Genomic DNA, 72,089 nt, shown 5'->3' with positions numbered 1-72,089 from the left:
GGGTAATGTTTTGTTTTTGAGTGCATGCAAGCATGATTCCACCTTTAATTGTTAATTGCATGCTATATGATGTTGCTCAAATGAACATCTTTTCACAAAATCATCCTTCAGCATGCACTCAAAAACAAAACATTACCCATGAAATTCAAAGCCTAGTAGATTGGTGAACCAAGACTCAACTCAAATCAAAGTCTTTATGAGAAATTATACCTTTGTAGATTCCTCTTTGCATAAGCAAAGGCTAATCACCCAAAGAGAGGGTCTTCATTCCTTGCATCTTAGATCTATGGATTTGGATGGATGAAATGGTTTTCCAAGTTCCCAAAATTGAGAACCTCTAAGTCTCTTCAACAAGGTTAGATTGGAGAAGAAATGAGTGACCTTGGAGTAGTAGGATTGCTAGCCACACCCTCCAAGGAGGCCGGCCTCTTTAGAGAGAAAGGGAGAGACATGTTCTCTCCAATTTTCTCCAAAAGAAACCCTAAATGAATTTTGGCTATAAAGTCATATTTATACCTTAATTCATTGGAGTGGCAAACTTGTAAATAAGTCCAAAACTCACTCCATCTCTAAATGGTCGGCCTTAGGGTATTATTGGGCTAATTGGGCATTTGTGAATCATTATTCATTAAGTTGTCATACAACTTAAGTCGTTGGGCTTGACATTCGAAGCCCATTGGGCCTTAAGGTCCAAAACTATCCCAAGGTCTTTAACGAACTTATTCGTTTGATTAATTAACATATTAATTAATCTTTGCCATAAATAATTAAACCATTTAATTATTCTTACTCATCCCCATTGTTTCTTCAATCTCCACCTTACACGGTGTACGATCCATTAGGTTCCTTTTAGCGAGGCAGTGGGCGATTAAAACCATTTCAAATCGATTGTGAATTGAAACTTACTTTCAATTCTCCCTTTAGTGATTATACACGTTTAGGGCTTCCACAAACCATGAGTGACACCTAGCAGCATATCATGGTTACCCAAGCTAATCAGAAGAGGTGGAGAACCTATTCAGTTTAGGATTACAAATGCAATACGGTCTTTCTCTAATACAATACTCTTGACCACATTGTTTGGTTTGATAGTTTATTCATGTCTACTATCCAATGTGATTCGTGTGCTTATATGATTACCTTGAATGTGATTTGGAACGACTTCCTCAATCTCATTCTTACTCTGGCCAGAGATTCTTAATCATATCATAGAGTATTCTCCCCCAAACGGTTTGAAGGTTAGAGATCCCTTGTTGCGCATTCACTTGCCTCCATGGCTAAGTGGCTTAACCCCGACGATGCCGTGGACACCCTCATAATGGAGTGACTTTGACATAATCAAAGATCAAGGACTAAACCACAAGACAACTATGATGCCTCAGGTCAAAGGACTACTTTGCATTATCCCAACCATGAGTTCTCATGTGACATGAGTATGAGAACTCCTCGTTGATCGTGTTCAGTGGACTCATTCATTATTGAGCACCTACATGCTTGTCTTGATGTCACACACACCAATGACTCGAGACTAGTCATTCTCCCTGATAGAAGACACAGTACGTATTGATCTTAACGGACTATCAATGCCCAATTGGCAATCCTATGATCAGGAACTTTTAGGATGTGTCTACGAAAGAATGGTCTCATGAATCTAACTTCTTTAGATCGCATTCTCCCAATCACATATTCCTTGGACTTATCGTTTAAGCGTATAACATTTATATGAGACGGCTCAAACAATAATCTTTGCCCTTGATATTAAACTAGATTAATTTAACATGTGAAATGTCCGTAAAGTATCATCATATGATTGGTTTTAGGGCACATTTCCAACAATCTCCCACTTGTACTGGAGCCAATTAGCTTGGTCATCAGTGATGATACCTCTTCTGTAGTCATTTCATAAATGGCTGAGTAGTAGGCCTAGACAATGGATATCTATATGTTATCCATAGAAGCAACCTTGAGAATAACGACGTCACCATTATACATCATTCTTAATCATGTGGTTCAGTCTCTCATTTCTGTTCGGATCTTGATGAGACCTTAATTCCCTGGCTTGAGCTATCGCCCCATTAGTGTCGTAGTGTCAGTACACTAGAGACACTTTCTGGTTGGAACCGAATAGAGAGTTCATAAATGAACTTTTCCATCCAAACAACATTGTTGTAAGCTTTTATACGGCAATATATTTTGCATTCACAATGGAACACACTAAAGTCATTACTTTTAATGTTTCCATCCAAATATCTCTTTAGTCATAATAAAGAGATATCTGATTATCTCTTCATTCATAATGAAGAAATATCCAATGATGGATTAGATTCATAATCTAATACATTTACGCTTCCATTACGTTACTCTAATTCTTCCTCATTCTTTGAGGAATCTATCCTTTAGTATTTCTTAAATACTTAAGGACTCACTTGACAGTTGCCGTGGTTCTGATCCTGGGCTTGCACTGATATCGTCTTGTACCTTTCTAGGTACAACTCATATCAATGTTTTTCATACAATATGAAATACATAAAGCACCTCTCTGCGTATGCATAAAGGATTCTATTTACGCATTATTTCTTTGGGAGTCAAAGGGTACGTTCCCTTTGAGAAGGGCAACTTGCTAGTCTCACTAGAGTCGTCCTTCTAATTGAAGTTTATCATCATATGAGAAACTTCCTAGCATCTCTTGTCTATTATTAGGGCTTGATATAATCCAATTATATCCTAAAATCTATCAATATAGATTTCCATCCCATGTATATAGATTATGTCTCCCATATACATTCTATCTTCATATAATGTTTTAAAGTCATAACTTTAACGAAGAAGTATTCTTTTCATTTCCAAAATCAATATATCATATATTTGTATATATATATATATATATATATATATATATATATATATATATATATTCAAATTTAGGAACATGATTAACTCCCACTAATCTTTTGTAAACCTAGTAAACAAAAGATTCATTTACATCTTTATGAGAAATCAAACGTTTTGATCTTTCTCTCATAAGACGTTTACAGCTCCCACTAGCTTGCTAAGATCCATGATGGTTGGATCTCTACAACTTACATGTCTTGTGATTCATAGTTTTAGACATATATTATCAAGACTATCTTAATAATGGTTTCGGAAACCCATATTATGTCCAAACATTGAATCACCATTTAGTTGTAGTTAGCAATCTTCGAATTAATTGAAAACAAGACTACGTCAAAGATGGTTTCTTCAAAGTCAACCATTCTCTTTGATTGTAGTCACCTTAAGCTACCAATTAGCTATTTAAGGTTTCATTATTTCGGGTCAAATGGTACTTTACCATTTCCTTGAGTATATATCGTATATACACTCAATGTAGTCATAAGGATTTTCATTCTTATTTCTTTCGAATTAAGAGGTGTAACTCTATGACATAGTCATAAAGTTCAAACCATTCAACTGAGACGATTTATAAATCCTTCTCGACTATCTTGGAGCTTGTGGTATAGGAACTAGGTTGTTATATTTGTTGATCACTATCTTGTTTCTTAAAGAACCATTCTTTGAGTTCTATCCCTCGTTCATTTGCTCTATCTTGGGCAAATCCTAGTGTAGGATTACAATGAACTACCCAACAAACAACATTTGTTAGTTGGTTTATAGAAGTGATATCCAAATGTTAATTTAAGGATATCCATAAGATAATTCTCAAACAAATATTGTTTATTAGCACACAACCCCAAATCTTAACATGATTAAGATTTGTCTTTCTTTCCAACTACATCTTATGGAGTCATGAAAATCTTGGAAGATCTTCTAATTGACAATCATATTGTCTTAGAAGTATATATCATATATATATGGGTAATTGATAACATCCAACGAACTAAATCTTATTTGAGTTCGTTCTTCTCTCAATGGAGAAATCCATTATCTTATGATGCTTCTTTCCTTGATATTTTTCAAGGAAACTATTCTAAAGTGTTATCTTTCCTTGGATCAAATCTAAGGAGGCAAATACTTTAGACGTCTTACTCATCAACTTACATTTCTTGAATTCTTTGAAACCTTTTGCAAAGCATTCGGACTTGTGTTTATTCAAAATAAACTATAGTCCAACCGAGAGTGATCTTTGGTGAATGTCATACAACATGATTATGTTGTGGACAAGTGCCACTAACATCTAAGTGAATTAACCTCAACAACTTTGTGATTCTTTTTTCTTTCCAAAAGAATAAAGATTCGAACATTTCGCCTCTATACAATTTTAATAAGAAGGTGTTGGATCCGGATCTAACGATCCAAAGCATCCATCTATGACCAACTCGTATTTTATGTTTTAGAGGTATCACAACTCAGTTGGGATTAGTCACTATCTTGCAACCTTTTGGGTTTTAAGCATCATTATATTCTAAACAGTTAACACTACCATATCATCTATACTATAGAGACAATCAATTAGATTACTATAATCCAATCATTGACTAATAAAGAACAATGTTTTGTCAAACAAAACATTCATCCATCTCTACTATAGTGACGGAATTAAGTTCCTTAAAATTGAAATGTAAAGACAATCTTTGGTTTTTCCAATTTCTTTGGTAGTTCATATGAGGAAGTAAGTACTATCTGCTTTCGCAGAGATCTTTATTTTATTCACGTTCCGAATGTGAAGCACCTTTTTCTTCTCTCATATATCTTCTACTTCTTATTAGTCACACTTTTACAATGATTGTAAAACATAGTTACTAATACGGAATCAAGCATTCAAGTAGAAGAACGAACTGTTTTGAACTATTCAAGAACAATTTACAACACCTTCGAAAGGTGTGTTCTTGACACTTGCAAGACATTTCTTGCAAATACCCCTTCCAATGTCCATCCTTTCATAAAGAAAGTTTGTTCCCTTGGAGTTATTTCCTTTTCTTCATTTGACTTCTCCTTTGACTACAATAGTCATGGTCCCTAAACTCCCACTATCTCTCTTGAAACTTATTTCAATTGTGTTAAACACATCAAACGATTTGGAGTGTGTGGTTATTGTTCACTATATAGTTTACAATAAACTTAGTGAACCATTTGGATAGGGACACAAAGGTGAAGTCCTTGCCTAGTTTCCGTTTCTAGAATTGGTTTAACACTTCAACACTCAATGATTCAAAATCATCATAAGTCCATGTTGATGGACTATTTTTGTCAACCAACCATTATGTTCTAAACATAATTACAAACTTTCAAGAGTTGTTCAAGACAACTCTCATTTCTTCATACAACAATTTGTAAGTGAAGAATCATAGCACATAAAGTGTCCATGCCCTTGTGCTTTCTTCTCAAGTTCTTTGTTCATTTAACAAAGAAACAAGCACTAGTGTTTGCATTAGCTAAGGGTTGTTCAAAGCAACTCTTATTTCTTCATAGAACGATTTGTAAGTGAAGAACTATGACATTAAAAGTGTTGTCCTCTTTATGATAGACTTATCTAACATGTTCTTCCAATGATACATTATCAATAGGAAGATTGTGAGGATTAGACTACTTAGGTATATATACAATCCATTTAAGACAATCTTTGGGATTGTTGTACCAAGTCCGGAAACTAAAGCATTCGGCTTTTCTTAGTCAAGTTTTGGATAGCGTTTGCAAATATATTGGTAAACAAATACATAACGAATATAAATTGCTTGATTTTAAGCCATTTGATTCGGGTCTTTAAATCAAATAGCACCACCCACTATTTTTGGCAAATTCCATATCCCTCAATGGAATTCGAGAATTATGTTGAACTCTTAGCGGGGTATGGGAGGCTCACCATTACCAAGCCCACCTCAAAAGAATATCATATTGGCTAGCAACAATAATGATGAGAGGATAACGCTTTAGCCATTTACAACTTTTATAATTACCCATCTAGTTTGGCCTCTAGAGAATGATGCCTCAGAAGAATATCATATTGGCACCATTGCACTTATTTAAGTCATTCCCACCATGCTAGTTCAAGTAGGGATTCAAGAATGGCCTCAGAAGAATATCATATTGACCATACTCGTTGCCTACCTTCACTTCATCATATGTTTATAGGCTTCTCCTGAATGTAAGCACATACTTTGCATACCCCAGAATTGGACGAATACGGTGTATGAGTCACAAACGATTGAAGCCCACCATGGTGGAAGGCCTACGAAGAGATGTTCAAAGCATCTCTCGCTTATCAACTTAATAATGGTTTGGTTCAGGGTTTTAGGTCTCATCACATATAAATATTCATTTTAATCTTTATTAAAACAACTTTGGTCCTATTACAACTATTGGTCCATTTGATTGAATTTAGTTGTATATAATACTCCCACTATGCTTATAAAATGGTTTTAAAGCAAGAGTACATGATACTACTAACATAAACTTTGCATTCATTTGATGGACTATATAGTTGCCTTAGGGCCTTAGGATGACTATGAACCTTTGTTTAGATTCAACACGAGCCTAGTGTTGAATCTCGGTCTAGGGATGGTGATTGATTTTAGTTACGCGTTTAATCACATTAAGGCATGTTGTCTTAGGGGCGTTGGACCCTCTACTCCATTTTCATGCATATCAAATAATACAAGAAAGGAGTACTTCAAAGTAAAGATGAGCTTATGCTCGTTACAACATTTGAATAAAACAAATTACTTTAAAGTAAAGAAGAGCTTATGCTCTTTTACAACATTTTATCAAATCAAATTACAACCAAAATCTAATCTACACATTCCCATGGTTCAAACAAATTTGAAACGGCCTTTCACATAGCTCAATTATATTAGGCTTAGGTTCATAATCACCCTTTCTTTAATTAATTAACGCTTTAACCAATTAAACTTGAATGCAACATTTTCATTTGGTTTTTGTATCCATAAAATTGATTTAAATGGAGCTAAATGAAATGAAAATCCAATTCTCATTTAAAGAGACAAAACAATTTTGTTCTCAACCTAATTTGGGCCAAAATGCAATTACCACAACTTTTTGGGATATATTGCAAAACACAAACTTTTGGGGTCACTTTGTAAAAACACAAAAGTCCACAACTTCATGTAATTACAACTAGAACCCAAAAATTTCAATAAATATAAAAACTTCATTAAAGGAGCAAAACAATTTGTCCTTTAGCGTTTTTAGGCCTTAACGTCAAAACGTAAACTTTCGGGTCAAAATACAAATACACTGATAGGAGCATATTTATGCGACTTAGTTAGCTTATTCTTGTGCATTTACGTTGTATTTCCTTAGTTATTTTAGTGTTTAAAGTTATTTTTGTGTGTTTTCAGACTCTAAGTACAAAGTATGCAAGATGATGCATTTTGGAGGCCTTTGGAGCAGTTTCGGGCTTGGAATGGATAGCAAATGCATGGGCCAAAGTGGATGGACGAATTTGAGAACTAAAGAGGCCAAGAATGTGAAGAATTATGGTCCAAAAGATGAAGAACTCAGCCCAAAATTCTGTCACCCCAACTTGCCTTCATTGTCGTGCAAAATAACATAGAATTCCCTTTGGATTCCCATGCCATGCTTGATCACTCTTGTCCCCTACATAATTTCTGATTTCATGCTTCAATTCATTTAATTATTACACTCAATTGCTTGATACCTCTTGTTCCCTTCACCCATCAGATTTTATACACCCTTTACATCCATTACATGCACCAATTGATGCTCCATCATTCACATTTGGAATCCAATGCCATGTGCAACACATGTTGCTGCACCTTTGACCCATTTGTTGACACATTTCACCTCCCTTTCCATCTCTATGCAATGAACACAATCATTCATGCTCCCTAGCTGCAACACCACTCCATTTTACCCTTCACACTTTGCATCATTACTTGATTTTCACCTTGGACCATTGCACACCACAAACCCATTCTTGCCGTGCACTTCATCCCTGACCTAACCTGATTCTCTAAGGTTTTTGGGGCCTATATGTACATGTTTACACCCCTTGGCAAAGGGTTCACACTCTCATATTCACCATTCATCACAGAAATTCGTCCATACTCACCCTAGGCAGCAAAACATCCTAAAAACACCATTCTAGTGCCCAGAAAATATCACAGCCACTCCACCTTCTTCCACCCTCTTTGCCGAAGTTCTCCACCACCCTTCCACCATCAAACACTCCTCTACACTCACCATAAACCTTTCCATACCATTCCCCATCCAGTCTACACCATAGAACTACCCAAAACCTGTCCACAAACCAATCTGCCACAAGCAAGGGAAAGGAGGAATCTTGGATGCACTTGCTGCCAAGTTGGAGCATTCTAGGTGTTTTCTTTCTTTGGATTTTAATGTCTAATTCATGTAATCTTTGTTTTGCTTTAAGTATGATTGGCTAATTTCGTTTTGGCTAAGGGTGGATTCAAAACCATGATTATATATGTGAAATAAGTTGATTACTTTCAGTTATCGTTGTATAAGTCGTGAATACAATTTGCTTAACCGTTTGATTTAGAACTTATTCTTGTATGTTGGTTGAGAGTGCACGCTTAATTTGCATGCTTGAATTTGATGCTAGGATATAAGTTTGTTTCACCTAATCGTTATGAATTTATATTCGTAAGTAGTGAAGGTCGCTAGTCACGATCGTGTTAAGTAGATTCCTGGCAAGAGTATCATGCTTTTCATAGTTACGAATGCCTTGTCGATGCTTATGATTTCCAAAGAACATAATGATTCTAACTTGTGTCTTTATCATGCTGTTCATATAAAGAACTTGTTGGGAATAATTTGTTTGCGATGCATATTCATCCAATTCAATGATTCTAGGGAAATCTGAAGGTTAATTTAAGCGGACCTAATTAACTTGGAGTGTCGAGATTCATAACTTATTAAATTGATAACTGAAAATTGATTTAGGTTGCATATATTTCATGTGTGGAGAAGAACCCCTTAGCCATTCCATCATCCATTGATTATTCATAACTTTGTGTTACAATCTGTTTCTATTACAATCTGTTTTCCTTGCAATCTGTCCATTTAGTTCATTTTCGTCCAAATCAATTCCCCATTTATTTTAAAGTCCTAGATTAGTTAGAAAGTGTGTTGGTTTATGTTTTTAAGTGTTTTGGTACAAGTTAAAACCCAAATTCGTCCAAATTGGTGCTTTGTGTTCAAAACTGCCCAGAAAGTGTTTTTTAGGCAGTTTTGAGTGTTTGGTTGCTGTTTTGATTCTTTTGGTTCGTTTTAGTATTTTAACGTGAGTTTTGCATTCTTTGAGTCTAATCTAGTGCTTTAAACTTTGTTTTTACATTTCTGAGTCAGTTTTCAAGTGTTTAGCAATCCCTCCTAATCCCCGGTCTAGAACAATCCCTATTTACATACTTTGCTACAATTGATAAAAAGAGGGTTTGATTTTGTGTGTTAACTTATTTTTCACATCATACACAAAAGTATCAAAACTTTATGTAATTGCATAAAAGCCCCAAAAATACTCTATTTTAATAGGGTGGCCGGTTTTAGGGAGAAAAGAGAGAAAAGATAAGTCCACAAAAATTTGGAAATTTTTTCAACAAATTCATAAAGCCTTGCAAGTGGAACCATGCAAGTGGAAATAAGTTGGTGTGTGTGTAAGAGAAGTACTTCTTACACATCCATCAACATTTCTATCACCTTACACAATTTCAATCACATTAAACATTTGATAAAGCACAAAACAAAGACTTTATGAAATTAATCAAAACTTTGAATCAAAACACCAAACTTTATGTTCTTGGCAAGAACATCAAGAACAATGAAGAACATCCATGAAAACCCACAAGAGCTCCATGAACATTTTCACTCAATAAAACTCAAATTTTCATCACTCAAAATGGGGCTAAAATCCTAGGGTACTTAGGGGTTCCAAAAGTCACTTTAAAACACCTTTAACAAGTCAAACAAGAACCCAAAAATCCACCCTTTGGATTTGGCCGAAAATTCCCAAAAACATGGCACCAAATTTTAGCTCCAATATTCATGCTCATATGAACTACATCTACAACATTTGAGATGGCAAATTTTCCAACAAAATTTACATTCAAAGAAACAAGAATAAAGCTTGTAACATATTACAACATTTAAATCAAAACTATGAACTACAAAACCCAAAAGGATTCACCAACTACTAGACCTAGGCTCTGATACCACTTGAAGGATGATTTTGTGAAAACATGTTCATTTGAATAACATCTATAGCATGCAATTAACAATTAAAAGGCGGAATCATGCTTGCATGCACTCAAAAACAAAACATTACCCATGAAATTCAAAGCCTAGTAGATTGGTGAACCAAGACTCAACTCAAATCAAAGTCTTTATGAGAAATTATACCTTTGTAGATTCCTCTTTGCATAAGCAAAGGCTAATCACCAAAAGAGAGGGCCTTCATTCCTTGCATCTTAGATCTATGGATTTGGATGGATGAAATGGTTCTCCAAGTTCCCAAAATTGAGAACCTCTAAGTCTCTTCACCAAGGTTAGATTGGAGAAGAAATGAGTGACCTTGGAGTAGTAGGATTGCTAGCTACACCCTCCAAGGAGGCCGGCCTCTTTAGAGAGAAAGGGAGAGACATGTTCTCTCCAATTTTCTCCAAAAGAAACCCTAAATGAATTTTGGCTATAAAGTCATATTTATACCTTAATTCATTGGAGTGGCAAACTTGTAAATAAGTCCAAAACTCACTCCATCTCTAAATAGCCGGCCTTAGGGTATTATTGGGCTAATTGGGTCTTTGTGAATCATTATTCATTAAGTTGTCATACAACTTAAGTCAATGGGCTTGACGTTCGAAGCCCATTGGGCCTTAAGGTCCAAAACTATCTTGAGGTCTTTAACGAACTTATTCGTTTGATTAATTAACATATTAATTAATCCTTGCCATAAATAATTAAACCATTTAATTATTCTTACTCATCTCCATTGTTTCTTCAATCTCCACCTTACACGGTGTACGATCCATTAGGTTCCTTTTAGTGAAGCAGTGGGCGATTAAAACCATTTCAAATCGATTGTGAATTGAAACTTACTTTCAATTCTCCCTTTAGTGATTATACACTTTTAGGGCTTCCACAAACCATGAGTGACACCTAGCAGCATATCATGGTTACCCAAGCTAATCAGAAGAGGTGGAGAACCTATTCAGTTTAGGATTACAAATGCAATACGGTCTTTCTCTAATACAATACTCTTGACCACATTGTTTGGTTTGATAGTTTATTCATGTCTACTATCCAATGTTATTCGTGTGCTTATATGATTACCTTGAATGTGATTTGGAACGACTTCCTAAATCTCATTCATACTCTTGCCAGAGATTCTTAATCATATCATAAAGTATTCTCCCCTAAACGGTTTGAAGGTTAGAGATCCCTTGTTGCGCATTCACTTTCCTCTATGGCTAAGTGGCTTAACCCCGACGATGCCGTGGACACCCTCCTAATGGAGTGACTTTGACATAATCAAAGATCAAGGACTTAACCACAAGACAACTATGATGCCTCAGGTTATAGGACTGCTTTGCATTATCCCAACCATGAATTCTCATGTGACATGAGTATGAGAACTCCTCGTTGATCGTGTTCAGTGGACTCATTCATTATTGAGCACCTACATGCTTGTCTTGATGTTACACACACCAATGACTTGAGACTAGTCACTCTCCCTGAGAGAAGACACAGCACGTATTGATCTTAACGAACTATCAATGCCCAATTGGCAATCCTATGATCAGGAACGTTTAGGATGTGTCTACGAAAGAATGGTCTCATGAATCTAACTTCTTTAGATCGCATTCTCCCAATCACATATTCCTTGGACTTATCGTTTAAGCGTATAACATTTATATGAGACGGCTCAAACAATAATCTTTGCCTTTGATATTAAACTAGATTAGTTTAACATGTGAAATGTCCATAAAGTATCATCATATGATTGGTTTTAGGGCACATTTCCAACACCCTGTCAGTAATGAAAGTTGTGTGTTCTTGGTCCAGAGAGTTCATAAGGATTTGGTTGTATCCTGAGTAAGCATCCATGAAGGTTAAGAGTTCACACCCTACCATAAAGTCTATAAGTCTGTCTATGAGAGGAAGAGGAAAGCTATCCTTCGGGCATCCTTTGTTTAGGTCGGTGTAATCAACACACATTCTCCACAAGACCTTTTGGGGCAGGAGATTTTCCTTGGTCGGATTATTCTTAACAAGAACAACATTTGCTACCCACGTTGGATAATTGAATTTGCGGACGAAGCCTATGCCTTTAAGTTTTTCAACTTCTGCCTTCATTGCCTCGTACCATTCAGCGTCACAAAATCTTCGCTTCTGTCTCACTGGCCTGGTCATGGGGTTAATACTTAAGCGATGACAGATGATATCGGGCGAGATGCCTGGCATGTCCTCATATGACCAGGCGAAGACCTCAGTGTTCTCTTGCAAAAAAAAGATTAATGCCAACCGAATAGGTGGTGACAAGGTGGTGCCAATGTTCACCATGCGATCTGGATAATCTTTTGAGATAAAAACTTTCTTCAACTCTTTAGCAGGTTGTGCTTGCTGGGTGAAAGAGTCATCTTGAGGATCGTCGGCTTGACTGTTGCCACCGTGAAGATCCAAGTTGGCTTCATTTGGGCTAGTCTTTATGACTTGGTCATGTATATAAAAGGTTTCCTTGGGCACAGGCAGGTGTTGTTGCTTGACCGAAGTGTTGTAACATGACCGTGCACTAAGTTGATCTCCTCTGATGTAACCATTGCCATAGGGGGTTGGAAATTTCATCAACAGCATATGTGTGGATACCATGGCCTTGAGATCATTAGTGCATGTGCGTCCAAAGATGACATGCGTCCAAAGATGACATTGTATGCCGTTGGGCAATCAACCACTAGGAAGTTAGTGGTAATGATAGTTGTGTAAGGGCATGTACCAATGATGAAAGGTAAGTGTATGCTCCTTAAAGGTTGCACGATATCACCGGAGAAGCTTATCAGGGGAGAAATCGAGCGATCGAGCAAGTGTTCAGCTATATTAAATGCCTTGAAAGCTTCAACAAACATGATATTGACCGAAGCCCCCATGTCTACCAGGATTCGTTGTACTTCAAAGTTGGCTATGTGAGCCTCCACGATTAGTGGGTCGTTGTGAGGGTAGATTATACCTCTTTCTTCCTCAGGGTAGAAACATATTGGATTCCAATTAAGCTTTTGATACTTGCCTCCCCTGATGTCTTCCACGTGAAACACTTGGTGGCCAGGCCTTAAAGCTCGTTTGCTGTTTTTCATGGCCCTATTGGAAGATATCACATGTACTTGGTGTTGGTTATCGTTATCCCTTGAAGGGGAAGAAGGAATCGATCAATTTTTCCTTCACACGTTAAAGCTTCAATATGATCACGAAGGGTGATACACTTCTCGCCTTCATGGCCGTTATGCTCGTGGTAGCAGCAAAACGTGCCCGTGTTCTTCGTGGGCTTATAACCCGACTGCGTCGGCATTGGCTTCGGTATCAGGTGTGCTATGCTAGGGTAAATGGCCACACATATGGCGTTCAAAGGTGTGTATGTCTCATACCTCGGGGTAGAGCATGTCCTGACACGTGCTTGGCTCACTGTGTTGACTACCTGGGGGCGGGCATTATCGTGGCGATACCCTTGGTTATCGCGATAGTGTCCCTTACTCTTTTTACTAAAATAAGACTGGTGAGGATGGAAATCTTTCCTTTTACCCTAAGGTTGATATGTCTGTTGACTTGGTGAAGTATTAAGTAAGGCAGAGGAGGCACCGCTGCTGTTTGGAAGGTCGAGGTCTTCTCATTTGGTTGGATCTGGCTTCCACTCCCTACTTGTTAATAAGGGGTGGTTGTGGGGTGTTTCCCTTGATATGTCCTTGCCTCGGCGGAGGCATGGTTGTAAGCCTGTGCCATCACCTCAGAGTAAGTCTTCCAAGTGTTGGCATTAATCATGTACTTGAAGAAACAATCATGTAGGCCTGCCGTGAAGGCTTTGAGGGCAGTCTTGTTGTCTGCCTCAGCACAACAGGAATACTCACGGCTGAAGCGGCCAGCATACATACGTAATGACTCGTCTGGCTTTTGGCAAATAGTGTACAAGTCATCCGTAGAATGCAAGCGATCGGTCTAGAAAATGTGTTGAGAAACAAACAGTTTCTTCAATTCCTCAAATGAGTCTACTGTCTCAGGTGGAAGATGGCAATACCAGTTTAGAGCTTCGCCAGAGAGGGTGGAGGGGAAGAGAAGACATCGCTATTCGTCGGTGTGCATCCGGTATGCCATGGTGGACTCAAAGAGGTTAAGGTGTTCAATCAGGTCATCTTTTCCAGTATAGAGTTGCAAGCCAAGCTTCTGCTTTGTCTGTGCTTGGAGGGGGGTGTCGAGGATCCTCCTTGTAAGAGGACCAGGCTTAGGTTAGTTCCAATCAGGTATCTTAGCTTGTCGTTTAGCCTTCAACTTGTTTACTTCCTTAAGAAGATGTAGGACAAAAGGGTCCTGAGTGGAGTCATGTACCACTGGAGCTTTCTTTCGTAAATCTCCATCTCCTATTGGAAGTAGGAAGGGTTGATCAAGAGCATGTGATTTTTCCTTGGATTCGCCGTACTGACTTCCAAGGTATGTCTGTCGGAACATCTCTGAGTCCCCTATACCTTCGTGTTCCTCTAGGACTTGTTTCCTCTTCCCCAAATTGGTAGCTGGCCTGGGACAGAGGAAGGGATCGAGTTTTTCAGAGACCCTTGGGTCATTGATCTTCGAGCTTACATGGATGGGATTATCTCGAGTTGCTTTAGAAAGTCTCGACAGTCGCGAAAGACGGCTTTCGATCATTCCACTCCCTTTGTAAGGAGGTGTTTTCCTTCACTTCTCCTGTTTCTGGTCGAAGTAGCTGGGTTGAGAGAAGTCTCATGTTGATCGCCATTTCGATGAGTAACTCACTTATCAACAGGAATACCCATGTCGATGGCAAATGACCCTCTGTGTTGGGGGGCACCCAGTTGATGGTTAACTTCCACAAAGGTGATGAGCTCTTGTGTTTTAGTATATCTAGCCTCGTGGAGCATCTCGAAGACCTTCTCATACTGCTCTTGGAGGATCTCATTCTTCATCGCTATCTTATTGTTTTGAGCTTCCAGCTCATCGACTTTAACCTGAAGAGCAAACTTATTTTGTTCCTTCCTTCGTTGCTTCACACCAGGTGCAAGAGGGGTGTCATTTTGTGTGTTGTGGCTTCCTTCACTCCTTGTTGAAAGTATGCCCACAAAGCCACTCATTTGATGTAATAGCTTTTGGAATACTTATTGTATTAAACTATTATATGTTTAATAAAGGGCAAAGCTTATTGTTAATCACTATTTATTGTATCATGTGTTTAAGCAATAAGGGAATCCAATGAATGTATTTGTTCTAAGAGAGAAGTGATTTAAGTAAGATGAACGAGACCTTTCTCTTATGTTCATTCCTAAAAAGTTCCTAGCCATAGGATTGCCAATTGGGCATTGACAATCCGCTAAGGTTAGTATGTGTTATGTCAACTCAAGCATGAGTATGACTAGTCTCAAGTCATTTAGTGTTGGACACTAAGACAAACACATAGGTGCTTGAAAGAGTAATCAAGTACACTGAACAGCGATCAAAAGAGAGTTTGAACATACATGTCATGTAAGAACTCGTAAGTTGCAATATGCAAAGTAGTCATTTGACCTGAGGCATCATAGATGTCTAATGGTTAGGTCCTTGATCTTTGATCATGTCAAAGGCATTCCATCGAGAGTGTCCACGGCATTGTTGGGGTCAAGCTATCTAGTCATGTAGGCATATGAATGCACAACAAGGGATCTCTAACCTTCCATGGTGGAAGGAGAATACTCTAAGATATGATTCGGGAGTCTTTGGCCAAAGCATATGAATATGACTTAGAAAGTTTGTTCCAAATCATATTCAATTGAATCATATAGAGAAGTATCACATTGGATAGTAGACATGAAACGAACTATCACTCAAACAATGTGATTAAGAGTATTGTATTAGAGAATGACTGTATTGCGTTGTAGTTGTAACTGGATAGGTTCTCCAACCACTTCTACTTAGCTTGGGTAACCATGACATGCTGCTAGGTGTCACTCATGGTTTGTGGAAGCCCTGAAGATTGGCAAAAACTAATCTTAATCAAAGGGAGAATTGAAATGTAGTTTCAATTCATAATCGATCATTAAGAGTAACAATCTCCCACTGCCTCGCTAATTGGAACCTAATGGATCGTACATCGAGTAAGGATGAAAGTGAAGAAATATAAATGAAATGGATATGCAATTAAATGGTTTAGTTGAAAAATGGTCAAGATTAATTAATTAGTTAATTAATTTTACGAAAGGTTCGTATTGGGCTTTTCAGTTGGTTTTGGGTTTTGGGGCCCAAAAGTGTTTTGGTCCACAAGGCCCATTATGTTTAAGTTGTATGACAACTAAAACAAAATGGGCAATTAGCCCAATAACAAAGACAAGGCCGGCCATAAGGGAGAGTGGATGCAAACTTGAATTAATTACAAGTTTGCCACTCAAATGTGATGTAGTATAAAGTTAACTTTATAGCTATTTTCTCATTAAGGTTTTTCTTTGAGGCAAAGAGGTGAAACATTTTCTCTCTTTCTCTGTACAAAGAGGCCGGCCACATAGGGAAGATTTAGCTAGCAATCTTTTCTTCTCTAAGTCATCCATTACATCTTCACACCTCATCCTTGGTGTGGAAACTTAGAGACACCAAACCTTTGGTGTTTTGGAGATCCTTTCCTCACATCCTCAAAGAGTAAAGGAGCATCAAAAAGGAAGAAAATCACAAGGAAGATCTAAGGAGCTAGGAGATGACTTGAAGGCCCTCCACTTGGGTGAATCCCTTGTGTAAACAAGGATGAGCTTCAAGGGTAATGAATCTTTAAATCTTACCTTCTCTTTAATATTGTTAAAGAGTCTCATGGTTCACCATTCACTAGGCTTTGAAAGTCATAGGTTTTAGAATTGTTTTTGAATGCATGCCTACTTTAATGTGTTAATAGTTTGCATATGTGTTCAAATGTTCTCACATGTTCTTAGTTAGGACAAAAATTTTCCTTCACTCCCCATGTTGGAAAGGGATGCCTGGTCAAAAGAAAGTATACGAATGGTGGAAACCAGCTTAACAAAGTTGAAGAGAGTGGGAATAAGTGTCGTTCCCACATACGGTGCCAAATGTTAATGCACAAAATCAGTGAGGACTTTGGTACAACAGAAAGTGTTAAGTTTGTGACCTTCGCTAGATTGCTCCGGTCACTAGTATGGATAAGTATGTAAATGGATAAGGACAGGGAAGCAAACACAAGATGTACGTGGTTCACCCAGATTGGCTACGTCCACGGAGTAGATGAGTTCTCATTAATTGTGAAAGGTTTACACAAGTACATAGGTTTAAGCTCTCCTTTAGTGAGTACTAGTGAATGATTTAGTACAAATGACAATAGGAAATATTGTGAGAGAATGATCTTTATTTATAGAAGAGAGTTTCTAGTTTCATTCTGACATTGACACGTGTCGTGTTGTGATTGGCTTCTGATGTTGACACGTGTCGCGTTATGATTGGCTTCTGATGTCGACAATTTCGCACTGTGATTGGCCTCCTGGTTGGAGGGAAACTCTTATGGGTCCTTGACAGTATAACGTTGACCGATGCTCAGTAGTTTTAGGATTGGTCAAGTATGGTACAAACAAAATAATTCGAAACAAACCAAATTCCAATTAATTATTGTAAAGTAGAAATTGAGATGATTGATTTTATAACCTACTTAAATTAAAAACGAATTTAATCAATAAAAATAAGACACTCTGCAATATTAAAACTAGAGGGAAAAGAAAACAGTTTTGGGAGAAATCAAATTAAGAAAGCACCAGGGTTCCACCATCACCTATCAATCCTATGAATTTTTACAAATTACTTATGATCTACACATGCCACTTTGAATGTTAGATTTTCCTAATTCATATTCTACTTGGAACCTCCAACATAGAACGTATATCTAACATGCAACCCGTCCGGACGTTCGGATCAAATCTGAACATGAAAAACTCATTGTGCTTTATGAAAACCCTTTGAAAAACCATGCAACCCTTAAGACGTGGTGTTCATCCTAAGTGAAATTATAGTTATTAATCACAAGAAGCCAGTGTCAATTTCAAGGAACCTTCCGACCAAAATTGCATCAAATTACTTTTCTAAAGATCCTAATGGTGATCAGGCATTAAGACAATTAGATAGTTTTTATCCCGGTGATTAATAATTCAAAGTATGCATGCAATCAATCATAAGCAATTAAATAAAAATCACATATTCATGCTAAGGCTCAAGGCTTCGCCCTAGCAAAAGGAATTAGTTACGCATATTCATAATTGAAATCATAGAAAATATTATTAAGAAAATGATTGAAAACACTTTCAAGTAGAAAATCTCCAAAAACCCTAGCAATTATCTCTGTCTCTAAAATTGCATAAAATAAAGCGTAGTAAAAAATAAAGAACGGCAAAGCAATATATTTGCTAAGCCATCCACAAACCCTAAAAACAGGTCCTTTATTCCCACTAGGAGACTAAGAATTAATAATCAAAAATAGGAAACACAACCCTAAATTAAATGGTAAAATTCGCCTAAAATCTGAACAGCCACGTTTTGGACCCATAAGCTGCTCCAAAGCTGGCCCAATATAGCTGGATTTAATGTTTGAAATATTCTAAACACTTCTTCAGAAGGCCACGAAACCATCCGAGGTCATCTTGGGCTCCAAAAACGCAATTTAAGCCCAGAAACGTCATTTTCCAGCACTGCGCATCGCTCCTTTATTTTATTGCTAGAAAATAACCGCTTGGTGGAAAAATCCCAAATTTTGATATGATCAACCTAAGTGACTCACAAACGTCCTTCAAATGAAATTACTCCAAAATTCGTCCATTTGTTCCTGTTTTGCTCCAGAGGAAGTCGAAAGTCCTATATTGAAAATATAATTCAAAGTATCAAAATTCTTCCAAAATATTAACTAAAATATACTAAGATTAAGGTAAAATATATAATATAAAATCTACTCATCAATCTGATTTTGGAGAACGTTAGTTGAGGGGCTGCTGCATATGTGAACAGGGACAGCGAGGATGAGTTGTTTTCTTTGTCTTCATCCGCTGTAGGTTCAAATTTGTTGCTGCTGCAAATGGTGGTGATTGGCGACTACAGGTGCAGTGGTCATTTAGACTTGGTTGGAACATCACGGGGTGGTTCAGACCACCCACAAGAAATTCATGGAGTTGATTGCAAAGGCTGGGAGCGAATCACTTAGACTTGGTTGGAACTTCTAAACCACCCCGAAGAAATTCATGGGAGCTAGGTTGTGGTGAAGGTGGAGGACCCCAGACAGCTTCTTTCCCGGGACGGAGCATGGACGATGAAGAGCATCGATCACTTAGATTTGATTGGAAATTCACCGGGTGGTTTAGACCACCCAAAATAAATTCATGGGACTAACGGTAGCGACAAGGAGCGGAGAGCGTCTGGCCATAGAGCTTCGTCTCAAGCTCCGTCGAGTGGTCTGGACCACTTAAAATTTTACGGCAACCACCTCCATTTTTGCTTCGAGGGAATGGGAGAGGTTGAAGAAACAAATTGCTTCTTTTTTTCTGCAAAGTAGAGAGAAACAAAACAAAACACAAAGGAAAGATTAACCCAAAAAATGGATTTATACCTTTTAAGCCTTTGCTTTTCCTTTTTGTTGTCCACCTACTTTTCTGTTCCCTCACTTGGAGTTCTTCGTCTTCATTTATGACTGAGAGAGATTCTTGCTCGCTTCTCACTTCTTCCGCACTTTGTCTTCTGCAAACCTTCTTGAATTTCAGCAGAGTTTTGGTTCTCCTTTTGCTGCTCCTCTCTGCTATCTCTTGGTCATTTGCCATCTCTCCCATATGTCTATTTTTTCTGTCTCTATCCTCCCCCTTTCCTCGACAAAGACAAGTCTTTTATAGACTTTTTCTTGACGGTTTGGATGAAGGAAAGTGGGTGTGGGTAGTGGAATTGGAACCACCTCCACGTAGTTTTTAGAGACAGGAAGAGAAAACTCCCATTTCAGTTTTCTTTCCAACGTGGAGTAACCGCTCCCTCTTTTTGTCAGAAAAGGGCTAGCTACTTGATGTTTGGGCATTAGGCATCAATGTTTTTTTTTTCTTGGAACGAAGCCCAATTTAATTTTTCTGGTGGATTTTTTTTATCTCAACAGTGAGGCTATGCCCACTTCCTATTTCATTTAGTGTAGATAATATTGTTTGTTTTAAAAAAAAATAAAAATAAAAAAATACCCTGCTTAGTAATATGATCTAGTAGTATTATTCTTTATTTGTAAGTGAGAGATTTTAAGTTTGATTCTTGCCAAAAATAAATTTGAATCAGGATATTTCTAGCTCATTATGAGGCTAAATATAACTCCTTCCCTTGGTACAAATAATGTCGTTTGTTAAAAAAAAATTAAATAAATAAAAAAATAAATAAAAATCCACCGTCTTTGGGCCCGGTCTCCCTCAGCATACGCTATACAACGCCAAAGCCCCCCTTCTTCCTCCAAACCCGCTCCCACTCTTTCGACCTTCCCTTTAAACAATCACTGAAACGCCTTTCACTTAACAGTTATTGAAGGTAATCTCCCAAAGCTTCAACAGTGTTGCTGGATTATATTTCAATTTGTGATGAAATATATATGAAACCTATCTCACCTACCACCTGTTTGACGAAATGCGTCTGTCAATCTCTTAATTTCAATTGGGTATCTATGAATCTTGTTTTTCCCCTTTTTGGTGGCCGTTCAAATCGTATTATGCAACTGGTTGAGCTCAATGATTCAAACATGATTAAAGTTTGTTATTAATTTATTCATGCTGTGTGTGCCCTTATTGTTTACTGTTTGTGTTATAGTAATTTTTGCTCCATTGTTACGGCTCAGTTCGAAACCTCAACCATAAGGACCAACCGGGCATGTTTGAGCTGCGTTTACCTATGACTATTGTGTGCATTTTTATGTTGCTTTCTGAAAAGAGTTTCTGAACTTTGTGGTTTTGATTACAGAGCTAAAAACATCTTAATACTAAAGAAAGATGCCGCATAGAACTCGGCCAATGACTGCGCTCTTGGTGTTTACTGGACTGAATATTGTACTAGTTTCAACCATTACTCCAGTCTATGATTTCGTCTGCTTCCTTCCCTATTGGGAAAGACGGGTAAGTTTTCATTTGTTGCTTGTCAAGCAAACCATCTTCCAGAGGAAAAAGAAATTGGCATTGAACTTTCTTTAGGTTAGGTGATCACTGGATCTTCCCAACATCATCAACAATGTTCGGCATACACATGCAGCATGCAACTTAAAATAAAGTATAGTCGATGGCTTTCTTGATATTGTATAACTATGTTTGCTTGTACTGTTGTACATGATGTTATTATATTCATTTACAGCATTAATAATATCTTCATCTTAATGGGTTTGTACCAGTGAGGTGAAAGTTGTCAAACCTAAGTATCATTTTTGGTTTTATTGTGTGTTCAGCATAGGGATAGTTTTGTTGATTGAAGCTTTCTGGTGTCATCATGAAAGTATCTCTAAAAACATATGGTGGCATTAGTGGAATGAATTTGGGAAATTAGAAAATGCTCACTTATTATAGTTGGATGATTATTCAAAGTTTTTCTGTTCTTTTCCTCATACCCAGAGGAAGGCTTGTCCGCAAGTTCTTGCTTGACCAACTTAAGTTTGGGATATGCAAGCTATTAATTTCAACGGTGTTCTCCTGTGGGTGGGAAGCAAACTTCTAGAATGAGAAATAAAATTTTAGTAGCTGGTGTGTTCTAAAAATGAGAAAAGGAAATACTTTTGGAAATCTTAAGTTCTTGACCCAACTAAGACTTGTAAAGCATACGAGTCCCATCAAACAATCTTTTTTGAGAAAAAGTGGCAGAAAACTTGACCAAAATATGATTTATTCCAACATTAAACATATTCTTTAAGCCTTGACTAGGCACAAAATTATTAATAGGCTCCCCATTGTGAGAATGGACTTGGGAATAAACAACTGTATTCCGACAAGATCAATGGTTTCTTAGTTCCTTACTTTTATAAGGATTAGGATTAGATTGTGCTTTTCTATTTCTGTTTTAAACTTTCTATTAGAATTTCTTTCTTGGATTAGGTCTAGTGTCCTTTTTCCATTAGGCTTAAACCTTTATAAATGCCTGTTTTATGACCATTTTGTTTTTAGTTTTCATTTTTTTAAGAGAGAAAGAGAGAGTACATGGAAGGATGGATGAATATTGTAGAGGGAGTGGTAGGAAGGAGGAAGGAGAAATGCACATGGAATGGCATAAAAAATGAAAACTAAAGACTAGAAACTATACCTACTTAATTGTTTTTGTTTTTTGGTTTTCATGTTCTGTAACATTCTATTCTTTCTTCCACATCATTCCCATGTCCCTTCTTCTATCTTGTTCTTGCCATCTCTTCTCCCCTGTATTTCCTTGTTATTACTAATCGAGAAGAAAAAACTAAAACGAAATAGTTAACAAAAAGCCCCATAATTGGTGAAGGATCTTTATTATTGTTTTCCCCAAGTGTATAAAACTAAAAGATGCAGTTTGAGCCTAGAAAGAATGCTACGAATTCACTAGATTTCTCCAGCCTTTTTAACTTGTAGACTTGTGGTGAGCTATACTAAGAACTACACTTCTTGGTTATAAATTCAAAGATACGAGTCATGTGGTACTATTGTCCCCCTGTGTAATTGATAAAAGAAATGACTATTTAATATCTGCATAACAGAGATAAGTTCTCTTTGATTTCTGCTGGGAGGAAAACCTAAGGGACCTAGGAATTTTTGTATTATGTTGTAGGTACCAAGTACTAATATGAGGAAAATTTCAGGCCGCAAAAAAGGAATACAAGAATTTTATTTATTATATATTTAGAATGTGTATCAGCTAGCTGCAGCACAGATTTTATGGCCTTTCTTAATGTATTGGGATGATGTCTATAAACCAGTCTATGCGATGCATACTCAATCTAAACCACACTTTTCTAAAATCTGAAAACCATATCTCCTGTTCATGATATGCTATGCAAATGGTCAATTTGCTTTCTGCATTTTGCTCCCATGCCTGTTGTACTTTGTCTCGTTTGCACTAGCCAGACTGTTCTACAAAATGCATGCCAACCACAGTACTTGTGGCTGTGTGAAAACTTGATTACATGCATATTTTATGGGGTTGTATAATATTGAAGGGAAAGCTTTTTGTGTGCACGGTTTGAACTGGTCGATATTGGTGAAGGTTGTGCATGTCAATTTTGAAATCTTCAATAACCAATCAAACCTTCTGTCACTTTTAATTGCAAGGTGTTCTGTCAATAACCAATCAAACCTTCTGTCACTTTTAATTTTGAAATCTAATTGCAAGGTGTTATGTTCTTAGTTTTTCACTTTTAAATATATTTTCTGTCATCTACCATTTGATTAAATATTGCAGTTTAAACCGCTTTGATTGGATTGGATTGGAATGGATTGAGTCAGTGAGTTGGTTGCACTCATCTCGTATCCTCTTTCTTCTTTGCAGAGAGAACGGCGTCGTCAGGAACGTGAGGCTACCATAGCAAATGGCCTTACATCAAGATAGAAATATCGAAACGTCTTTAGTTACAGGTTTTATGCTTTTCTAATGCTTAATGCAGTTTGAGGTGTGTTCTATTTATCTAAGATTTTACTAAACAGAGATAAGAAGGTATATGATTCTTTAGGATGCCTACTTATGGATTTTATCTCCGTATATCTTATCTTCTAATTTTGAAATATGTTTGGGTACGACCTCAAAGATTTGTAGGACATCACAGTGAGCATACAATGGAATGCTGTATATTATATATGCTCTATGCAAACTGTAACATATAAGTCCTTGGGCTTTACAAACTGACTTCTGAACTCATATGCTTGGTTTGCAAGATTTTCAATGTCGGTTCAATGTTGCAGTTTACTAGATCTTTCTGGGCAAGCCGTTTTCTATCGATTAGAAGGTACATGCAAGGTATCTCAGCCAAGTTCGGAAAATCGGCTTACAATTGGAGAATGAGGTAGAGAGAGGAGAGAATGAGACACGAACACGAATGCCAGGTTTACTACATTGGATGCAATAAACGTTTGTATGTTAATGTACTAGTCCAAACCGCTTATTCTGACCAACAAACATAGACAACTCGAGCTGTTGTGATATCAAATGGTCCGATCTATTTTTGCGCACATGTTACACTCATGACTAAGAAAACCTATATAGTTAGGGTTTGATATAATGTGATAATTAATAAAAGTTCGGAGCTACACGACACGGGAATGTACTCAAAAGTGATGGAAAACGTGTGTTTTCCTGGGAGGCCTCGATGAGTTGGTCCAACATACCTTGAGCCTCCAAGCATCCTATGTCTACGTACGCTGCGAGTCAGACAGGAAGGATGCTATGAAGGGTGAAGGGGAGAAGACTGAAGCGATGGTTGTCCGTAACATACAACGTGCTGCCATTGCTGAGACGATGGATGAACAGGAACTTGTGGCTGAGCGAGTCACGGCCTTGATCACCTCTACAGGTGAAGAGGGTAAGGCTTTTAAAGTTTCTGATTCTGTTGTTAATAATATTTGGATAATTGAGTCCGGTGCTATTGCACATATGACATTTGATTCTAAGCTTGTTGGAAACATAAGATCATCTAACATCTACTTAGACTGATGTTTACCACGGCTGATGGTGGTGCCTCCACTATTCTGGGAGAGGGTACGGTATCCCGTACTAACAATATCAACCTTGATACTGTTCTCATGGTTCTGTCACTTGCTTATAATCTTCTTTCGGTGGTTCAAATAACCATTACCTTAAGTTGTTTGATTGTTTTTAACCTCATTTTTGTGTGTTTAAGGACATTCAAACTCGGAGGACGATCATCACTAGCACAGATCCAGCAACGATGTCAAGTTCCAATCTCACAATAGGTCCTCTTGGCAAGATTGCAACTGCAGCTTCCAGCAGTTATCTATGTACGCTTAGGGATTAGGGAGTCTAGCATCTACTAGTGAGAAAGAACTAGCGGAAAAAATGGCTTGGAGATTAGCTAACAGCAAGCAACCTTTCTTGTATGTCATTAGATCTGGCTCAATTTGTGGTTCCGATTGGATTGACCTATTGCCTCAAGGTTTCGCTGAAGCTATAGGAGAAAGAGGTGTTAGACTTAATATGTTCATGTGAGCTGAGAAGAAATCTTCGAAAGCACAGCAAGTCACACACAGCAGCAAACACTCGAGCACCCTATGATCACAAGCAAGGCCTTCTGCACACTCACCACGACTGTATAACTCAAACCTATAGGGTGTTTTCTGAGTGTTGGATTTGGTGGTATGTGCAGGGACTTAGCCTTAGTATTACTTTAGTCTAAAGAAGGCTTTTCAATTGCACTGTACCAATGAACACTGTTTTGAACCACATTTCATTTTATTTACAAGCTTGCCACTAGGATAGGATGCTTTTAACCAACTTTGACTTAATTTACAAAATTGCCACTCTGGCTTAAAAACCTATTTTCTGCCGTTGGTTGCATTTCACCCTTGACTCGGCAACAGAGAGGGGATGGGGGCATCTCTGTCGAAGACAATCACTCCCATTTTTGACTAGGAGACAGCTGGGTGTGCCTCTGGCAAGCGGAGAGAGGGGACAAAGCGACTACAGAGGAGGGAGACACAGGGCCTGACAGATTGGAGCTACGGGTTGGACTGAGTGAGAGAGAGATTTAGGTAGGTGCTCTGCCAGGATGTATGGGATTTTCTCCCATTTTAGAGAGAGAGATGGGCCAGGAGAGAGATACAGAGCGGAAAGCATGGGTGTGTGTATTCTTTAGGGTTAACGGGTTATGCACGGAGTCGGTGAGGAGGGGATGGGTGAGGGACGAATGGCAAGGTCTGGGATTTCAATTTTCTCCCTTGATTCAAAAGGTAATGCACTGCTTTTTTTTCATTGTTTAGTGTCTAATTGCCATTTGCTTTGTTACAATTTTCATTTATATTTTGTTCTTTCATTCAAATTGTAATGGATGTTTATAAATTGTTGAGTTAGGTGCTCGGATTATGTCTCTGTTTTTGTGAATTAGGGTCTTCCACTGATTTAATTTATTTGTTTCTTGATTAATACATACGTAAGCTCTTCACCTCTTTATATTTTGATTTAGGTCAATTGTTAAATTCTTGGAAAAAATTGAAAGCATTGTTCATTTTTGTCCCAAATTGGTTTTGTTCTGGTTTCGAAACAGAAACAAAAACATAAACTCCTTCATCTACGATTCACTTATTCCATTCCAGGTATTTCTCCATTTCTCTTTTAATTTCTTACTTTTTGATTCAAGCGTCAATTTTTATTAATTAAATTACAAATAAGTATTATTGACCTTCATTTGGTACCAATCAATCAAGTGAGAAATGAGTTGTTTGAATGTTTGATTTTACTTGAATCAGAATCTCCAAGGAGGAGAAAGAGAAGGATTGGAATGATTTAGGGTTTAGGTCTTAGTATGTGAGCATGCGTATATATGACTGTAATCAAGGTATCACTTAAGCTCTAGTTGTGACTAGTAAATTTTGAATGACTGCTGGTTACTATTAAAATCCCAAATTCCAATTTGTTGTGTGAAGATGGGGAACACAATTGCTTCATCTTTGTTGGAAATGTGCCCTAAAACCAATCATATGATGATACTTTACGGACATTTCACATGTTAAACTAATCTAATTTAATATCAAGGGCAAAAATTATTGTTTTAAGCCGTCTCATATAAATGTTATATGCTTAAACGATAAGTCCAAGGAATATGTAATTAGGAGAATGTAATTTAAAGAAGTTAGATTCATGAGACCATTTTCTTTCGTATATATATCCTAAACGTTCCTTATCATAGGATTGCCAATTGGGCATTGACAGTCCGTTAAGATCAGTACGTGATGTGTCTTCTCTCAGAGAGAGTGACTGGTTTCGAGTCATTGGTGATTGACACTAAGACAAGCATGAAGGTGCTTAATAGAGAATGATTCCACTGAACACGGTCAACGAGAAGTTCTCATACTCATGTCACATGAGAACTTGTGGTTGGGATAATGCAAAGTAGTCCTTTGACCTGAGGCATCATAGTTGTCTTGTGGTTAGGTCCTTAATCTTTGGCTATGTCAAAGTCACTCTATCAGAGGGTATCCACGACATAGTTGGGGTTAAGCCACTTAGCCATGGAGGCAAGTGAATGCGCAACAAGGGATCTCTAACCTTCAAACCGTTTGAGGGAGAATACACTATGATATGATTAAGAATCTCTGGTCAGAGTATGAATGAGATTTAGGAAGTGGTTCCAAATCACATTCAAGGTAATCATATAAGTAAATGAATCACATTGGATAGTAGACATGATTAAACTATCAAACCAAACAATGTGGTCAAGAGTTTTGTATTAGAGAAAGTTTGTATTGCATTGTAATCCTAAACTGAATAGGTTCTCCACCTCTTCTGATTAGCTTGGGTAACCATGACATATTGCTAGGTGTCACTCATGGTTTGTGGAAGTCCTAAACGTGCATAATCACTAAAGGGAGAATTGAAAGTAAGTTTCAATTCACAATCGATTTGAAAGAGTTCTAATCACCCACTGCCTCGCTAAAAGGAACCTAATGGATCGTACACCGTGTAAGGTAGAGATTGAAGAAACAACGGAGATGAGTAAGGATAATTAAATGGTTTAATTATTTATGGCAAGAATGAATTAATATGTTAATTAATCAAATGAATAAAGTTCGTTAGAGACCTCGGGTTAGTTTTGGGCCGCAAGGCCCAATGGGATTTAAATGTCAAGCCCATTAACTCAAGTTGTATGACAACTTGAAAACACAAAGGGCATGCAAGCCCAATGAACCCTTAATGGCCGGCCATATAGAGAGGGGTAGTGAATTTGGCTTAATTGCAAGTTCCATTGTGAGGTGGTATAAAGGCAACTTTATAGACATTTCATTCTTAGGGTTTTTTTTTGGAGAAAATTGGAGAGAACATGTCTCTCCCTTTCTCTCTAGGAGGCCGACCCCTTGGAGGAGATTAGCTAGCAATCTTTCCTCCTTCAAGGTCACTTATCTCTTCTTCAAGTCCATCCTTGGTGTGGAAAAATTAGAGGTTCTCAACTTTGGGAACTTGGAGAATCCTTTCAACCATCCTCATCCAAGAAATCCATGGATCTAAGAAGCAAGGAATGAAGGCCCTCTCCTTGGGTGATTAGCCTTTGCTTATGTAAAGAGGAATCAACAAAGGTATAAAATCTCTCAACTCACTTTGTTCTTGAGTTGAGTCTTGGTTCACCTTTCTACTAGGCTTTGAATTTCATGGGTAATGTTTTGTTTTTGAGTGCATACTAGCATGATTCCGCCTTTAATTGTTAATTGCATGTCATAGATGTTGCTCAAATGAACATGTTTTTCACAAAATTTCCTTCAATCTCAGCACAATTAGTTTCCACGATTACTCTTAAACCCTAATTATCTCTCCTCTCTCTAAAATCCATTTTTCAATTTCTGAATAGGGTAAATGGATATTGTTTCTATGTGCAGGTGTTACTCATAGAAGTTTGAAGGGCCCGGGGAAAAGGAGGATTGCATTTCAAAGTAGCAGAAATACAAGGCCACCCTCTCTTTGTGTATCCAATCTTACGCTTCTCCTAAATTTTTATCAAACTATAAGATTTATTTTTTGCGATTTGAGTTTTTATCTCCTGATTATTTTTATTTTTTGCAGAGGTATTACTTTTCCTTTGACTGGAAATTTTAGTGTTTTTAAAGTATAATGTTATCAAATTCTTTTTTTTTCTAATGTTCTAATTTTGGGCTTTTGCAGGGAGTGCTAATAAACTTAATTTTTGGGATTTTTTTATCTTTGCATGATTTTTGGGCTTTGAAATGGGTATGTGTTGTTTTTAACGTTTTGGTTCTCACCTGTTCCGTTCTTTGATTTCTGTTGTCTGCCTCCTTCTAGGTTGCTTCGTGAGTTTCATTTTCCATTGTTGGCTTATGGAATTTGTAAAAATGGTTGTAGTTTTGTGACCAAACCCCGTAAGAGTATGCCGAAACACAGATTAGCATGCAGTGAACATACATTGAATTTGAACAAAATTTAATATATAAGTGAAGGCATATGCAATGAACAGACATTGAATTTAAAATTGATAGGGTAGTTAAGCTTCTGCCTTAATTATTCTTTGTCACTCACTTTTGGAATTTAATTCATTGATTTCAAAGTCACTCATGTACTCTGTCTTACTCTATTCACTCATTTTTAGTATGCACCATTGAATTTTTTTGTCATATATTATTCACTCATCTACTACACTAATGTTGAGATTTGGGTATTATTTGTTTTCCCATATGTCCTATTTTTAAGGGAAATCTAATATATAAATGACTCCAAAAACTCATGTTGCGGCACATTGAATTTATTCAAATATTGATGTTTTCCTTCTATTCACTTCAGTTATCGTCTTCTTCTTCGTTCTTTTTTCAATGGCAAAGCCACATGTTGTTGAGCCTTTTGCCGCTACTGATGTGAAAAATAAGTTAACACACAAATTAACCCTCTTGTTGACAATTGTAGTATGGATAAGTAGGGATCGTTCTAAACCGGGGATTAGGAGGGATTGCTAAACACTTGAAAACTGACTTAGAAATGTAAAAACAAAGTTTAAAGCACTAGATTAGACTCAAAGAATGCAAAACTCACGTTAAAATACTAAACGAACCAAAAGAATCAAAACAGCAACCAAACACTCAAAACTGCCTAAAAACCACTTTCTGGGCAGTTTTGGGACTCTAACTCAACTTGGACGAATTTTGGTTTCCTAGTGACCTAAAACATCTAAAAACATAAACCAACACACTTTCCAATTAATCTAGGAATTCAAAATAATTGGGGATTTGATTTGGACGAAAATAAACTTAAATGGCAGATTGTAAGAGAAACAGATTGTAATACAAAGTTATGAAGAATCAATGGATGATGGAATGGCTAAGGGGTTCTTCTCCACACATGAAATATATGCAATGTAAATCAATTTCCAGTTATCAATTCAATAAGTTATGAACCTCAACACTCCAAGTTAATTAGGTCCGCTTAAATTAACCTTCAGATTTCCCTAGGATCATTGAATTGGATGAATATGCATCGCAAACAAATTATTCCTAACAAGTTCTTTATATGAACAGCATAATAAAGACACAAGTTAGAATCATTACGTTCTTTGGAAATCATAAGCATCGACAAGGCATTCGTAACTATGAAAAGCATGATACTCTTGCCAGGAATCTATTTAACACGATCGTGACTAGCGACCTTCACTACTTACGAATATAAATTCATAACGATTAGGTGAAACAAATTTATATCCTAGCATCAAATTCAAGCATGCAAATTAAGCGTGCACTCTCAATCAACATACAAGAATAAGTTCTAAATCAAATGGTTAAGCAAATTGTATTCACGACTTATGTAACAATAACTGGAAGTAATCAACTCATTTCACATATATAATCATGGTTTTGAATACACCCTTAGCCAAAAACGAAATTAGCCAATCATACTTAAAGCAAAACAAAGATTACATGAATTAGACATTAAAATCCAAAGAAAGAAAACACCTAGAATGCTCCAACTTGGCAGCAAGTGCATCCAAGATTCCTCATTTCCCTTGCTTGCGGCAGATTGGGTTATGGACAGGTTTTGGGTAGTTTTATGGTGTAGAATGGATGGGGAATGGTATGGAAAGGTTTAGGGTGAGTGTGGAGGAGTGTTTGATGGTTGGAGGGTGGTAGAGAACTCGGCAAAGATGGTGGAATAAGGTGGAGTGGCTGTTATGTTTTCTGGGCACTAGAATGGTGTTTTTGGGGTGTTTTGCTGCCTAGGGTGAGTATGGACGAATTTTCTGCATGAATGATGAATATGGGAGGTTCAACCCTTTGCCAAGGGTTGTAAACATGTATATATAGGCCTCAAAAACCCTAGAGAATCAGATTAGGCAGTGGGGGAAATGCACAGCAAAGAGGGTGAATTTGTGGTGTGCAATGGTCCAAGGATGAAAATGGAGCAATGATGCAAAGTATGGAGGGTAAAATGGAGTGATATTTCAGCTAGGGAGCATGAATGATTGTGTTCATTGCATGGAAATGAAAAGGGGAGGTGAAATGTTTCAGAAATTAGTCAAAGGTGCAGCAACATGTGTTGCACACAACATTGGATCCCAAATGTGGATGATGGAGCATCAATTGGTGCATGGAATGGTTGTGAAAGTTGTGTGAAATCAAATGGGTGAAGGGAACAAGAGGTATGCAGCAATTGAGTGTGATAATTGAGTGTAGTGAGGCATGAAATCAGAAATATTTTAGGGGACAAGGATGATTAAGCATGCATGGGAATCCAAAGGGAATGCTATGTGGATTGCACGGCAAGGATGTGTGTCCTTTTGTGGCTGAGTTCATGATCCTTTGTACACTAATTCTTCACATTCTTAGCCTCTTTAAGTCTTCAATTTCGTCCAAACCTTGGTTCCAAATATGTGACATGCATTCCAAGCTCCATTTTGCTCCAAAATGCTCCAAAATGTATCTTCTTGCCTACTTTGTCCTTAAAATATGAAAACACACGAAAATGACTTTAAACATTAAAATAACTAAGGAAACACGACATAAATGCACAAGAACAAGCCAACTAAGTCGCATAAATATGCTCCTATCAAATTCCCCCACACTTAGCTTTTGCTAGTCCCCGAGCAAACAAAGAAATAAAACGAAACGAAACAAATACAACACAACCTAAACCTTCCAACATTTGCCTCATGGATTTCCAATGCACAGGACATGTTAAAGATTATCATCCCCACAGATTTGAGTCATCTCTACACTTAAGCACATACTTAATCATAGTCACTACTTACTTGTTCACGTTAATCAATTAAAACAATGTTTTGAATGTAGTAACATGCCTTAGAGAGTTCGCTCAAGTCCTTACAAAGTATGCACTCAATTTTCACTCAGATTTCCAACTACACACCCTATACTAGTCATATGTGAGAAGATTGATGTAAACATGAAAACGAACGCTCACCTATATGTATTACAAAGAAAGCAATTTCTGGAACATGCTTAGATATGATCTCATGAATGGAATGCTACTTCTTAGATGCGAGAACCAGTGACACCATATGCTCATATCAATTTCAAACTCCACATATTTAAACGCATGACACTCAAGATGAAGTCAAAGGTTGTAACGGGCTTGGGGTGTTGGCTAACAAATGAAGGTATGGGAAAACAAACGTTCTTAAAGCAATAGCAAATAAAATAATGAACTTGAACTTAGAATTCACTTAGATTGCAGAAATCAACTTTTAGACGTAAGGGAAAGATTTAAACAACTCTTAGGGTCAAATTCAACTTTTTTTTTTTTTTTTTTTTTTTTTTTCACCCATGCCTATGGCACACTACTTACATGAGAAACACTTCCCCCACACTTATTTTCTGCCATACATAATCACAAGGAATTCAATTTGAATCATGCTTTACTATGCTTTAAGAACAAGGGTATGGATAGTCCTAATCTAGGCTAGGTGAGGATAACGTGGGTTAACAAAGAACGTAGGCTAACAAGGCTCAATGGGGTTAACTTAAACAAATGATGAAGTAGGATACAAGGCAATTTGGCTTTGGTGGTGGTAACTACACAACTTCATCTTGAATATGTGTTATGCAAATCAATATCATGCTTTGAATGAAATGGGAATGAGTTCTAGCATTTGGAACTAAATGATGAAACGCCTTCTAAGTAGTAACCAAGCAAAGAAAAATGAGATCATGCAACGACTTTAGAAAACAATAATGCACAGATTATCAACTCTCCGAATAACGTTTAGGCTCAAGTCTCACAAGGTTGTAGCATTTGTTTGAGTTCCTTTCTTCAAGCATGTTACAAAAACTAATTTTTCCTTTATGATTGCATGTGAATTCATAAATTATAACTACAACCAAGTATAAACCAAAGAGCATATCAAACTTTCATCCATGTTTATAATTCTCTTTAACAGTCATGTAATTAAAAACCAAATCCTCATCATTGTGTTGGAAGGTACCCTAAGACACAAAATAAACAAACAAAAACAACTATTTTTTGGGCTTTTCAAAACAATTTTTTTTTTTCAAATTTTTATGAAATTTTCGGATTTTTATGTCAAAACATACTGAAACACTCCAAAACAGCTTAAAAACACTTAAACAGCAAGCAACAACACTAGAAGTAATGGGTGATAATTTTCTACGAATTTTCATGCAAAACAGTAGTTACCAATTCCCCCACACTTAAATCGAACATTGTCCTCAATGTTTCAAGCATATACTCACACCAAAAACAAGCAAATAACAAACGACAAATAAACATGACAAATATGGCAAAGTAAAAACCAGACAGAGTAGAGTTTAAGAACGCAAATCTGGTTTTGGAGGTAGTTGATCTTGTTGACTTTCCACAGCTTTGATCTTGAACTGGATTGGAATTGTACGGCGAAGCTTTGCTCTTTGGTGATGTTGCAATTCCTTATTTGTTCTCCAAGCAGATGTGGCAGCTTCTCTAGTTCTTCATCTCAGACTCCTTCTGCTGGGTTGATTGTGCAAGCTGCATTCTTCTCTGCTTGTTTCTTCTGCACAACGGGCAGGCACGAGGTAAAGGTGTTGGTCTGTTTCTTTCTTCAATCTTTCCAAGTGCCCACCTCTTGCTTTCTTTCTCCTTGTCCCTAGTTGAGGATGAATCAGCACGTTGTCTCTACATGTTTCGAGGTATCATCTTCACTTCCCTTATACGTGAGAGACGAAGAGGAAGCACAAGATGATGAGTACTCGAGAGCAGGTGCTGGCTGGAGAAAGGACAGGGAGAAAGCATGATATGAGATACTCGTTCTCTCAACCTTTATGATATGAAATACTTGTGCTCTGGATGGGTTGTTTGCAGGGGCATCCCAGGGGATGAGAAATACAGAGTGACTCGAGAGGGTTTGTTGGAAAGCCATTTCAGAAAGGATGAAGGGTTAAGTGAGGCTGAAAGTTGGGTGAGGTAGCTTCACTTTGAAGTTAAACATTTATAGAATTTTCTTAATGGCTAGGAAGGCATTGTTCCATTACTCGCGTCGGCCAGCCTGGGATAATTTAATAGTAGTTTTCACGTGCATTCCGCTTCTCCAGAAATTTTCGACAGATTGTGCGTGATTTACGCAACGCAGATGTGCAATTTGACAGATGCTGACACGTCTCGATAAAGCAGAGGCCTCTTTAATATCTGGAATTTACGCTTCGAGTTCTGAGCTTCGTTGAGGGCAGAGATTGCATATGACAAGTGCTGACGAGGCTGAGAGAGACAGATGGTTGGAATCGGCGCTTCGACAGACTGCTTGTGATTTTCGCAAAGCTGAGTTGCGTGTGATGGGTGCTGACGAGGCTGAGAAAGCTGACACTCTTCGATATCTGGAATTGGTGGTTTGTGAGCAAGCCCAACTTTTAAGAAAGCTGGCGCCTCTTCGATTTTTGAATGGCTTCTTCGATTTCTGAGCTCTCCTCTTCGATTTCTGAAATCCCATCGCGTGCTGATTTTTATAGAGGTATGCAGGACGTTCAAAGCACACTTGAATTTCTGCCTGTAAAAACTCCCATTTTGCACTTCTACGATCTTGACTTGTCCAATCTCCTCTTTTTTTAACACCTCTGAAAAATGTCTGGCCCTTCCGACCGTCGTTTTGACTTGAACCTTGGTGAAGGAGCGGCCCCTCCTTCTCCAGACAACATATGGCGTCCGTCCTTCATATCCCCTACTGGTCCTCTTACCGTTGGGGATTCGGTGATGAAAAATGACATGACCGCTGCGGTGGTGGCCCGGAACCTTGTCACCCCCAGAGATAACAGACTGCTCTCTAGACGGTCTGATGAATTGGCTGTTAAGGAGTCTCTGGCTCTTAGCGTGCAGTGTGCAGGTTCTGTGTCCAACATGGCCCAACGCCTATTTGCTCGAACCCGTCAAGTTGAATCGTTGGCGGCTGAAGTACTGAGTCTCAAAGAGGAGATTAGAGGACTCAAGCATGAAAATAAACAATTGCACAAACTTGCACACAACTATGCCACAAACATGAAGAGGAAAATTGACCAGCTGCATGAATCTGATGGTCAGATTTTACTTGATCATCAGAGGTTTGTGGGTTTGTTCCAACAGCATTTGCCGTCGTCTTCTGAGGCTGTACCGCGTAGTGAAGCTCCAAATGATCAACCTCCGGTACCTCCTCCTTCTGTGGCTCCACCGACTGCTGAGATTTCGCCAACTACTGAGACTTCTCCCAAGCAGCCATTGTGAAGGCTCCCTCTTGTCTTATGCTGTGTTTCTTTATTTCCCAGTTTCCTGTTCATTTCCATAAAGTTTAATATTAAAATCCTTTGCATATTTGTTAATGTTTCAAAATAGAAAGTCATACCCCAAAAATAATTAAACAAGCAAAAATATTAACAATCACGCAAAATAAATGGGTTGCCTCCCTTGAAGCGCTTGCTTTAACGTCTTCCAGCTGGACGATGCCACATTGATCAACCTTCATGGGAACCCACGGCATGCAGTGGGATCTCCTCCACAACATGCTCCACAAAGTGCTCGTAGTACGGCTTCAAGCGATGTCCATTCACCTTGAATTCTTGCCCGGTTCTCAAGCTCTTAATTTGGACTGCACCATGCACAAAAAGATTAGTAACAACAAACGGGCCAACCCACTTGGAACGTAACTTACCAGGGAATAGACGAAGACGGGAATTGAACAACAACACTTTCTGCCCAATTTCGAAAGTCTTGCCTCGAAGCATCTTATCATGGAATGCCGTGGTCTTCTCTTTGTAAATTCTAGCATTCTCATAATCTTCATGCCTTATCTCATCAAGTTCACTCAATTGAAGCTTTCGATGAATTCCAGCTTGGTCCACATTCAAATTGAAGGTCTTGATGGCCCAATGAGCTCTATGTTCTAATTCCACGGGAAGATGGCAAGGTTTGCCATACACAAGTCGAAAAGGAGACATACCAATGGGGGTCTTGTAAGCCGTTCGATACGCCCATAGTGCATCATCCAACCGTAAGCTCCAATCTTTTCTATTTGGCCCAACGGTCTTTTCCAAAATCTGTTTGATCTCACGATTAGACACCTCGGCTTGGCCATTGGTTTGGGGGTGGTAAGGTGTGGAAACCTTATGCGTCACATGGTACTTCCTAAGTAATGCCCCAATGGTACGGTTGCAAAAATGAGACCCTCCATCACTGATTAGCACCCTAGGCATCCCAAATCTAGAAAAGATATTAGTTTTCACAAAATCTGCCACAACTTTAGAATCGTTAGTTCGAGTGGCTTTCGCTTCCACCCACTTTGAAACATAATCAACGGCAAGTAATATGTAGGTGAAACCAAAAGATGAAGGAAAAGGACCCATAAAATCGATACCCCAAACATCAAAGATTTCAACAACAAAGATGGGTACCTGCGGCATTTGATCTCTTTGGCTAATATTACCTGTCCTTTGGCAGCGATCACATGTTAAACAAAAGGTTCTAGCATCTTTAAACAAAGTAGGCCAATAAAACCACATTCAAGAACCTTAAAAGCTGTCCTTTGGGTGCCAAAGTGACCCCCACATGCATATGTGTGACAAAAACTTAAAATTGAGTGAAAATCTGATTCATGCACACATCTTCTTATAACCTGATCTGAACAATATTTCCACAAGTATGGGTCATCCCAAACATAAAATCTAGCATCCTTTTTAAGTTTATCACGTTGGAATTTGTTTAGGGTGCTAGGAACTTGTTTAGTCACCAAATAATTCACCAAATCTGCGTACCAAGGAGCACTTACCTGAACGGACAAGAGTTGTTCATCCGGAAATGTTTCGGAGATAGGAAGATCCTCTTCTTCACGCACCAACCTGCTTAGGTGGTCGGCAACAACATTATCACTCCCCTTTTTGTCCTTGATTTCGATGTCAAACTCTTGAAGTAGAAGCATCCAACGAATGAGTCTAGGTTTAGCTTCTTTCTTGGTGAACAAGTACTTCAAGGTTGCATGGTCAGTGAAAACAATAACTTTAGTACCAATTAGATATGATCTAAATTTATCTAAAGCAAATACAACCGCCAAAAGTTCTTTTTCGGTTGTAGAATAATTCAACTGAGCATCATTCAAAGTGCGTGAAGCATAATAAATAACATGTGGCTGTTTATTCTTTCTTTGACCCAAAACAGCTCCAAGTGCATAATCCGATGCATCACACATCAATTCAAAGGGAATAGACCAATCCGGGGGAGTTATGATGGGTGTCGTGGTGAGAAGGTCCTTGAGATGCTTGAATGCCTTCTCACATGCCTCGTTGAACTCAAATGACACATCCTTTTGTAGGAGACGGCATAGGGGCTGTGCAATCTTGGAAAAGTCCTTGATAAATCGTCGGTAGAATCCTGCATGACCAAGGAAAGAACGAACCTCTCTCACCGAAGTGGGAGAGGGTAAGTAGCGTACAAGATCTATTTTAGACTTATCAACTTCAATTCCACGTTCAGAGATTATATGACCCAAAATAATACCTTGTTTAACCATAAAATGGCATTTCTCCTAATTTAACACAAGGTTTGTTTCAACACAACGTTTCAAGATTAAAGTGAGATTATCCAAGCAATTATCAAAGGAATTACCAAACACACTAAAATCATCCATGAATATCTCAATAATCCTCTCAACATAATCAGAAAAGATGCTAACCATACACCTTTGAAACGTGGCAGGAGCATTGCACAAACCGAATGGCATGCGTCGATATGCAAACGTTCCAAAGGGACAAGTAAAAGTGGTCTTTTCTTGATCATCCGGGGCAATAACAATTTGATTATAACCGGAGTATCCATCAAGAAAGCAATAAAAGGAATGACCTTCTAACATTTCTAGCATTTGCTCTAGGAACGGCAATGGGAAGTGATCTTTCCTTGTGGTTGCATTTAGCTTCCTATAATCAATGCACACTCACCAACCGGTTTGAATTCGGGTGGGCACAAGCTCATTCTCTGCATTCTCCACAACCGTCACTCCAGATTTCTTGGGTACACATTGGTTAGGTGAAACCCAACGGCTATCGGAGATGGTATAAATTACCCCACAATCTAGAAGTTTGATTATCTCCTTTTTCACAACTTCCATCATCGGAGGGTTAAGACGGCGTTGAGCCTCTCTAGTTGGTTTGGCCCCCTCCTCAAGAAATATGTGATGCATACAAGTCGTAGGGCTTATACCTTTAATATCGGCCAATGTCCATCCTAGGGCAGATTTGAATTCCTTCAACACACGCACTAGCTTCTCCTCCTCTTGTGCCGTGAGGGATGAGGATATGATGGCAGGTAGTGTCTCGTTTTCCCCCAAAAAGATGTACTTCAAATGGCTTGGTAGGGGTTTGAGATCAAGTATGGGTGCCTGAACGATGGATGGAAGCAACTTGTTAGTCGAAATTGGAATGGAATCAAAGTTAGGAGACTTACCACCATGCTTAGGTAGTGACTCAAGGGCAGCAACCAACTAAAAAATTTCATCACTAGGAGGCACGGCATGGCCTAGTCCATGTATGCCGTGGGTTACACTAGAATCTGCCCCCTTGGTTGTGAGTTCCATTCCTCGTGTAATGACTTTTTCAAGCGCATCGTCATTCAAATCTTCAAGATATCCCTGCGCCAAAGAGTCAAATATATCAATAGAGAAACATGAATGGTCCTCACTAGGGTACTTAATGGAATCAGAAAGATTAAAATTAACAACTTCCCCATCAAATTCCATGGATAACGTTCCACTATACACGTCAATCTTCGTCCGGGCCGTCTTCATGAATGGCCTTCCAAGGAGGATGGGCAATGAAGGAGCATGATCCGATTCATCCATTTCGAGCACATAAAAATCTGCTGGGAAGACTAAATGATCAACCTGCACCAAAACGTCTTCCAACACTCCCTTTGGATAAGCGTTAGATCTATCGGCCAATTGTATGATTACACCATCATGTTTCAACTCACCTAAGTTCATGGATACATAAATGGAGTATGGCATAACATTTATAGAGGCTCCTAAATCTAGCATGGCAGATTTGAAAGGGGTGTTACCAATGACGCACGGAATTGTAAAGCTACCCGGATCTTTGCATTTGGGGCGTAGTTTGCGTTGCAAGATGGCGGAGACATTCTCACCTACCTTTACCACTTCCTTAGTTGAAATCCTCTTCCTAGTGGTGCATAGCTCCTTTAAAAACTTAGCGTATCTCGGGACTTGCTTAATGGCATCCAACAAGGGTATGTTGACTTGAACTTTCCTAAGTGTCTCAAGGATGTCCTTTTCAGCTTCTTCCTTCTTTGTTTGCACAAACCTGCTAGGAAAATGAGCATTCGAAGGCACAACATTAGTAGAAACTGGATTTGACACATTCTTACCTTTATTGGATGAATTGGACAGATTTGGAGCCATGGGGGCTTGCGGCATAGGTGTGTCCACCTTTGCCGTGGGTGGGCATGCTTTCTCCTCCTCAAATTGAAGTTTTTTCATCCTCTTTGTGACCTGTTTTTGATGAAGAACCTGCCCCAATCTCTTTTCCACTTCTCAAGAGTATGGCCTTTGCACTTTCACAGCCTCCCTTCGGGTTTGGAATGGTAGAACTAGGAAGCCTTCCTTGGTCTCTAATCTGCCTAACAACCTCGGCAATCTGCCCCATTTGTTTCTCTAGTTGGTCCACTCTTTTGTTTTGATTTTCCTACCTATTAGTCAAAGTGGTTAGTAACTTAACAAGTGTATCATTATCCAAAGCATTACCTGAAGTATTTGGGGCAGATTGTGGTTGGACTTGAGGGGGTGCGTATGGTTTGTTGTAGAAGCCCGGGGGTTGTTGCCTAAAGCCTCCTTGTGGTTGGGCTTGTTGTGGCTCTCTCCATTTGAAGTTTGGATAGTCTCTCCACCCCGAATTATACGTGTTGGAATATGGATCATGTCTTGGCTGATTTTGTCTTTGAAACCCAATGGCATTAGCGCTCTCCTATCCACCATTCTCAATGAGTTGAGGACACTTTTCGGATGCATGTCCTTGGATAAAACATACGCCACACACCATGGGTCATTGAATCTTCATTCCCTCGGCTATCTACGAAACAAGAGAAGTAAGATTAGCTAACTGAGATTGAATATTGGAAGTGGAACTTACCTCATGCACTTGTTGCCGTGGGGGTCCTCTTTGGCCTACACCTTCGTATTGTTGAGCGTTCAACGCTCGATTAGCAATCAAGATTTTTGCAGCCATGGGCGTTTTGTCTACCAATGCTCCACCCGCCGAGGCATCGAGCATTTGACGTTCTAGTGGTAGGAGCCCTTCGTAAAAGTATTGCAAAAGCAATTCCTCCTTCATCTGATGCTGTGGACAAGAAGCAACAAGTGATTTAAATCGTTCATAATATGTAGGAAAAGACTCACCTTCATCTTGTTGAATTCCACTTATTTTTTTACGAAGAAGAATGATGCGAGAAGTTGGGAAAAACTTCTCCAGAAACGCCCTCTTCATACTCTCCCAAGATGTAACTGTACCGGGAGCCAACTCGTACAACCAATCCTTGGCCTTGTCCATTAAATAGAACGGAAAAGCCTTCATCTTTAAAATACTTCCGTCAACGGTAACCGGAGTCATACTTGAGCACACCACTTCAAATTCTTTCAAATGTTTGTTCGGATCTTCCATGGACAGCCCATGGAACTTTGGAATGTGGTGGAACAAACTTGACTTTAACTCGAACTCTTCGGTTTTACCTTGGGCAGCCATGGGATATTGGATACACAATGGTGTGGCATTATCCAAACCCGAGGCGGCAAGCTCCTTGAGCGTACGGTTGTCCATGGCTATACCTTGCGCTTCTCCACCCACTTGTGCCGTGGGATCCTCCTTGTGCTGTTGGTTCCTCCTTCTTCTCAAAGTTCTCTCGAAGTCGTCGTCAAAGTCTAAGATATGCTCACGAACAGGTCGGGAACTTCGAGTCATGCACTAGTACCTAAAAACAAAGAAAACAAAACAAATCAGCAACTTAAACAGAAACTTAAACAAAATACAATAATTCGAAAGAAAACAATCCAAGAGATTAGCAAAGTTGCTAATCCTCAGCAACGGCGCCAAAATTTGATGTGAAAAATAAGTTAACACACAAATTAACCCTCTTGTTGACAATTGTAGTATGGATAAGTAGGGATCGTTCTAGACCGGGGATTAGGAGGGATTGCTAAACACTTGAAAACTGACTTAGAAATGTAAAAACAAAGTTTAAAGCACTAGATTAGACTCAAAGAATGCAAAACTCACGTTAAAATACTAAACGAACCAAAAGAATCAAAACAGCAACCAAACACTCAAAACTGCCTAAAAACCACTTTCTGGGCAGTTTTGGGACTCTAACTCAACTTGGACGAATTTTGGTTTCCTAGTGACCTAAAACACCTAAAAACATAAACCAACACACTTTCCAATTAATCTAGGAATTCAAAATAATTGGGGATTTGATTTGGACGAAAATAAACTTAAATGGCAGATTGTAAGAGAAACAGATTGTAATACAAAGTTATGAAGAATCAATGGATGATGGAATGGCTAAGGGGTTCTTCTCCACACATGAAATATATGCAACGTAAATCAATTTCCAGTTATCAATTCAATAAGTTATGAACCTCAACACTCCAAGTTAATTAGGTCCGCTTAAATTAACCTTCAGATTTCCCTAGGATCATTGAATCGGATGAATATGCATCGCAAACAATACTCTTGCCAGGAATCTACTTAACACGATCGTGACTAGCGACCTTCACTACTTACGAATATAAATTCATAACGATTAGGTGAAACAAATTTATATCCTAGCATCAAATTCAAGCATGCAAATTAAGCGTGCACTCTCAATCAACATACAAGAATAAGTTCTAAATCAAAGGGTTAAGCAAATTGTATTCACGACTTATGTAACAATAACTGGAAGTAATCAACTCATTTCACATATATAATCATGGTTTTGAATACACCCTTAGCCAAAAACGAAATTAGCCAATCATACTTAAAGCAAAACAAAGATTACATGAATTAGACATTAAAATCCAAAGAAAGAAAACACCTAGAATGCTCCAACTTGGCAGCAAGTGCATCCAAGATTCCTCATTTCCCTTGCTTGCGGCAGATTGGGTTATTGACAGGTTTTGGGTAGTTTTATGGTGTAGAATGGATGGGGAATGGTATGGAAAGGTTTAGGGTGAGTGTGGAGGAGTGTTTGATGGTTGGAGGGTGGTAGAGAACTCGGCAAAGATGGTGGAATAAGGTGGAGTGGCTGTTATGTTTTCTGGGCACTAGAATGGTGTTTTTGGGGTGTTTTGCTGCCTAGGGTGAGTATGGACGAATTTTCTGCATGAATGATGAATATGGGAGGTTCAACCCTTTGCCAAGGGTTGTAAACATGTATATATAGGCCTAAAAAACCCTAGAGAATCAGATTAGGCAGTGGGGGAAATGCACAGCAAGGAGGGTGAATTTGTGGTGTGCAATGGTCCAAGGATGAAAATGGAGCAATGATGCAAAGTATGGAGGGTAAAATGGAGTGGTATTTCAGCTAGGGAGCATGAATGATTGTGTTCATTGCATGGAAATGAAAAGGGGAGGTGAAATGTTTCAGAAATTAGTCAAAGGTGCAGCAACATGTGTTGCACACAGCATTGGATCCCAAATGTGGATGATGGAGCATCAATTGGTGCATGGAATGGTTGTGAAAGTTGTGTGAATCAGATGGGTGAAGGGAACAAGAGGTATGCAGCAATTGAGTGTGATAATTGAGTGTAGTGAGGCATGAAATCAGAAATATTTTAGGGGACAAGGATGATTAAGCATGCATGGGAATCCAAAGGGAATGCTATGTGGATTGCACGGCAAGGATGTGTGTCCTTTTGTGGCTGAGTTCATGATCTTTTGTACACTAATTCTTCACATTCTTAGCCTCTTTAAGTCTTCAATTTCGTCCAAACCTTGGTTCCAAATATGTGACATGCATTCCAAGCTCCATTTTGCTCCAAAATGCTCCAAAATGCATATTCTTGCCTACTTTGTCCTTAAAATCTGAAAACACACGAAAATGACTTTAAACATTAAAATAACTAAGGAAACACGACATAAATGCACAAGAACAAGCCAACTAAGTCGCATAAATATGCTCCTATCAGCTACTGGTCTGGTCCAATTCGAAGGAGTCGGTGGAGCACAATCTTTAGGCCCTTTGGAGGAGCTGAAAAACTAGTCTCGACTCCGCCAGCCGAGACATATTCCCAGATATGCTCCAACTCCATAATGAATTGGACATCGACCTGGGACACTACTCTCACTCTTTCCTGCTTTCATTTTCAATTTCTTTTTGGAATTTTGCGCTGAATTTCATTTAGGTGGTTTGTGAAATTTTTTTTTTCTTTTGGTAGGCAGCTTTTGGTGGGCCTGCAATGTTGATTTGGCGATGCGTTTACAATAACGTCAAGAGGGAAGAGATTCAAAAGATGTTCCCAGTGTATCTGTTTCAGAATTGAAGAGGTTGTTGATGCAGAAGTTTCAGGGAGAATGACTGGGAGATGCACACAAGGATCAGGTTAGAGATTTGCGTTGTTTAACATTTCCATGTAAACACTTTTGAGTCTCAAATATAGCTCAAATTTGGGGTGTTATACATTAAAGCAGCATGTGCTTTTGGCTCATTTCTGTACAAAAGTTGAATCTTTGAATCTGCTTATTTATGTTTTGAAATGAGTGTGTTTGTTGTTCTTCCTACTGGAAGTGTTTCATGTGGAGATTAATCTTTGAATCTGCTTATTCATGTTTTGGGAATGTTAATCTTTTTAATTTTTTCTTTCCAGGAAGAAAATATTTAACAAAATGAATTGTGACTATAAAGTTAATTGAAGCTTTGAAAAATTGTGGTCGAAAAGGATGATAGATTACTGTTGTTTTGTTTTTCCTTCCTATCCAAAAACTGCCTTTGGATTTCTTGATTGTGTGTTTATTTAATATGTGCTATTATAATCGTTCCCAGTATAATAGCAGGACCTACTACACGAGCAGGACCAAGTAGCTGACCCTCTATAACAAAATCAGCCCGCTCGAAAACCCTAGCTTGAATGTGGTTCCAGAGCTCAACGACTGGGTCTATAATGGCAACAAAGTCCGAGTCACTGAGCTTCATTCACGACCTCCGAAAGCGGAAATGCTTCTCCCAAGCCCTCCAGGTTTCCATCTTTCTTTCTTACCTTGCAATTTGTGTTATCCCCTGTTTTGTTGCTCAGAAAATGAAAGAAAATTGAAAGAAGCATAAAAGTAATTAAATTTTAGTTAAAGAAAGTGAGTGAGATAGGGAATTAGGATTTTTGTTAGTTTATGTGTTTGTTTGTATCATAAGTAATTGGAAATTCCTCTGCTTTTGTAATAATGTGTTTTAGGTTGCAGATTTTAGAGTGGATGAATCAGAAGGGGATATGCATATTTTTGCTGGTTGAGCATGTCGTGCAGCTGGATTTGATTGGGAAGGCAGAATTTTGCACAAATTGTTATGAAATAAAGCCAGTTTGAGCATGTGGGTCGAATCCTATTGGACATTGTTGTATCATGGAGCATGTGATTGCTGGGAAGTTGAAGCTAGGGAGGAAGATTGGGAGTGGGTCTTTCGAAGAACTCTATTTAGGTATGGTAATCAGTGCTTGATATCCTTTTTTTTCCTTAGAAAATTATTCATTGTGTTAATTTAATGTGTTTTGTAATGAAATTGCTCTTCTGGTGTTAGGTGTAAATGTACATAGTGGGGAGGAGGTGGCTGTTAAGCTGGTATGTGATCGATCCTCAAATCGTAGATTCAGTTCTGATGTTTGGTTTATGGCTAAATGTTTGTAAGCATTGTATAGTTTTGTGCCTGAGTTATAAATGGATGGCTTCATTAATGTAATGGAGTGTGAGCTTTTGGTAATTCATTATGATTTCATACATGCTTCCATATATATTGAAATTGTCCAATTTGCTCATGGATGTTTCTGTATGATTTTTCATGTCTCCCTTGATAAAAGCTTGAGAAAAATATGCTTATGAAATCGATATGTGGTTTAGCTTTATAAATGTGTCTGCATCTGTACTGCTTATTTGCTACCCATATAAACTGCTTATTTGCAACCCATATAAACATACAACTTTATATGAGATTGCCCCCCATTTGAAAATGAGTGTTTTTATGCGATGTTTATGTGTAGGCATTGGAATTAGTGTCTTTTGTTTTTATTTTGATCCCAGCTGCTCAAAATTGAATTTTTTGGTGTGAATATATATGTGAACATATAATATCAACATTTGGAGTGAATCTAATTCATTTTAAATTTTCTTAAATTTATTGATTATTAGATGACATAGTTAACAACTTCTGTGATTTTAAAACACTTGGAGGTGAGATTTACATAATTAAATAGTCAATTGAAAAATTGACATGAGATGTTAGTTTTACCTGATTGATTTCTTTGTTGGGTTTATTACTGCTCAATGCTAAAACCCAAAAATGGTTTTTTGGGCAAGTGGTGATCGGCCTGCCTGGGTTAGGAAAGACCGCTTACTGCAATGGCATGTCTTAGTATATCCAACTCATCCAAAGGTAAAAAATTTCACTCTGAATTCTGGGTTTTCAAGTTTTTCCATGGCTTCAATTTTGGCTTTTCAATACATCTGAAATATTTATAGTGGCAATTTGTTGTTTTGGCTTGCAGGAAAGTTTTTGTGGTACATTCAAATCATTCCGCCGATGCATTGCCGTATCCTTTTTAGGGTTTTATTTTTTTTCATGTTTATTGTTTGTAATTTGTAGTGTTGCATTGCATTCCAACGTCGAATATTGAGGGTAATATAGTAGATCTACTGGTTCACCTTCTTTCATTTGGTGCTTTCAACTTTGAATTTTTTAATCCTACTCATTTTGCTTAGTTTTTGTTGGATTTGGGTTTTGCAGTTCAGAGCCGATTTGGGGATTTTGAAATGGTGGACGCTGGGCCAGTTACACCACAACAGGTACTTCAATTTCAATGCCATGATTGTGCATTTCTTTTGCGTAATTTGATCTTCTACTGATTTCGATTGAATTCCAAGAATTTTTTTTATTTGCTTAGTTTAATTTGTTGTTGTTCAATTGTTATGAAGATCTGTGAATGTGTATGAATTATTGGTTTCTGATTTTTAGTGAACAATGTGAAGTTGCTTGGTGTTTTAAGTTCTTGATCCAAAGAAAGTTGCATTATTTCGTAATGGTATTGCCGCTTGTAGTGGTTGTTCGGATTACTGTGTCATTTTATTTATGCAACACTTATATGATACTTTTCTTATTGGCTGTATGCCAATATCATCAATATCTTATGGATTAATATGCTTACCATTTTGTATACATATGTTTTGATTCATGTTAAACTTTTTGTATTGTTTTTGTGTTTGTCATTGGCAGGTGAATTTGAAAACATTCATAGTTATCCATAGGACCTTGACGGAGTGTGCAATTAGTATTCATATAGATGGTATTTTATGTTAATGATGAAAGCATCTGGTTTAGGTTTGTCCTCAAAATTTATGCTTAGTTGTTCATGTAAAAATGGAACTGTTTTTTTTTTTGTACATATATCATTTTATATTCGTTTAATGTTTGAACTTATGCTTATTAACTTGGTTGTTGGTAAGGCTCTTCTAGAGGCAGTGTTCGCATGTAGATGATGAGGAATTAGGCGATGATGAGGAAATGATGAAGGCGGATGACCAAAAGGTCTTATAGAAGAAGAAGAAGCTCAGAAGTTTGATACACCAAGCAACTCCATCTGAAAGTGGAAGAATCCAAAGGTAAACCCCTTCAAACTCTTTGATTATGGTGTTCTTTAGTTGATTGCAAGACTAGAACTTGAAAAACTAACATATACATATAATTTTTTGTGAAGGAACTGCGGTCCAGTGGCTGTATAAAAGAAAAGGACAACGCATGCTCTCTTTCTCACAGTAGCTCTGTGTTCCTCTCCCCCCAAACCTAATGGCTTCAGCCCAATTCAGAGCTTGCTCGGATCGGGACCTCTTGGAGATTCGGAGCTCCAGGTGAGATAATTTTCCCCAAATTGTATTCAATCTGTGTTGCTTCATTTCATTTTCCATTTTAATCTGGAATTGTTGATATTTTAGGCGGGTATTGCATGTATAACCACAACAATTTTTGTGTTGGATTGGGGTCAAATTGTCCAACTTTATTAGCTATTTGGTCGCCTGTGTATTTGTAATATGAATAATATGAATTAGGGTTTTTCTGTTAGTGTCCGATTGGTCAAGAAAGGATGCTTCTTTTTTGTTATCATGCCTATTTAAGTTGTAAACATCTGAAAAACTGCTTAATTGAAGTGAGATTTCCAGTTTTTGAGCTCAATTTCAGGTCTTTACCTTTGAATTTGTTTACATGTATCCCAGCTAAAGCTACATAATTGTGTTGAATTTATTCAACTTAAATGTGTTTTATTCATCCAATTACATCTGAAACAACAGGTTCCTGCAGCAACGTGCATGCATATTTTCTCGTTTATACTAACATAACCCTAATGCATCTTCACATAATAATGTCATTAGGATTCCTTATTGTATAAGGATACAATCTACCAAATCTCATCCCAAATAGGATAGTATTAGGAGCCCTTATTCTCCAAATATAACTGAAATATATACTTTACTTGGAATCCAAGTTATAGATTATAACTAAACCCTAATCCTACTTACATTCCATGTCAATCCTTATTAACTATATTGATCTATGAGCCGTTGAATTAGAGTCCAACATCCAACAAGAGGTCGCATTGTGCAATGGGAACCGCAAAGGGAAGTTTTGGTTCATACCACGGTGGGTGTGTTTTGGAGCCATTGTGGTTGGAACTCAACCCTATAAAGTTTATCGGAAGGGGTTCCAATGTTATGCCAGCCCTGTTTTAGCGATCGAAAGGTGCATGCAAGGTATGTGAACCAAGTTTGGAGAGTAGGGTTTCAATTGGAGGATAAGTTAGAGAAAGGAGAGATAGAAAGAGCTATTAAAAAACTTATGGCAGATGACGATGGGAAGGAAATGAGTGTGATGGCCATGGAGTTGAAGGAGGAAGTAGATGTTTGTACGAGGAAAGGTAGCTCTTCCTACAATTTCTCTAATGAGCTTGTAGAGCTCCATCATTTCATTTTAATTGCATCACTCAGGCTTGAAATAAATTTACCGTGTTAATGCTTTAGATAATAGAAAGATTAGTTATCTCTATCACTAGAAATAAATACCAACCGATTCAAAATCTGTAGCATTTGTTATCACTACAAGAAAAGAAAAAATTATTACGAGACGAAAACGCTTTTCGTCTGCCAAGTTTCGTAGCGATCGTCGCGTAGAATTTTACTCGATGGACTTTCATGTCTGTCGGTTAAGTTCCAACTTACCCAACCATCATCGTGTAGTATTCATATTACGCGACGAACATAATTTGAAACGACGAACAACACCTGGTCGTCGTTTTATATTAAAATAAGATAACAGTATATTCCGACAAACGTTATGTCGGTTTAAATTTTTTTATTACAACCTAGAAAAAATATATTGTTCAATTGAAAAAAAAAATATATACAACTAAAAAAATTTGTTTGTTCAAACATATTACGTAAAATAAAAAAAATAAAAAATAAAAAGAGAATTGTTATTGGCACTCTAAAAATGTCATTTTACACTCTAAACTTTCTACAATTAGAAAGAAAAATATACTTGTGAGGAGTGTAGAATGAAATTTTTGAAGTGCTCAGAGCAGTTCCCAAAACAATAAAAAAAGGAACTGTAAACTAGGAGGGGTTATGATCACTGATGGGGCAGCTCATTGGGCGGTTGCATGGGGGGGGCAATTGGGACAGCTTTTGGGAAGGCTCCTAGGATGGCAGCACAAGCTCGGGCGACAATGATGGAATCGTAATGCCAGAAGCTAATAAGCTCTAGGATACGACCATGAAGTACTGGCGGGCTAATCCCCTTTGACATGCTAGCTTTTCCTCCACTTGCTGAAGTCGAGACACTAGTAGAAAAACATGTTTGCGCGACGGAATCTTGCACGACGCAGCAAATTTGGTCGCGCAAAGTTTGTTTGCGCGACGCCAAACACAAAACGTCGCACAAAGGGCCTTTGCGCAACGGCACTTTGCGCGACGAAGGCCGACGTCGCGCAAAGCTGTTTTGCGCGACGTAGGTGCACGTACGTCGCGCAAAACAGTTTTGCACGACGTCGACCTTCGTCGCGCAAAGTTTTGGCGCCAAACCTACAATGTTTTACCCTTTTTCCTAACTTTGCGCGACTTAGGTGCACATACGTCGCGCAAAACGGTTTTGCGCGACGCAGATGCACCTACGTCGCGCAAAGTTTTTTTTTTTTTTTTTTTTTTTTTTGCTTTTCTTTTGGGGTTCTTTCATTGCCTTTTTCTTTTGTGGTATCCACTTGTGTAAATGCTTTAAATTGACGATCGAATTAGTTCATTGTATTCATATAGATTTAAAGCGTGTAGCTGTAAAAAATCATCAAAATCGGAGTTAAAATAACCGTTAAATCGTGATTTTTCGTTTATAACCGTCGAAAAGGTTTGTTCCGTACTTAGTCTCTGAATGTTTGTTTTTTTCGATTTTTGGCGTATGAGATCTCGAAGCATATACAAACATGTTTGACGGTTGGATCATTGAAATTAGTTTCGTAAAATGCGTATCTCATCAAAACCATAGATTCCCTAACATTTAAAGTTTATTTATACTTTCATTAAGTATAACATAAGATTTTGTGGTATCCACTAGTGTAAATATATTAAATTGAAGATCAAATTAGTTCATTGTATTCATATAAGGTCAAGGAGTGTAGCTGTAAAAAATCATCAAAATCGGGGTTAAAACTACCGTTAAATCGTGATTTTTCGTTTAAACCGTCGAAAAGTTTTGTCCCGTTACATCATCTTTGCATGTTTGTTTTTTGCGATTTTTGACGTATGCGATCTCGAAGTATATACAAACAAGTTTGACGGTTGGATCGTTGAAACTAGTTTCGTAGAATGCGTATCTCATCAAAACAACAGATTCACTAACATTTGGGAGTTTATTTATACTTTCATTAAGTATAACATAAGATTTTGTGTTATCCACTTGTGTAAATATTTTAAATTGACGATCGAATTAGTTCATTGTATTCATATAGGATCAAGGAGTGTAGCTATAAAAAAACATCAAAATCAGAGTTAAAATAACCGTTAAATCGTGATTTTTCGTTTATAGCCGTCGAAAATGTTTGTCCCGTACTTAGTCTCTGAATGTTTGGTTTTTTTCGATTTTTGGCGTATGCGATCTCGAAGCATATACAAACATGTTTGACGGTTGGATCATTGAAATTAGTTTCGTAAAATGCGTATCTCATCAAAACCATAGATTCCCTAACATTTAAAGTTTATTTATACTTTCATTAAGTATAACATAAGATTTTGTGGTATCCACTAGTGTAAATATATTAAATTGAAGATCAAATTAGTTCATTGTATTCATATAAGGTCAAGGAGTGTAGCTGTAAAAAATCATTAAAGCTGTTATTTCCGTGTAAGAGATACAAAGCTGCCGAGGCTCATACTTGTTTGAGGGTTCTTGTAGGTACATATGTATTATTCGATTTTCTGAGTATTAGAATAACTATTAGCTGCATTTTAGTGCTGTGTTAAGAGACATAAAATGGATATTTTTTTTCCTGGTTTTGTAGTAATTAATTGTTCCATTTACTTAAGCTTAGCTGGCTAGCTATGAACTTTATGATATTATCAATTTAATCATTGAATTACTACTTTTATTTCAAAGGGTAGTTACAAGCCAACCTTATCTTCCATGTACTTAAGCTTTCAATTTGCTTTGAGACCTATTAAATGTAATGAACTTTGGTATTGCCTTTGTTCCCTTAATCTGTATATTGCCTTTGTTTAAGTGAGAAATGGCTCATTTCTTAAGTTTTATCACATGGCAGCTCATATTTAGAACAAAGAGGGTGTGCTTTACCACAAGGATATTTGTCTTGCAAAGTAAAACTTTCCCATTCAAAAGTTTGGTACGTCCTGGAGTCCTCTCATGTTTTCAATTGCTCTAATTTATTATTACTTGGTCTTCTCTGAGTTGTATTTCTTTGAGTTGGCAGGAGCCTTCACTTAGTTGTGTGTATGCGTGTGCCTAAGTTGTTCGAGAATTGGTTGTTTCAACAGCATTGATGTAAATCTTAGAACTCAAGGGGTGTAAATTGAGTTTATTAATAGTTGTTGGTTTTCTCATTAAACTTGGTTGGAGCTGTTTCAAATGGCTTTTGGTCTAAATGTAGTGTGCTGGTTTATGCTTATCTTTCTTATGCTTACCATATCATACGGCAGTTTGTTATTTTTTGTTTGATGTCCTGAACTCTCACTTTTCTTCAGATTGCATTGGTTCTGCATTCAATGTAAAGGGTATCATGGAATGCCCTAATTGTCGCGAAATTGAGAATGGCAAATGGAGGTACTATGTATCTTGTAGCCCTGACCATGAGCTCGACCTATCCGAGGACGAGATGGATTATGAGGACAGTCCTATAGAGTTCCTTGACATGGTAAAAGTAATGACAGCATTTATCAATATTGCTTTTTTTTCTTTCTTCTTTCAAATCAAACAAGCTTCACATAATGTTGTAAACCTATTTCTCTTTGTATGAGAGTCAAATTTCTTAATGCAGGTTCAATCGTTGTCGAGGATGATTATCATGGATGAGAATGGGAAGCAGGTAACTTATCCAGCTTTCCTTTTCTTACACTTGTGCTTCTAATCTTTTTCTTACACATGTCTACGGGGTTTGTTGCCAACACTTTGCTTGTATGGACACTTATCTAAGATTGATAAATGATTTCTAACGCGATGATTGTTCTCACATTTGTAGTTATAGTTTTTCTTGATGCCACTTTTGATTTGTGCATAAGGACTGTGTAAGTTTGTTGACTGATGAAGTCATGCTTCCCATGCTGTATAATTAGGTGCATAAGGACTGTCTATGTTTGATGATTGATTTTTCCATGTCAGATAGGCCATGATAATTAAAGCTTTCTTAGTTAGATTGCAGGAATAGAATTTAATAACTGCACTAAGAATATTGTCAATGTGTTTGAAGATAGCTTTTGGATAAACATCAAGTATATATCTACTTAGAATTTCTTTCTTACATGTATTTTACGACAAATAAAAATACGACATATTAACTTGCGACCAAAATAATTAAGATACACATAAACGGAACATCTAATCCTATTGGTTTAAAGTATAGTTGACATCGTTAATTAGTATTGTTTCTACCATTGCACTACTGCTTTATATATATATATATATATATATATATATATATATATATATATATATGTGTGTGTGTGTGTGTGTGAACAAATGCAAGAAAGGATATGATATTACTTTGGCTACTAATTGATTAGTTTCAAATGCAAGAAAGGACTAGTTTCTAATGTTATATTTTTATTGTTCGGTGTATGGGGAAGGCACGGGTTCGTGAGACGGGTGCCTCCTCTTCCAGATCGACCACAGGAGAGGTCAATGCCTTGAAGGAGGAAGTGACAACCCTAAAAGCTCAACTTGCAGCCCAGGGCGAGCAGATGAGTATTATTGTACGGGCCTTACAGATGTCCGGCCTCAACTTGCACCTAATCTTGCTCCACCTTCGACCTCCCAGCCACTTCGCCCAGCCGATACCCAGTAGTCTGATATATCAAACATATAAGACTACTTGTTACAATTTTTTCTTTTTTGTTCCGAGTTTTATCTTTTTTGTTCGGACATCTTGTATGTACATTTTCATATATTTTATAATTAAATAATTTTTTTTGTTTATTAATTATTGTTTAGAATTTACAATATTTATTAAAAATTAAATAAAAAATATTTTTGCCAAAAAAAAAAAAAGTGGTTTGCGCGACGAAGGAGTAACATATGTCGCGCAAAGATACTTTGCACGACGTAGGATCTGCGTCGTGCAAAGTGTCTTTGCACGACGCATATACTTTGCGCGACGCATGTTATACGTCGCGCAAAGTAGTTTTGCGCGACGTAGATAATTGCGTCGCGCAAAGGCACTTTGCGCGACGTAGGATCTACGTCGCGCAAAACTACTTTGCGCGACGCAGTTCTCTTCTTCGTCGCGCAAACCCTTCTGTCACGGCCTTGGCGCGACGGTTGGTGCGCGACGAAGGTTCGTTGCGCTAATTTTTGCGCGACGTTTTTTTGACTTTGCGCGACGAAGGACCTGCGTCGCGCAAAGTGTTTTTTTTACTAGTGAGAGTCGGTCTCTATTGCTGCAGTAGAACTCCACGAAGAACAGGACCCAATTTAACTCGACTTGCTCCAAGGCGGCAGATTTCCTTGCCCTTTGTTCGTCCAACCCCGTCCATTAGCACCACACCTCTAGGTCAGGTATCAGCTCCTCCATAGGCACGTTAGGATGCTGCTGGGAGAGTGGCGAGGACCTCGTCCTTCTTTTATACTATTGAAGCCTAAAAGAATACAAACAATACGAAGTTAGATCAATTGGAATTTAAACCTTAATTAAAGCCTTTAAAAATAAAATACTAAGTTATGGAAGAATGCTTACATAAAAAATATAAAAAAATACAATAAAAATCAAATTAATATAATATACAAAAAAATTATTACCTAGAACTTGGCACTCTCAAAGTGGGTGCAAACCCAATTCCACTCGTGCACCCTATCCAGGAACTCCTTAGGAGGGTCCGCCCATGCTACCTCTGGTGTCGGACAGGAGTCATAGTACTGGGGGAGCTTGTACTTCCACTTCTTGTACAGTCCGTTCCAGGCCCAATTGATGTAATCCTCACATACTTCGTCCCGCTCGTTCCAACTGAAGTTGGTCTACACATTTTCATTAACAAGAAACAAACAATGAATTAAAAACAAAATTTAAAAAAATGATCTTAATTGTTAGTTGTAGACTACCGAAAATGGGTACGTATCTCGTCCCGAACCTGTTACTGATGAGAAATCCACCAATAAGCGTCCATGGGGTATTTGCTCTAGATCAGGGCCTGCAGTCGTGGGTAGGGGTGGATTTTTTTACCAAATTGTCGTGCCAACCGAATTGCCAACCTGGCCATACCGATTTTGTGCCAAATTTTTTATGCCAATCGGTAATGGTATGGTATTGTACCGTACCATTACTGTAACGTATCAAAAATATAATATAATATAATTATATATACACATATTTATAATATTCTAATAATTTGAAAATAAAACCCTACAGACATAGAGTCACAAACTACTCACTCTCTCATTTCAGCCGTTCTACTTCTATTCTCTATGCTGGAGACAAAAACTCACCCACCCATCTCAGATTCTCCCATTGAACACTTCCCGTTGAACACACTCATCCATCTTATCTTCGTCTCTCTCACGATTCTGTCTATCAAGGTTAGTTCTCTAAAGTTAGATTAAAAAAAAAATTTAAAAACCCTAAATTGATAAATTGGGGATTTGTAATTGATTTGTTAAATGGAATTAGACTCAATCGATTAGGAATTGTATGACCTTTTGATCGAGTTATCACCTGTCAATGATGCATATCTTTTTTTCTTCTATGCTTTTATGCTTTTGGGTTGCTGGGTTTGTATAATTTGCTTTTTTGGGTTTAGTTTTGAGGTTTTAGGTGTGAAATGTGAAGGGATAAGGGATTTGCTTTAGCTGGGTGTGTCCGTGTGTGACAGAAAGGTGTGAGATTTGGAGCTATGTGGGATGCATGCAGCATGCCTACTATCATTTCATATGTAAAAAAGTGAGATAAATACAGGGAGAGGGAATTTCCTTTTTCCATAATCCAAATGCTTACTTTAATCATGACTTTTTTAAAGGTGATGCATGATTCTGCTTACTTCGAACAACTTTAATTAATTACTTTGATCATGACTTGTTTTTTATTTGCTTTTTAATTGATACAATTGGAATGGGTGCTATTTTTGGTATGATGTGTATACGAATTAGCTTCTACTATATTTGGATATGATGTGTATACGATATAATGTTGTGTTTCGTTTTCGATATTAAGTCAAGATGAAGTCTAGGACAAGCCAATCTCTGCGTGGCTCTACTACTAGTACACCTTCCACACTCAACCCCAACGCCAACCCCAACCTCAAACCCAAACACTTGAAACACAACCTCAACAACAAAATCAAGGAGAAAGGGATGAAAGTGTGGGAAGTGGTAAGAGAGATATGCCCGATGAATATGAAGATGTAAGTGGGTTGTGATCGGAGTGTTGGTTACATGCTAAGAGAGTGAAAAGAACCTTGAGTAAAGGGAAATACATTCACCTTGCAATTTGCTCATAATGCAAAAAAGAGGTTCCGGCCAATCCTAAGAAAAATGGGACATCAAGCGGGACATCAAGCATAGGACATCACCTTAGAAAAGCTTGTAAAGACTCACCTCTTTATATGAAAGCACATAATAATCAACCAGTCTTAACAAATAAGTCTATGGGTGGTGGATTGGTCCCCCACACCTTTAACAAAAAAAAAAAAAAAAAAACTTGAGTTAAAGGTTGTGATGCTTGTCATTAAGGATGAACAACCATTTAAGGTGGATGAACCTAGTGGGTACATTGATATGATGAAAGAGACTCAACCTCAGTTCAAGATTCCAAATAGGAAGAAAATTGCGACCGGTATGTGGGATTTATATGTGTTGGAGAAGTCTAAATTATTTGAAGCAATGCATAATCAAAGGGTAAGTATCACAACCGATACTTGGACATCGGTACAAAACATTAACTACATGGTAGTTACTGCTCACTTCATGGATAGTGAATGGAAGTTGCACAAACGAATCATAAACTTCATAATGATCACTGGTCCTAAGGGAGAAGACATTGGGAAAGTTTTAGAGGTGTGTTTGAACCAATGGGGGATAGAGAAGATCTTTAGCATTACAACTAATAATGCTTCCGCCAAGATTGACTACATGAAAAAGAGGCTAGGGGAAATGAATTCTCTCTTAGTTGGTAGGAAGTACATACATATGAGGTGTTCTTATCACATCTTAAATTTAGTTGTCAAGAGTGGGTTAAAGGAGCTTGCTAAGTCGGTTAAGGAGATTCAAAATTGTGTCAAGTACATTCATTCTTCACCGGTTAGATTGGATAAGTTTAGGGATTTTGCTATCTTATTAAAGATGGACAAGATGTCAAATGTGCATTTTGATGTGTCTACAAGGTGGAATGCAACATATAAAATGCTTGACATTACATACAAGTTTAGGAAGGTGTTTCTTAGGATGGTGGAGGAGAATGTGCAATTTTGTGATTATTTTGAAAAATGGAGATGGATTCAAAGAAGAATTTGGGAAAGAGAGTGAGACCTCTGGATGAGGAGGATTAGAAGAAATCACTAGCCTTTACGCACTTTCTTAAGAAGTTTCATGATTCTACTTTGAAGCTTAGTGCAACAAAAAATATTACATCAACTTTGCTATGCAACAAAAAATGTTACATCAACTTTGCTATGGGATCAAGTGGTTGCTTTACAAATAGAGATTGAGAAAAGAAAAAAGAAAGATCCTACCAATCCTACATTGCAAAGGGTGGCTACTACAATGATGCATAAATTTAACAAGTATTGGGGAAGTTTTGAGAATGTGAACCCACTTATGTTTCTTGGCCAAGTTCTAGACCCTTGTTATAAACTTCAAATGTTTACCATTAGCCTCAGAATACTTGGATGGGATGATAGAAAGATAGCTTGGATGCTTAAGGAGATTAAAAAATGCTTGCTTAATTTGTATAATGAGTATAAGAGGGGTTCTTCTACTACCATTGGGGTTCCATTGGGAGCTATAGAACTAAATGAGGAGTACATAATTCAAGCTTGTGGGGGTGATGAGAACAAAATTGAAATGATGAAGGAGCTTATACAAGAAAGGAGGGAGCAATGCCTTTTGGAGATATCCAATGAAGTTGATAAGTACTTCGCCGCTCCTTATATTAGCATTGTTGTTGGTGGCTTTGATCTCTTGAATTGGTGGAAATAAAAAACAAAAGAGTTCCCAATTCTTTCACAAATAGCCAATGATATCTTTGCAATCCCCACTTCTACCGTTGCTAGTGAAAATGCATTTAGCCTAGGGAGGAGGGTTGTGGACCCTTTTAGGGCATCCTTGACTCCTAAAATGGTAGAGGCACTAGTGTGTACTAGTGATTGGCTTAGGACGGATGAAGTAAACTTCTACAATGAACCAACATAAGATATGCTTCAATTTTACAAGGAAATGGAAGAAGTGGAAACAAGTAAGATATGCTTTAATTTTTTTAGTAAATTTGTTGTTAAATGGTTTTCAACTTTAATTCTTCTTGCTACTAATATGTTTTCTTTGTTTGTAATGTAGGCTTGACACAAGCTCAATCTTCTACAAGTTCAATGCCTCCTCCAAAAGTTTCAACATCTCAAACTTGAAGAATTGATCAATGAATTTTACTTTTTGAAGTTTAGTTTCAATTTTCATTTGGTTTGAAACTTTAACTTCTATTTAGATTGTTAACTTCTATTTGTTTTGGTTCGTAACTTCTATTTAGATTGTAAGCTTAATTTTCATCATAAATCCTAATGCATCATTTGAATTATTGTATGTGTGAATTGTGAATGATGAATAATAGATGAATTTAAGCTACAATGTATGAGATAAAGGTACAATAAAAACGTTTTGCCCTTGAATTGGGTTAAAACAGAAAAATAGATTTCGTCCCAAAAAAAAGTGGCAATTACCATTGTAATACCATGCCAACCAAACTATTTGGCAATACCAAACTTCGGTATACCAAAAGTTTGGTATGGTAATGGTAATAGATTTTTCCAAACCGAAAGTTTGGTACTGTAATTGGTACGAGGGTTTTGGTACAGTAACCATATCGAATCGACCCCTAGTAGTGGGTCAACAAATTGTTGACATTGACGCACGCTCGGCAATGGTTGGGGAGGTAGACAATTCAAATTGAAGCATAGGTCATCCAAGTGATCCAGTTTGTTTTCAAGCCCCGACGAATGTCGCGGGTCTTCTTGTTCCTCATCTCGATAGGGAGTTGTCCCTCTGCATCCCCTCCCTTCATAGGGGCCAATTCAACCTCCACGTTGCCAGTCGTGGGTGATGTGATTGGGGGGTGGTGGGGCAGGTGACAGCAACAGTGCTGCTGAGTTGCCTGGCAGATTGTGGAACAGGGGGCAATGGGGTGGTGGAACTCGTCCTTACTGCCGACTCTGCAGTCAGTGCCTAGATCCTACTAGCCACCACACTAGGGGCCAATGACTCACTGAGCCAAAGAGGAAGCAAAGTGGCAACCGCTCGTGATCAATCTGAGAGCCAGCCATTTTCACAAATAAATTTACCAAATTAAAAACTAACAAACTAACAAACTTACCAATTGCTTGTATCATACTTAGGGCCTCCGTATTTAGATCTCGTATAAATACTCAAGGGACTCAAATGTAATTATGTAATAAATGAATGGGCAAATATGTAAAAAGGGGAGGAGCCCTTAGTCTATAAAAGGCCTTCTTTCCCTCACAAATCCTCAAGTTCTGAGCCCCCTCACCCTCTCAAAGCCTCACTCTCACATTACAGAGGCCATCTCCCTCACAATCCTCTCAGAGAAATACAATATCAATGTGGACGCAGCCCAAACATTGGGGTGAACCACGATACATCTTATGTTCTTTACATTCTTGCAGATTCATGATCGGATTTACGTTGTTCCAAGACCACTCCGGTTTTGTGCATCAACATTTGGCGCCGTCTGTGGGAAACGATACGAAAAGTTGTGTCGGTTCTCTTTCATTTTTTCACCTCCACCGTGAATCTGCAAAATCACAAAAAAAATCCATCTCTTTCTTAACCAAGCAAACACTTCGTCCCCCTCTCTTTGTGTATTATCTATAAAAAACTATCAAACACCTTCCCAATCCTTCTCTCCCATAAACACATAATGGCTGACAAAGCCTACCCTGCAGCCAAACCCCCCACCGACACCATTTGTCAAGTCACAACGCTGCACTCACTCACTTACTCACTCTCTCTCTCTCTCTCTCTCTCTCACTCTCTCTCCCTTGTTGAGAATTGTTGAGAAACAGCTTAAAGATTCTTCCTAGACAATCATTCACCAAAATTAGCCTAACCGTTAAAGCTCGCGTAGACTATCTCTCCCTCTCTCTATCCCCTGCCTCCGCGTCTCTGTTTCTGAGAAGGTGGTGAAGATCACACAGAAAAAGAACTAACTCTTCCCCTATTATACGTTCCAACTATCCATTTGACTCATTCTTCTAATTCTAGAGCAAAATCCCAAACACCCACGATTCCTTTGCACAAATGATTTCCCCTTTTCTGCAACGAATTTGAACTTGGAATCTAGCATTTCTGACCAATCCACCATTTGACCTATTTGTTTTGATTCTCCTAAAGGTTAAATCGTAACGATCCGGACTGGAACAAGGTCAATTGAGTTCATCCCAAAAACCCTAGATCCCTGGGTATCAAATCCATCAGGAACCTAGATTTCTGAGGCAGGCCACAGGCGGAAGAAATCCAGCATTTGGGGCTGACCCATTTGACCCTTTTGGTCGAATTGTGAAAGGAAGGGCAAATCGCAAATGAACTGATCCGGAAACTGCTCAGATTCAGAAACCCTAAGCCAAACCCCCCACTGACGCCGTCCCAGCCCACACCTTAACCCACTCACGCTCCGCTTCAGCCGCAATCCTCGACGTCCACCTCAGACTACCCTAAGGCCCCTGTTGGCACACAATTCCAGCCGTCCGCCACGCCTTTCAACCAGGAAATCCTCATGCAGCGCCTTCAGACCCTGATCGAAGGCATGCGTGAAAGCTGGACCTACACCATGTTCTGGCAGTTTTCCTACAACAACTCCAATGGCGTCGCCGTTCTTGGATGGGGCGAAGGATTTTATAAAGACGAGCGGGACAAGGTTAAGGCCATCACATCCCTCATCAGGCCTCTTCATTTCTTTCTGCACAGTTACTGTTAGCACCCCGTTCTCTATCGCCACCTTCACCTAAACAAGCTTCTGAGGACTGGTACCACAAAGAACAATTAGCCCGTAAAAAAGGAGAGGATAATCTTGCACGTGGGGCTCTGAAGAGGAGTAAATCTTTTGCTGATAATGCTAATACTTTGAAATCTTAACTTGATCAACAAAAAGTTGTTGTTGATAACCTTGTGTCTAATACATGGCTTTTAGAAAGCAAGATACATGAGGCAAGTTCGAAAAAAGATACCCTCAAAGCATGTGCTCAGTTTGCAAAGATTGCAACTAAAGGGAGTGAGATGGTGGGAAACCTTAATACAAGTAGTGCTCTTTCAGCTTTTGATAAGATGGAAGAGAAAGGAATTACTTTATTTCATCAAAAATAAGAAAGAGTAGGGCCGAAGTGACAGCAATAAAGGAAGACGATGATAGTTGTGATGCTCATCAGAGACTACGAAGGTTGCCAAACTATTAATTCAAATAGTGGAGCCAAAAAAGAGATTATTTTCTCGGCACCAAGTCCACCAACAATTTAAGGCTATTAAAGAAAGCACAAATTGTACTGTGGGAGAATATTATGGAGCCTTGGGGGGTGGACTCGTGGACCATGCAGCAAAAAAAGCGAAACAAAAGCAAAAGCAGAAAGCAAAAGAAGATAAAAAGAAGCAGACATAATTGCGGTGGTGATGGCATGCAGAAAAGGGAATTATGGGCATGACTCATTGAGTAGAGGGTTGGATTTATTTTTGAATGATGTAATTTATTTTTAATATCTTTCGGAAACATCTGTATAAACCCCATCAGAGAGTAATAAAAATTAAAAAAAATTAAAAAAATTAAAAAATAAAAAAAACGGCAAGCCCAAAATAATGGGCTGGAATGTTATGTGGAGGGCGAATGCCCATATGCCCAAAAGAGCCAGGCCCGTTATTTTCACCAACCAGGTGATCAAAAGTACGTCCAGTACTACAAAAAATTATTCGGCAGTCTGCCGCTATTATCACCAACCAGGTAATCAAAAGTACGCCCAGTACTCCAAAATTATTCGGCACCCTGCCACTATTATCACCAACCAGGTGATCAAAAGTACGCCCAGTACTCCAAAATTATTCGGCACCCTGCCGTTATTATCATCAACCAGGTGATTAAAAGTACGTCCAGTACTCCAAAATTATACATGAGCATCACTCATGTCAATCATACGTAAACATTCATAAGCATCACTCATGTCAATCATACATAAAACATTCATGACCATCATTCATGTCAACATTCATGAGCATCACTCATGTCAATCAACATAAATATTCATGAGCATCATTCATGTCAATCAGCTTCAAAAGCTTCATTTACAGAGCTCTAGCTTCGAAAGCTTTATTTACAGAGCTCCAGCTTTCAAAGCTTCATTTACAAAAGCTCCAGCTTCAAAGCTTCACTTGCAAAGCTTCACCTACAAAGCTTCAGTGCATGGTATATAAATACCGCCTCCAAACAACCACTACTTCGGCCCATACATGGATTCAATTTGAAGTCTCCAGCCAACAAACTCTATTGACTGAAGACTTGGGGGACTACACTATGTACCATGTATTAGGTCTTCCACAACTAGCCTCATGAAAAATACTTGGGGGACTTAGCCCATTATTTATGTATTGAGGAACGAGTCCTTATTTTATAAAAGGGATTCGCTCACCATCATTAGAGAGTATCGCCGCCTGCTGAGCAACCGCTTCGCCGCGAGCATCACTCTTAACCCATCACTTATGTATTAAGGAGCGAGCCCTTATTCTATAAAAGGGACTCCCTCACCTTCATTAGAGAGCATCAACTCTAGCCCATCATTCATGTATTGAGGAGCGAGCCCTTATTCTATAAAAGAAACTCCCTCACCTTCAACGCCACAAGCCGAACCAACCAAGGCAACGCAAGCCACAAGCAGAGCAGTCTCGCAACATGTGCTACTTCTGGTTAAGCATCATTTCAGATTGGGCACCGCCTCATATCGAGTATCAGTTCTAGACGACATCTAGTTACTTCGGCCCACACATGGACTGAATTTCAAGTCTCCAACCAAAAAACTCTCTTAACTGAAGACTTGGGGGACTATTGTTTGTACCATACTTAGGGCCTCCGTAATTAGACCTCGTATAAATATTTCGGGGACTCAAATGTAATTATGTAATAAATGAAGGGGCAAATATGTAAAAAGGGGATGAGCCCTTAGTCTATAAAAAGGCCTCATCACCCTCACAATCAGAAGGCCTTTCATATTCAAAGCAAAGCTCTCAAGCTCTCTCTCCCTCACAATCCTCTCACAAATAGAGAAATACAATATCAATGTAGATGTAGCCCAAACATTGGGGTGAACCACGATACATCTTGTGTTTTCTTGCAGATTCATGGTCGGATTTACGTTGTTCTAAGACCCCTCCGGTTTTGTGCATCAACACCAATTTAACCCATATCTTCACAGATTCAAAAAAAACACAAATCTTCACAATATCTTCACGAATTCAACATATTAAAAATTTCACAATTTCTTCACAGATTCAATAGATTAAAAACTTTACAAAACACATATAGTCACATATTTAATTGAAGGGAATTTTGTGAAAAACATGTTCATTTGAGCAACATCTATTGCATGCAATTAACATTTAAAGGCGGAATCATGCTTGTATGCACTCAAAAACAAAACAATACCCATGAAATTCAAAGCCTAGTAGAAAGGTGAACCAAGACTCAACTCAAGAACAAAGTGAATTGAGATATTTTATACCTTTGTTGATTCCTTTTTGCATAAGCAAAGGCTAATCACCCAAGGAGAGGGCCTTCATTCCTTGCTTCTTAGTTCCATCGATTTCTTGGAGGAGGATGGTAGAAAGGATTCTCCAAGTTCCCAAAATTGAGAACCTCTCATTTTTCCACACCAAGGAAGGACTTGAAGAAGAGATGAGTGACCTAGAGGAAGTAAGATTGCTAGCTAAAATCCTCTAGGGTGGCCGGCCTCTTAGAGAGAAAGGGGAGAGACATTGTGTTCTCATCTTTTTTCTAAAAGAAACCCTAAGGATGAAATGGCTATAAAATTGCCTTTATACCACCTCACAATGGAGTGGCAAACTTGCAATTAAAGCAAGTTGACTACCCTCCTCTATTTGGCCGGCCTTAAGGGTTTATTGGGCTTTCAAGCCCTTTGTTTATTCAAGTTGTCATACAAGTTAAGTTAATGGGCTTGACATTCAAATCCTATTGGGCCTTGTGGCCCAAAACTAACCTGAGGTCTTTAACGAACTTTATTCGTTTGATTAATTAACATATTAATTAATCCTTGCTAGAAATAATTACACCATTTAATTATCCTTACTCATCTCCGTTGTTTCTTCAATCTCTACCTTACACTGTGTACGATCCATTAGGTTCCTTTTGGCGAGGCAGTGGGCGATTAGAACTCTTTCAAATCGATTGTGAATTGAAACTTACTTTCAATTCTCCCTTTAGTGATTATACACGTTTAGGGCTTCCTGATCACTCATATATTTCATGCATTTATACCATCCATTTCTAGAGTTTTTGTGATGTTTTTATATTAAAATTGTAGCAATTTACTATACTTTGTGTTAATGTATAATTAATTTTGTGTTAGCATTGTTTTCACAGAAATAATGGACTGATAGTTGAAAGATAAAAAAAAGAAAGAAGAATAAGGAACAAAGGGGAACGCTGCCCCTTGGCAGCGAGAGAGAGGAACCAAGGAAAAGAAAACAGAAAAACAAGCAGAAAAGCTGCCTTGCGCAGCTTGTTTTTCTGTGCGTGGCTGCACTTGGCAACACTAGAGGCGGAAAGGGTAGAGCAGTGTGCAGGAGGAGAGAAGCACAGAAAACTGTGCAGAAACCAGGAGGTCAGAGAGGGATTGACAGAGGCAGCGTGAAGCCTCGGCAGCAATAGCACAGAAGCAGAAGCTTCACTCAATCTTTCGGTTAAATCTTTCCAAATTTATATTTCATTTCTATTTTAATAATGTGTAAATAAACTTATTTTGGCTAGAGGTTAATTCAAAGCCATGAATATATTTGTAATATGAATTGATTACCTTCAGTTGTGATTTCTGAGTTGTGATTTAATTTGCTTAACTGCTTGATTGATAGCTTATTTTTGTATGTCGATTAAGAATGCATACTTAATTTACATGCATGAATTTGACGCTAGAATATAAGGGAGTTTCACCTAATCGTTATGAACTTATATTCACAAGTAGTGAAGGTTGCTAGTCACAATCACGTTAAGTAAATTCTTGGCATAAGTTTCATGTAAATCATAGTAACGAGTGCCTCGTCAATGCTTATGTTTTTCATAGAACTTAATGATTCTTGCTTGTATCTCTATTATGCAATTCATGTAGGGAACTTGTAGGGAATGTTTTGGGTTTTCGTATGCAATCATCCAACCCAATAACTTGTGGAAAAACTGAGGGTTAATTAGTGCAATTCACGGTTAATTTGGGGCGTTGAGATTTACAATTTATTGAAAGAACAACTGAAAATCAATTTAGGTTGCATATGTGTCATGTGTGGAGAAGAACCCTCTAGCTAGTCTGTCACCTATCCTTTCACCTTAATTTCATGTTTTTGTCAATTCTGTAATTTATTTAAGTTTAATTTACTTCTCGTCAAAACCAAACCCCCCCATTATTAAATTATATTATTTAGTTAGTTGTCATTGTTGTTAGTCTTTTAATTAAATTTCCGTCCATTGCAGTTCCTAGTGTCTAATTTGATTGTTTCCATTATTTTGAGTCATTCTACGTGTGTTTCGAGTTATTAGAGTTTTTAGCCTAGTTTGTGTCCTTGAGTCTTGTTTAATATTTTTGAATTAATTTAGAATAGATTAGCAATCCCTCCTAATCCCCGGCCTAGAACGATACCCTACTTACATCTATACTACAATTGTCAAAAAGAGGGTTTAATTTGTGTGTCAAGTAATTTTCACACCACTTCCACAAACCATGAGTGACACCTAGCAGTATGTCATGGTTACCCAAGCTAATCAGAAGAGGTGGAGAACCTATTCAGTTTAGGATTACAATGTAATACGATCTTTCTCTAATACAATACTCTTGACCACATTGTTTGGTTTGATAGTTTAATCATGTCTACTATCCAATGTGATTCATTTACTTATATGATTACCTTGAATGTGATTTGGAACGACTTCCTAAATCTCATTCATACTCTGGCCAGAGATTCTTCATCATATCATAGAGTATTCTCCCTCAAACGGTTTGAAGGTTAGAGATCCCTTGTTGCGCATTCACTTGCCTCCATGGCTAAGTGACTTAACCCTAACTATGCCATGGACACCCTCTGACAGAGTGACTTTGACATAGTCAAAGATCAAGGATCTAACCACAAGACAACTATGATGCATCAGGTCAAATGACTACTTTGCATTATCCCAACCATGAGTTCTTATATGACATGAGTATGAGAACTCCTCGTTGATCGTGTTCAGTGGACTCATTCTCTATTGAGCACCTACATGATTGTCTTGGTGTCAATCACACCAATGACTCGAGACCAGTTGTGGATGCAAATTTTCTCCTCTTCGATCTTGGACGATTTTGCACCTACAAAACAACTAGCACCTTAGGTTAAGGCCAAAAGCCTCACGCGCCCACGATGAATGGGGGGGGCTTTGGCCAAAGAACCTCCGATGCCAAAGTTAGAAATTTAGAGAGAAATAGTGTTTAGAGTGTTTTTGAATTTTTGCAAGAGGTTTGGACTTAGTGTTTGGTAGAAATGGGTGACTATTTATAGGACCAAAATAGTCCACATTTTCAAGAAAAGGGCCGGCCCCTTTGTGTGCTTTTGGGTGAATTTTTGGTTTTATTAGCCACTTTATTGGCTAATAAAATACAATAGAAATAAATGGGAAGTTACTAAATTGAATGGTTATCATTATTTGGCTAATATAGTGGAAGAAATTTGAAAAGGTGTGGAGCAAAGAGAGGGAATGTGGCCGGTCTACTAGGTGGGATTTTAGGGTTTATTTTAGGTTTAATTAGCCAATTAATTGGCTAATTAAATATGAAAGGAAATGTTTTTGTGCTTTATGGTGTTAATTGGCTAATAAAAGGGAAGAGATGATGGAAAAGGTAGAAAAAAGGTAATGTATTAGGTTTTGAATGGGGTAGCCGGCCCTATTCTATTTTTTAGGTTTGAATGGATGTTTCAAATTGACAATTAAGGGATTGATTAGGTAATTAATTCCTTAATTAGTCAATTATTATGATTTTATGAAATATGAAAGGAATAAGTATATTATTTAGCTAATTGATTAGCTAAATAATGAAATGGGAAATATATGAATAAATTAGGCTTTAAGTTGATACCTATTTTGGGCACTTTTGACTTGGTTGAAAAAATGATTCTCTACTGCTCGCGTGTAGGAAACCCGGTATGCCTCGAGGGTATTTTTGTCCTCTTTTGTCCAAAAGTCCACGTGTCGCCTAGTGAATATTTTTGGCTCCACAAATGCCCCCACACCTGTTGGGCTGCTCGCAAAAAAGGGCAGCAGGTGTAGAGATCTTCTTGATTTAGGAAACTTAAGACTGCTTCCTATTTTGATGTTGATTCTCTCTTTAATAGGAAATTAGATCCTTCTAGGAAAGGGAAATAAATTTCTCTCAAAGCCTATTTAAGTCCACCTTAAGTGGGTTATTAAATCAACTTTGGAGAGTGATTTATTCTACCCTACAAGAGAGAGATAGCTTAGAGGATATTTGTTCCCCCTCCTCTAGCAATCTTCTACATCTTGCCCGTGCAAAGGATCGTCTTTCGTTGCTTTCTTCGTCTTCTTCGTGCCGCACCGATGTAAGAAAAATTTAATTTTTCTTGCCTTATTCTTGGATAGTGCTATTGCGGGGCAGCCGTCGGGGTGGTGCGGCACATAGGCTGGCAGGGGCCAGGAGTTGGCTCGGCATGGGCCGAGGAGATGTTGTGGCAGGGACCACTGCTTGGGCAGCTTGGCTTGGCTTGAGCCAAAAGGCAGCTTGTGCAACTAGGGTCGCGGATTGTGGCGCTGGGGCGCAGTGCTAGGCGAGCCGCATGGCTCATGTCCTTTGGGCTCTTGGACCTGACTCGGGCCAGGCTGGTGATTGAGAGAAATAAGGAGATTGCGGGTCTCATGGGCTGCTGGAATGTTGGGCATGCAGGCCTCCTGCCTGTTGGAATGCTGGGTTGAGCTCCCCTGCTGAGTACCATGAATGTCGTTGGCTGCTTAGTCCTCTTTGCTGAAAGAAAGGTGGGCTGCTCCAGAAAGATGAGGTAAAGAGGATCAAGGCGGATGCATTGGCTCGTTTGATCGCTGTCGTGGAGCTTACTATGAATGAAGATGGAAAGAAGAGATCTTCCCCGCCTGCTCATGAGATGCCTAGTTAAAAAAAACTGAAGACTTCTTCTGCTGCTCATGAGGGTCCGCTTGCTACCGAGAGGTATGTGATTGACATGACTTCTTCTAATGGGAAGAAAAATAAGGCTGCTAGATCTGAGCATGTGGCGTCTTCCATGTTGAGAATGGCTAGTACAATTGTGGATAAGATTGCTCAGCGTAAAGGTTTTATCATGCCCCCAGTGCCGAAGTCTGTATCAGGACGTTCTTTGGGAGCCAAGTCTGGTTCACCTTTGTAGAGACTTGCTATTATGAAGAGTGGTAAGGTGGACTCTGCTGCTAAAGTGGCGCCAAAGCCTGCTTCCTTTGCTGCTGAGATTGATTCGCCTCAGATTCAAGATCTTAAGCTTGCAATTTCTGAGCTTCGTTTCGCTGCTTATGCTAAGAAGGTAGTGGATGAGCTGCAGCGCGTCCATGTTAGTCTGCTTAAGAAGAATGAGCAGCTGAAGGGTGAGAATGATGGGCTTGAGGTTTTAAGACCTTCTCAATTTCTTCGGAAGACTTGCTTGCTTTTACTTTTAAGGCTTCCATTGGTGAAGTAGTTGGAGAAGTTAGTGCCCAGACTGGGGCAGCCAGGGGTGAAGCGTCGGATGATGCCGCTGCTAAGAGCGTTACGGCTGTTGAAAGTGTGGCGACCGAGTAGTCGTGGGATGTCCAAGCTGCTGTAGTGTAGTATTTTTGGTAGCCTTTAGGATTTTCTTTGTTTTTCCTTGTAGCTTTTGTTTTGCTTGAACTCCTTCGGCCTTTGCTAGTTGTTTATAAACATGTTTTCCTTCGTTTTTCTTCATCTTCACTTCTTTTGTTCATGCCCTAACCTTTAGACTTGATAGACCAGTGGCAGGCATGCTACTTTTTTATAAGCAGACAAACTTGCGTAGCCTATGCAGCTGTAGGTGTTGGTGTAAAACTTTGCAAAGTTGTTAGCCATAGGGTTGGCAGCCGGATGCCTTACTTACAGAAGCAGACAAGTCCGCGTAACCACTAGGCTGTTAACCTTGACTTTCTTCAATTCCGTAGGTTGCGTAGCAAGTATCACAACACTTTAGGACTTGGTGTAGGTTGTTCCGCGCTTGGCAGAGGTGAAGCTTATCGACTACGTAGCATGTCGGCAGTGGATAAAACTTCGTATATGCGCGCTAGCTTGTTTAACCTTTCACAAGAATGTGCGGTTGTATAAGTCTAGTGCGGCTTCACTGCTCGAAGGGCAAGCCGTAGGCAGTCTTCCGGAATCCGTAGGCTACCTTAGTGCACTCGGTAGCAGCTTTAGGATTCCAGGGCAGCCGTCCATCGGATGTACTGCGTAATATGCCCTCTCCGTCTCTAGGGCCCGGTTCCCCACAGATTAGGCCAAGAGACCCAAAATCCTTCAGTTAGCTAAGCCTTGAAAAAGACCATTGCGGCTACTTCTAGGAATCCCGGCGCAAGCCATCGTGCATCTAGTTATACTAGGGCAGCCAGGCTCATCCACGTCTGGATATTCGGAGTGTAAAGTTTATCCTCCCGTCTTGGAGAGCTGACCCATATGGGTGTCGGAGAATTGGTTTACCCTCTCGCACTGGAGAGCATGGTTGGTCCCTCGGGGGGCGCAATTCCTGCGATGAGTCCCTAAGAAGGGCGCAGTCTTCTTTTGAAGTGCATGAGTGATTAGTTGTTGTAAGCATGCAGCCAAGCTAAGTTGTGATTACTTCTAAATTCCTCATTGAAAAACGAGTGAAACGAACGAGAACTTTAGCTGTAAGGTAGGAACTGCATAACAACTGGATAGTCCTCAGCTTGTGAGGTGGTGCCCGTCGAGCTTATTGAGTCTTCGGGTTTTGATGTAGCGGGAGGTCACACATGGTACTTCTTCAGATTGTAGGCCATCCATTTCTTTTCAATTTTTTGCCGCTTCATGGTGGTGAGGGTGTAATTACTCTTGCCCCCTACTTTGCTGATCTTGTACGGACCTTCCCAGATGGGATCCATCTTTTTGGAGCCTTCTCTGCCGGCAGTGATGAAGGCTTTTCTGCGTCGTCGACATGCAAATGCCAGAAGTCTCCATCGGGTGGAGTAGGCGCAGCTAGAGTGTGCTCGGCTACTTTTGAGGCATCGTTGGGCCGCTCTGTAGAGATGAGGCCATGTCATACGCAACAGGAGATGCTCAACTGCTGGTATTGGGCCACTCTAGAGTTGAATCATTGAGCAAGGGTCGGCTAAGGCCGTGTGATGCGCAGCAAGAAATGGTACTCAACTGCCGGTACATGTTGCTCCTATGTAGAATCTTTTAGGGTGACGAGGACAAAACTTGCTTTCGAGTGTGTCCTTCCAGTGTTGCGTTCGTCAGAAAACTTTACATCCGCCAGGGTCTACGCCTTTATCGTCGTGCGTCTGGATTGGGCAAAATAGTACGTCATTAGGATGATTGCATGCGTTTGAAAGTAAAATTTGTGTTTCTAGGTTGCAACAACTATCGCCAAAGTTAACTTTTGAATTTTTAATAACATCGATGAGAGCTTTTGAACTGTAGAATACAGGTAACTGTGGAATACAGGTAGTCGGGCCCCCATCTCTTTTCGCATGATGGTAGAGCTTATTGCTACTTTAGATAACGTCAAACATGTGAATAAGTCCTCCGCTGCTTCTAGGGAGGTGATGTCGGGTACTTCTTCAAGTCCTTGAATGTGCATTGGCGAGCCTCATCCCAAAGTGCATACTTCTCTGCCAAAGCAAAAGAGTCTGCCAGAGTTAGATCTTCTTTCATGATCAATTTTCCGAATAGCGGGTGGTCTGCTGGAAGTCCTTTTTGGAAGGCTGCTCTAGCTATCGAGTCGTTGCATCCGACTATTTTTGCCTTCTCTACTTTGAACCTCCTCACATAGTCGCGAAGTGACTCCTTTGGGTTCTTCTTGACGTTGAACAAATGATCAGACTTCTTTTTTATTGAGCGATAGGATGAATATTCTTTGGTGAAAACCAAAGAAAGTTCGTAGAAATCCCGGATGGATTGTGGCGGCAGGGTGTAGAACCAATCTTGCGCCTCGCCTTGTAGAGTGGTGGCGAATATCTTGCACATGAGCTCATCGTTGTTTCGATAAAGGATCATTGCGCTTCGGTAGCGCTTTAAGTGTCTCTCCGGGTCTTCATCCCCTTTGAAAGATGTGAAATGTGGCATGCTGAACTCTCGTGGAGGCTCTGCCTGCTCGATCTCGTCCGTGAAGGGTGACCTGCTTATGTTGGTCATGTTCCGTCGTAGTGCCTCGTTGGTGACCTCGTTGCGTTGGAAATCATGCAATCGCTTGGTCAAGAGTCTTTCTACTTCTTCCTGAATTTGCCTTTGTTGGGGTAGTGCAGCTCTCGGCTGCCCCCAGCCATGACTTGCTGGTCTAGGCTGCTCTTCCATGTGTTTGGCTCGTCTATGCTGCAGATGCAGTGCATATGGTGCATTCCTAGCAGGCGAGCGAGTTCTTCGCAGGCTGCTGGTTGAACTTGAGCTGGATTGAGTGACTGCTTCTCTCCGTCCGTCGTGCTGCCTACTCTGATGTGAGGTGGATGATGCTCCTTGTGGGCTTAGCCGCGAATGAACACTTTGTCTAGAAGGTTGCTCATGTTGACTATCGGAGTGTGACCCCAACCGTGAATGTATGCTCATCCGTGGGCCTAGTCGAGAGTACACGCTCCTCCGCGCGCTAAGACGGGAGTATACGCTATCTCGGGGGCCCAATCGGGAATGTACACTACCTGAACGTTCAGCTCGTGGCTGGTCGAATGGCTGCTTGCTGGAAAGGTTCGTCTGCCCTTGTCCTACTTCGGGATACCTCATCCGGGGCACGTTGGATCCCGATGCGTTGCAAAAGTTGATTCACCAAAGTTGTCTGTTGTGCAAGGGTGCTCGTCAACTCTATGACTTGTCGAGACAAGTGTTGTTCGCCATTTGGATTGGAAGAGCTTGGAAGGAATGCGCCTCCTTGAGCAGTGGAAGGGTGGTAGACTCCGGGCGCGAGATTTGAGTTGGGAAATGTCAAATCCGCGAAAAAATGTGGTGAGAATGCCCCCAGCTCGATGGTAGGTCCAGATGGTTGAGATAGTTTTGGGCCGACTTGGGCTGCTTGGCAAGCCACGGGAGCAGTGTGGGCCTTGAGAGTGGGCTGCTCGTTGGGAGCAGGCTGGGTCACGAGAGCAGGCTGCTTGGCAGGAGCAGGTTGCTTGGCGGGAGCAGGCTGGGCCACGGAAGCAGGCTGCTTCGCAGGAGCAGGTT

General features: G+C 38.8%; 2 protein-coding genes and 1 long non-coding RNA gene across 13 annotated transcripts; all 3 read left to right on the top strand.

Moving 5' to 3' along the window:
* Positions 1-20,532: 20,532 nt before the first annotated feature.
* LOC126600745 (uncharacterized) lies at positions 20,533-29,677 on the top strand. Of its 2 annotated transcripts, XR_007615560.1 has the most exons (4): positions 21,130-21,278; positions 23,656-26,671; positions 28,704-28,789; positions 29,620-29,677. XR_007615560.1 is itself a non-coding variant. In XM_050267389.1 (3 exons), exons 2-3 carry the CDS (start codon positions 21,156-21,158, stop codon positions 23,713-23,715), a joined length of 183 nt encoding a protein of 60 aa, XP_050123346.1. In that variant the 5' UTR covers positions 20,533-20,700; positions 21,127-21,155; the 3' UTR covers positions 23,716-24,046. The 2 variants fall into 2 exon arrangements, 1 of the variants encoding a protein (XP_050123346.1); XM_050267389.1 differs by lacking the exons at positions 28,704-28,789; positions 29,620-29,677 and adding an exon at positions 20,533-20,700 and having other exon boundaries at positions 21,127-21,278; positions 23,656-24,046.
* Positions 29,678-43,722: 14,045 nt separating this feature from the next.
* On the top strand, positions 43,723-47,936 carry LOC126600746 (uncharacterized). 8 transcript variants are annotated; one of them, XR_007615568.1, is made up of 10 exons: positions 43,729-43,866; positions 44,308-44,500; positions 44,711-44,952; positions 45,052-45,092; positions 45,657-45,900; positions 46,013-46,143; positions 46,252-46,310; positions 46,738-46,842; positions 46,968-47,123; positions 47,219-47,936. It is a non-coding gene; the product is annotated as an uncharacterized LOC126600746 (long non-coding RNA). The 8 variants fall into 8 exon arrangements; XR_007615562.1 differs by having other exon boundaries at positions 46,013-46,310; XR_007615567.1 differs by lacking the exon at positions 46,738-46,842 and having other exon boundaries at positions 47,219-47,934.
* Positions 47,937-50,879: 2,943 nt separating this feature from the next.
* LOC126598564 (uncharacterized) lies at positions 50,880-53,202 on the top strand. Of its 3 annotated transcripts, XM_050264930.1 has the most exons (5): positions 50,880-51,397; positions 51,485-51,555; positions 51,756-51,931; positions 52,049-52,096; positions 52,854-53,202. In XM_050264930.1, exons 3-5 carry the CDS (start codon positions 51,791-51,793, stop codon positions 53,187-53,189), a joined length of 525 nt encoding a protein of 174 aa, XP_050120887.1. In that variant the 5' UTR covers positions 50,880-51,397; positions 51,485-51,555; positions 51,756-51,790; the 3' UTR covers positions 53,190-53,202. The 3 variants fall into 3 exon arrangements, with proteins under 3 accessions (XP_050120887.1, XP_050120886.1, XP_050120888.1); XM_050264929.1 differs by lacking the exon at positions 51,485-51,555 and having other exon boundaries at positions 50,882-51,397; XM_050264931.1 differs by lacking the exon at positions 51,485-51,555 and having other exon boundaries at positions 50,884-51,397; positions 51,756-51,925.
* Positions 53,203-72,089: the final 18,887 nt, after the last annotated feature.

This window comes from Malus sylvestris, chromosome 14 (assembly GCF_916048215.2).
Source record: "Malus sylvestris chromosome 14, drMalSylv7.2, whole genome shotgun sequence".
Lineage (NCBI taxonomy): Eukaryota > Viridiplantae > Streptophyta > Magnoliopsida > Rosales > Rosaceae > Malus > Malus sylvestris.
The sequence above is the reverse complement of the archived record's forward strand: the minus strand, read 5'-3'. Positions and strand labels throughout refer to the sequence as shown.

What these genes read in the sequence shown, in the direction of transcription:
- LOC126600745 (XM_050267389.1), top strand. Translation starts at nt 21,156, where the DNA reads ATGCCGCATAGAACTCGGCCAATGACTGCGCTCTTGGTGTTTACTGGA. An exon ending in TTCCCTATTGGGAAAGACGG is followed by an intron (nt 21,279 to 23,655) that starts GTAAGTTTTCAT and finishes TCTTCTTTGCAG; the next exon opens with AGAGAACGGCGTCGTCAGGA.
- LOC126598564 (XM_050264930.1), top strand. Translation starts at nt 51,791, where the DNA reads ATGGAATGCCCTAATTGTCGCGAAATTGAGAATGGCAAATGGAGGTAC. An exon ending in AGTTCCTTGACATGGTAAAA is followed by an intron (nt 51,932 to 52,048) that starts GTAATGACAGCA and finishes TTCTTAATGCAG; the next exon opens with GTTCAATCGTTGTCGAGGAT. An exon ending in TGGATGAGAATGGGAAGCAG is followed by an intron (nt 52,097 to 52,853) that starts GTAACTTATCCA and finishes TGTATGGGGAAG; the next exon opens with GCACGGGTTCGTGAGACGGG.